Source organism: Maylandia zebra, linkage group LG14 (genome assembly GCF_041146795.1).
Source record: "Maylandia zebra isolate NMK-2024a linkage group LG14, Mzebra_GT3a, whole genome shotgun sequence".
NCBI lineage: Eukaryota > Metazoa > Chordata > Actinopteri > Cichliformes > Cichlidae > Maylandia > Maylandia zebra.
In genome coordinates this window covers 23,499,957-23,572,045 of record NC_135180.1, presented here as the reverse complement: position 1 = coordinate 23,572,045, position 72,089 = coordinate 23,499,957, and the positions used below count along the sequence as shown (strand labels likewise).

The 72,089-nt window shown below is 39.5% G+C and overlaps 2 protein-coding genes across 2 annotated transcripts; both read left to right on the top strand.

The window, feature by feature from the left end:
* The first annotated feature begins 17,104 nt into the window (after positions 1-17,104).
* On the top strand, positions 17,105-17,948 carry LOC101466501 (histone H2A). Its single transcript, XM_004543656.4, has 2 exons — positions 17,105-17,225; positions 17,442-17,948. Exon 2 carries the CDS (start codon positions 17,472-17,474, stop codon positions 17,886-17,888), a length of 417 nt encoding a protein of 138 aa, XP_004543713.1. The 5' UTR covers positions 17,105-17,225; positions 17,442-17,471; the 3' UTR covers positions 17,889-17,948.
* A 1,131-nt stretch (positions 17,949-19,079) lies between these two features.
* Positions 19,080-65,582, top strand: ppp1r37 (protein phosphatase 1, regulatory subunit 37). Its single transcript, XM_024804831.2, has 13 exons — positions 19,080-20,879; positions 39,729-39,826; positions 45,408-45,453; positions 45,634-45,734; positions 51,248-51,367; positions 54,807-54,957; positions 55,141-55,296; positions 56,799-56,911; positions 59,617-59,758; positions 59,863-60,029; positions 60,688-62,326; positions 62,450-62,527; positions 63,640-65,582. The coding sequence occupies exons 1-12, from the start codon at positions 20,144-20,146 to the stop codon at positions 62,524-62,526; spliced, it is 3,546 nt and encodes a 1,181-aa protein (XP_024660599.2). The 5' UTR covers positions 19,080-20,143; the 3' UTR covers position 62,527; positions 63,640-65,582.
* The last annotated feature ends 6,507 nt before the right edge of the window (positions 65,583-72,089 follow it).

Sequence of the window (72,089 nt, the reverse complement as noted above, 5' to 3'; positions counted from 1 at the left end):
AAGAAGAAAAAAATGAGACGCGAGAGGGGAAAGAGAAAAAAAAGAGAGAGAGAGGAGGGGGGAGGCCTGGCATAAAGATTAGATTAGCACTTTAAAACATCTGTTAACTCGTCCGGCTCTAGCTACCGCTCCCCCACATATAGGAGCCAGATTTCACATTTTCTTTCCCTCCACCTTCCCACCCTTGCTCTCCACTTCTCATTACTCTTCACACAATCTTTTTGTCTGTCACTAATCCATTATAACGATAACAGCAGTTTAATTTATGGCTTATAAATGAGGTAATACCATTTAAAACAGTACAACCAAGGGCCCATGTGTTAAACTTTATTTACATTTTTCCCTCATGACCAGTGGTTACCAGAGGTGTAAGGTTAAAATCAAAGACTTCCATGGTACTTTTTTTAAAATTAAGATTTAAATGTCTTTTGTTGTCATGGCATGGTCATGCTTAACCTACAAAAAACTGTCTGTGCCCACATATTGTGGGCTTTGCATTAACACACTTTTTGGTCCTATACCTGGTCCCCTTCCTCTTCACTCCATCAATACTGGGTGCTTTTTTATTCTTTGGTTGTTTTTAGATTGACCTTTCCATGATCTATGAGCATAAACAATTAATAAACAATAAGTCAAGAATGAACCTGTAAAGCTAAGCTTTTAACCCAAACCTGAAGAGAAAATCTTAAAGGTCTTCAGAATCATGGAAATTTGACATTCTGTTTTGCGATATGATGAAAAGGAAAAGCAAGTAAATCCTCCTTGAATTGACGTTATAGAGTGGCAAGTTTAGTAATCATGCGGTTTGCTGCATCTCTAACAGATCATGTCCTGGCACCCTACTGACGTATTTAGAATTTCTCTTTTGAGTGTGGAATGAGACATGAAATAATGCTTCGTAAAGAATGAATATGTAGCAAAACCTAAATTCTTCATCATTTATTGTGTCTTCATATTTGAATACGGTGCTACTAAAATCATTTGTGGGTTCCTCATAACTTTTTCTTTAAATGGAAAACAAAGAACTCAATAACTGTTTGTGATGTGTTCATTTTAAGGTGTTATAGACACTAAAAATTATGTTACCTCGAAGCTGACTTGTAACAGTTTGCTACACTGAGGAAGAGCACTGACTGCACTTTATTTTAGTCAGATTTTACTTTGGTATCAAACTGGAGTTGTTTTGGTCTAAGGGTTTAATCCTGTCCCAGTGGCTGGTGTCAGCCTACACTTGCAGGTTTGGTGCAGGGAGTTCACTCACTTTGGATGGTCACATAGTTTCTGTTTCCACATTTTCTACAGCGGTGTTTTATTTTAGTAGTGTTATTAACATTTTATAATACTTTTCACAGACTACTCCCAGTGCTTCATCAGTGGGCGGCTGGCTTCCCCACCTATAGCACTGGAGCGTCTGTATTCTTTCTTTCTTCTCTTTGTTACAATGTAGGAAGTGCAAAAGCCAATTATGGTAGTAAATCCAGAGTGATGTGACTGCTTCATTAAAGCTCCAGTTTTTGCAATTTAACTATGTTACACTTAGTATACATAATATAGAAATTTGCTATATGACCAATTTAGCGTCAACATTTCCACCTACCCAGAGGATTGAGGTTTTAAGGCTTGATAATGTGTGTTACATTAAACACCCTCGTCCAGCCCTGCAAGTGAAGGCCAGGGACAGCATGCCTCTACTGTTCACATCGCCATTATGTACCCTTTGGGAAGAAAGCATTGGCCGGGTATGGAGGAAAAGGGTTTCCTCCATTCCTTTCCCCTGTAGCTGAGAGTTTGCTTCCAGCTGCATAAGCTGCAACTCCAAAGGGAGGAAGGGTGGGAACAGTATCAAGGCAAAGCGATGGAAAGACTGATATCCTCTAATCTTCATTGGTGGGCTGGTGGAGACTCAATTATTTTGTCAGATAATGAAGAGATGAGCCGAGACTCTTGAGGGACCACAGGAATGCTAATCCAAAACCACATATTTGGATTTCATGTACTCTTAAATAAACTGCATGATATCTCTAGAAAAGCTCACTGACACACCCAACGACTTTGAAAAGTCTAATCTGCCACTAAATAACAAGCAATGCCCAGCCCTTTGAACATAAGTATCTACGAAAAGAATATATCCATTACAGATCTGACCAGATCCCATAGTCAATTTGGAGTATTTTTTAAAGACATAGGACATTTGAGTTGTTATTATCCTGTCATCTGTGGAAAACAAGAACATCTGTGTAACTGACAAAGCACAAATCAGTTGTTTGTGTTAGAAACTGACACGGATGGCTGGATGGCTGTGTGCTTCAAAAAAGTAACATCCATGGGTTTCCTGATCATTTTCACAGCAAGAAGATATGTTTTTTGTAAAAGTGGTCAAGGCAATAGCTGTAGTTACATTGTTAAAACATTTGTTAATGTTTCTGACGGACCTGAATGTAACATGTAACACAAATCAGGAAGCACAGTGCTACAGTGGTACAGTAGATCAGCAGTCCCCAACCTTTTTTCCGCCACGGACCGGTCCTGTTGTGAATCCTGGACTGACCAATCAAGGTTCATTAACAGAATTCTGTATATATTTAAATTTGGGGGGATGTGAACAGGCTCTCCAAAGCTAGGCTTATGTGTCAAAGTGAGCATATTTACATGTGGAATCCTGCCCTACTTATTATATCTACATTTGCCAGGTATGACCAGCTGTTTGTGGCTGGATACTCTAAAAATAATGTTTTCACTGAAACACAATATTCTTCATGGCCTGCTATAAGCTCCTCTTATTTATTTAGCAGTTGTATGTCCCCTTCTCTGTTTTTATCTTTTTCTGGCTCTAGTAAAACACAAACTTTATTTTAATTTAAAATCCAGCTTTTCACCATTGACCAGATGTCCAGCTGAGATTACTGGAAACATGTACCCTCTTTAAATAAAAACAAGCCGCCACATGGTCCTGCAGATTCCGAAAAACCTGGTCTGAGTCAAGATCAGGTGTGTGTATGTGTGCATGTGTGTGCTTGGCAGATTGCAACAAAAGCTAGTAGGAAGGAAGAAAGGAGAAGCCAGCCAAGAGGCCATGGAGCAGCTCCATCTGAGTGCTTACGGGACATCAACAAAGCCTGTTGTAATACCAGTGAGCACTATAACAGGTGTCCATATTATTCTGAAGATCACCGACAATAGAACTGAGTGAAAATCACTTCAAAATTTTTAGCTAATATGAAATGGTATTAGGTTTCATTTGGAGGAAGAGAAAGAGACATCCTGATTGTGGTGTGGTCATGGAATGGAAACGCTAAAAACACATCTTATAAACATCCTTCACACTCCATTTGAATTCATTTATTTAGGAAGCTGTTCAGGAACTGAAGGCTGGGAGGGCTGACTCTATAACATCACCCACAATGGTAACAAAAGCTGGAGGAAGTGTGAGTATATCCATTATATCAACATATAGGCAAAAAAGCAAGAATGTTAAGAAAACCATGCATCACTCACAACCTGACAAAACTGCTGTTCAGCTGCAAAAGATCAATGTTACGATTTTGAAAATAAGACAATTTAAAGCAAATAAAATGTTTGAAACAGCCAGAGTCTGTAGGGTACAATAAATAATTAAAATCATCATTTAATGCTCCTCATTCCTCAGGAGAAATCCGAGTTTTACTGCTATGAGTATAACTTCAAGGTCAGTAAACCCATACGTTCAGTCATTACCGCCCAACCTGGGCATATTATTTTAAATAACTATATATTTCATAACAGCAGCATCTTGGTGGCTATTTCATTTTCTAAATCAGTATAGATCTGATTCACAGTGATTCCTGAATCCTTTCTGTTTGCTGCTTGGTAGATGTTCTCATGCATATACATGCCTCGGATGTCTGTGCCACTGGTACCTTATTAATGAGGGCCTTACAGAGTAAGTCGTAAATCTTTTGCTCTTACTGGAGCATATCTTTGCTTGCATTTAGTTTTAAATAACTAATACACTGCAGTTATCTTTCACCAACATAAATATGTGTCATCTACTAGTGATATGTCCCAGGTGTGAACTGTCTCCCACCTGCCTGAAACAGCTGGGATAGACACCCGAGACCCTGGAGACTTAAAACAGTGGTGAAGCTTCCCGGGAGTGGCCAGCCTACCAAAATGTGCATGTCGATGACTCATCCAGCAGGTCACAGAGGAACCCATCTAAAGAACTGCGGGCCTCATTTGGCTGAGTTAAGTCAGAGTTCATGATTCAACAATAAGAAAGAGACTGGGAAAAAATTAGAGAGTTCCCAGGAGAAAACTATTGCTGACCAAAACAAGCAAAAAGACTCATCTAACATTTAGCAAAAAACAACTAGATGTACCCCTAGATGTGAGAATTTGGGGAAAATATTCTGTGGACTGACTAGACAAAAGCTGAACTTTTTGGAAGGTCTGAGTGTCGCTAGATCTGGTGTAAAACTAACAGCGTTTCATAAAAAAGAACATCATACAATCAATCAAATATGGCAGTAGTAGTGTGATGGATGACTTGCCATAATTGATGGAACAATGAATTCTGCTCTCTACCAAACTGTCCGGCCATCAGTTTTTGGTCTGATGCTGAAGCATACTTGAATTATGCAGCATGATAATGATCCAAAACAAAACAGCAAGTCCATCTCTGAATGCCTAAATAAGACAAAATAAAGCTTTTGGAGTGCCCTAGACCACACTCGTTAGCATGATTCATGCTTGAAAACTCTTAAATCTGGCTGAACTGAAAGCATTGTGCATTTATTAATAAACATAAATATACAGTGGGGCAAAAAAGTATTTAGTCAGCCACCGATTGTGCAAGTTCCCCCACTTAAAATGATGACAGAGGTCAGTAATTTGCACCAGAGGTACACTTCAACTGTGAGAGACAGAATGTGAAAAAAATCCATGAATTCACATGGTAGGATTTGTAAAGAATTTATTCGTAAATCAGGGTGGAAAATAAGTATTTGGTCACCTCAAACAAGGAAAATCTCTGGCTCTCACAGACCTGTAACGTCTTCTGTAAGAAGCTTTTCTGTCCCCCACTCGTTACCTGTATGAATGGCACCTGTTTGAACTCATCATCTGTATAAAAGACACCTGTCCACAGCCTCAAACAGTCAGACTCCAAACTCCGCCATGGCCAAGACCAAAGAGCTTTCGAAGGACACCAGGAAAAGTATTGTAGACCTGCACCAGACTGGGAAGAGTGAATCTACAATAGGCAAGCAGCTTGGTGTGAAAAAATCAACTGTGGGAGCAATCATCAGAAAATGGAAGACATACAAGACCACTGATAATCTCCCTCGATCTGGGGCTCCACGCAAGATCTCATCCCGTGGGGTCAAAATGATCATGAGAACGGTGAGCAAAGATCCCAGAACCACACGGGGGGACCTGGTGAATGACCTGCAGAGAGCTGGGACCAAAGTAACAAAGGTCACCATCAGTAACACACTACAACGGCAGGGAATCAAATCCCGCAGTGCCAGACGTGTTCCTCTGCTGAAGCCAGTGCATGTCCAGGCCCGTCTGAAGTTTGCCAGAGAGCACATGGATGATACAGCAGAGGATTGGGAGAATGTCATGTGGTCAGATGAAACCAAAGTAGAACTTTTTGGTATAAACTCAACTCGTCGTGTTTGGAGGAAGAAGAATACTGAGTTGCATCCCAAGAACACCATACCTACTGTGAAGCATGGGGGTGGAAACATCATGCTATGGGGCTGTTTTTCTGCCAAGGGGACAGGACGACTGATCCGTGTTAAGGACAGAATGAATGGGGCCATGTATCGTGAGATTTCGAGCCAAAACCTCCTTCCATCAGTGAGAACTTTGAAGATGAAACGAGGCTGGGTCTTCCAACATGACAATGATCCAAAACACACCGCCCGGGCAACAAAGGAGTGGCTCCGTAAGAAGCATTTGAAAGTCCTGGAGTGGCCTAGCCAGTCTCCAGACCTCGACCCCATAGAAAATCTGTGGCGGGAGTTGAAAGTCCATGTTGCTCGGCGACAGCCCCAAAACATCACTGCTCTCGAGAAGATCTGCATGGAGGAATGGGCCAAAATACCAGCTACTGTGTGTGCAAACCTGGTAAAGACCTATAGTAAACGTTTGACCTCTGTTATTGCCAACAAAGGTTATGTTACAAAGTATTGAGTTGTATTTTTGTTATTGACCAAATACTTATTTTCCACCCTGATTTACGAATAAATTCTTTACAAATCCTACCATGAGGATTCATGGATTTTTTTTTTTTCACATTCTGTCTCTCACAGTTGAAGTGTACCTCTGGTGCAAATTACTGACCTCTGTCATCATTTTAGGTGGGGGAACTTGCACAATCGGTGGCTGACTAAATACTTTTTTGCCCCACTGTACTCTAATACTAGATTTATATTGGCTTATTGATCAGCAATGATCAAGTGTAAACCAAAGATCAACATCAAGTTCATGACAAGCCACAATTAAGCAATCGCTTTCTTCTGTCCTGGGGTCTTGATATTGGGATCCGTCTCCCTAACCTTCTTCCAGTCTTACACCATATCCTGAATAACAGGTCTGTTTGGAGCCAGAATGAGAAAACCAAGCCTGGAGCTGTACAAGAGCATTGCGTCTTCCCTCAAAAACACACAAACATACACAGACATGTACACAAATAAACACAAATGTGAGAACGTCCTTGAGCTGTCATCACAGAGACTTGAAACATACAGCAGATTATTTTTGTATCAGACAGGGAGGGACCCTGAGGCGTTGCGTGGTTCAGATGGGAGGAAAGAATGAGATTGTGGTAAAGCAGTAAAAGACAGAACCAAATCTGACCAAGAACAGGAAAGATAGAAAAACACACACACAAAAAATTAATAAAAAACATTCCAAAATACAGCTTCTTGCATAATCGTGTAGCAGAGTTAACCATATCACAGACATACACCATATAAAATGTCAGAATCTACAGAATTTGCTTATTTAGATCAAAAATACAAGCTTTTTCTTGTTTCTTTTAACCTTGGTGATAGCTCCCATATACAATACCAGTCAAAAGTTTTAGAACAAACCAATTTTCAATTTTTTACTGAAAGTTATGCAGTTTGATGTCTCATTGCACTATGAAATGAAAGCATATTACAAATAAGCCATTGGAGTGAAAAAAAGAAATCATGGAATCAATTTATAGACTAAACTAAACTTTTGACTCATCAAAGTAGCCACCTTTAGCAGATATAACAGATATAACCCATAAATTTGTGGCACTTGTAGGTTGCTTTTCTTTCACTCTTCGGTCCAGGTCATCCCAAAATAGCTACACGAGCTTTAAGTCTGGAGCCTGTGCTGGCTACTCCATGTTTTCAAGCTTACCATCTCGTGTGTTTTTTTCCTGAGGTAGTTCTAGCATAGCTTGGACTTATGTTTTGGGTCATTATCTCGCTGTAGGATGAACCCCTGACCAACTAGACGTATACCAGTGGGAACTGCATGGCACTGCACAATGCTGTGGTAGCAACAGAGAACAGCCCAATGACAAGCTCCAGAGCACAGGTAGTATAACAATAATAATGGATGCATCTTTCACTGGTTTCTGAAGCCCCGCTTTGAAACCTGACATGAGCACTTCTTCTGTCGCCAGATCTGATGAGGTTGGCCAGATCTGACTGTAAAACCCATGCTGATTGGCTAGGGACAGTGAGCATGGGGTCACATACATGAACGAAGACAATCATCCATTGTGAAACCTATTATGACCAAGATTTAGTATGACCCAAAATGAGCGACTGAGCCCATAAACTCATCAGGAAAGCCTTCAGATAAAATGCAAGTTTAAGGGACTTCCACATCCCTTTATTGTTCTGAACAAGAAGCTATGTTATGCCAGCGACCACAGCTGTCACTTGAAGCCTCAAGTGTCCACTTTGTAACTCCATTACTTAAGACTATGTAGCTCTTATACAAGTCCATGGGTTCCACTCCAAGTTTTAAATGATAAATGAGCACTCCACTCTTACATTCATGTCTTTTATACTGTATGGAAGCAATGCAACACACAGATTCTAGGTCTGAGCAGCTGTCTCAGCCATGGGCAAAAGATGACAACCAATAAAATTCTAAAAGGTAATTAGTGCAATGACCATAAAAATGAAGGGTTAAAACAGTCTAGTGTCCCACTTGTAAAAGTGGATAAAACACACAGTCCAAGGCCAGAGCCAGCTATACTGTGAGTCTGTTACACTTTACATGCTGACAGCTTCAACAGGGAACAGCAATTGTCCTCCAAGAAGCATCACGCTGTAAATAGAAGGCCGGCAGTCACCCCGATCTCAGCAAACCAACTCTGCCTTTGTGCTGCGGCATATAGTAAGCCCAGGCCTGTTTGTAGCGTGGGCTTTAAATAGACCTGAGTCTCATTGCAATCAAATACACCTGCCAATTAATCCAACCCCATCACAGCCATTGGCTCACAGCAACTGTGACAGACAAAACCAGTCCCTAACTAGTGCCCATTTCCCAGAACATTTCCCCAGATTTTTCCCAAAGATAAAAATTAATTTAGCTTGTGACTTTTCAGTGTAACCAAACCTTATAACACTAATCATTTTTCCCTTTCACCTCTCAGTAGCACATTACTCCAGACCACCCGAAGGGACTCTGGAAATGTTACTCATCTGTCACAGGTAATTATTCTTTTCCTTGCCAGATGAAGGATCATACTTTACAGTGTGAAACAAACTTTACAGATTCAAGTTCATGTGTTTATGTTCAGGAAAAACATGCCATAACTTCCTCAGTGACAACCTGGGAATTGTTTCTGTCAAAAGAATTAGAGAAATTCTGGGAAACCACCAGCTGTGAAACAGAGTAATATGCTAAGTTTATTAGAGACCAGAGTTATGCAGGTTGTCCAGAAAAGATTGTATATTGTGTGGGAAAATGCTATTGCAAACATTATTTTTTGTGATGGAATCCAGAAAGCACTAATATTAAATGGACAGTAACCTTTATGGCATAGGTCCATCTCTCTTCCCCATCGATGTCTGTTTCTATAAGGTGGGAATGTGACCAGTCAGAGGGGGCAGGAGGAACCATTGCCAGGACTGCCACTTCCTACATGGCGGTTCTCAGGGAAGTGGGAGGGCTGGGAACAGGAAACTCCATTAAACACATCACAGACAGACGGAAATGAATATTTAAAGAAATGAAGTGTGTGAATGCCTGTGTGTGTGTGTGTGTGTGTGTGTGTGTGTGTGTGTGTGTGTGTGTGTGTGTGTGTGTGTGTGTGTGTGTGTGTTGGATGATGAGGTACCAAGGGTGTATGGAGGAGAGAGAGAGAGAACAGGAAGAGAACTGCATTAAAAAAAATAGCAATACTGTGGAGAATATTGCGACAGAGAGCCAAAACAAGTTATGGCTGAAAAGAAAAAAAGGCAGAAAGGAAAGAGAGAAAACAGATGGAGGAATTAAAGTGGGGAGGAATGGGAGTTTTGCACAGGTGGGATGGATGGATGGGTGGTTGGGTAGATGATGAAAAATCTCTTTGTCCTTCGTTCTTCCCCCATCTTCTAATGACGTGGCAGTGGATTTGCGCTGCCTGTCTTCTGCTGGTCAGTCCCCACACATGGGTGTTCAGTGCCAAATCCTACCCCGATTTTATATCTCCCGAGGTCCATCCTGTGTTTTTATAATGTTTAAAAAGGGAAATGTTTTTTTTTTTATTGGGAAACCAGTGTGGACATATGGTAGCCATCACAGCATGAGGAGGATGTAAAATTATGCAAGCAATGAGAAGGTGGAGGGCAGAGGAGAGGATGGTACAGGGGGGCTTCTTGTTGGCTCTGCTACTACTGCAGGGCCAGTAACACATGAAGTCTTTTTTATTCCAAAGCTGATGGCTTTGATTTCACACACAACTGCTGTTGCTCATGTATGGAGATGAACAAATTAATGTTCTACAGTCAACTTTTTTGTTTATTATTTTTGTCTGAAATCACCCCCCAAAAAACTGTATGCAGTGAAGTGGAAGTTCAACATTTGTTTTGCATGTGAAAAAAAAAAGCTAGAACAGCTTATCCCACTACAAGAAAGTCAAGGTTAGTCAGCATGTGTATGCATTTACTAAAGGATATCAGACCTCGTCATTAAACATCAAATTTGCTCATTAAGAGCAAAAATACAGGAAGATTTTTGTTTATTTTAACCTTTTTACAGATCTTGTTTTTTCTACCTGCCAAATGAAACAAAGACGTTGTTCAATTAGTGACTATTAGTGGTTATTATCATAGCAAATATATTTGTTAAAAGGTTATACAGAAAATTCAGTAAGACATATATGCCCGCGCGCACACACACACACACACACACTTGCTTTATCATGCTTTATATTAAGAACACACACAGACTACAGATTAACCTGATCGCAAACAAATAAACAAATGAATAAACACTGATGTATTGATTAGACATTAATAGGAAAATGCAGAATCTTGCAAATTAAACACAATTAAACACATTTAGCATTACTGTAATGCTTCATCTACGAAACCCTACAGATTCATAGTGTGCCTTAATAATGTAAGAATTCTTAAAAGCTTTAAACCAGGCTGTTGTTTCAGTGGACAGTGTGAACATAACTTTGTGGTCTTTTCTTGTTCACAGCTGTTTATATTACATCATGTATATAAAGGTCAGCTCCAGCATGTCTTCTCCTGTTTCTTAAACAGCATTTACTGCTGCATCACTCTACTTCTATTATATTTAAAATAAGTAAACGACAAATAATGATTTTCTTGTGAGATTTACATGAGAAGATCAAAACTGCTCTCAATTGTGATGTAAATATTAAGATCTTAGCTGTATATAAAAACTGAAAATAGCAGGAAACAGCAAGCCTGTGGTCCCCCACTCATACCTGCTCATTTATGCATGTTCAGATAAGCCTCTTGCCCCCAGTTTCTCATCATTCTTGTACAATAAACTACGCCCCCCCACTTGCACTTCGAAACAGTATGGGTAATAATCATCACATAAATAATACACATAAAACACATGAACACAGAATGCCAGGATTTAACTCAGGAAATAACTGTCTCCTGCAGCGGTTTCTCTTTTATTTAACAGGAGTGAGCCCAGACTGTTGCTGAAACAGTTATGGAAAAACGATCAAAGCCTTGTAGGCAAGTTTTTTTTTCAAGAAGCGACAGACTTTAAGAGCCCGAGGATCCTGGGACCTCTGAGCACCCGGCTGCACTGTGTGTGTTCAAAAGGTTTCATAATTAACGTGGATCCAGAGGGTGACTCACTGTCCGGTTACTGTGGAAACCTCACATTAATTGTCCCATTATTAACTTCAAATTACTGGAAGGGCCAGATGGATCCACCACCTTTTTTTCTGCTGTCAAGACAGAGTATGTTGCTAATGTCGCTGTCATGTGGGACTATATAAATCAGAGAAAAGTAGTTAATGATAAATAGGCTATTATCTGCTGAAAGAGGTGAGCAGTCACAATGAAAAATTTCCAGCATTTGGTCATTTTCTGTGGGTTATTGCCCTTTCAAAATCGGCAGTGATTCAGACATCACACCACTCATTCGTGGGTATAATCATATGAGCGTGTCTGCACGTACAAAAGAAGTCACTGACCCTTTGAGTTTGTTGTAGAAGATTGATTGCTGTACAAAGATGAGGCACAGGCTCCACTGACATCTCCATAAAGCTGAGGAAAAAGTAGGGGTAACAGCACAATCCTCCTAAAAGCCACATCTACAGAGTTATTGCAGCTCCAGGAAAAGAGAAACAGGCTTCTGTGTGTCAGCTAAAAAGAGTTAGGCTGTCTTAACTATTTACCTATCCACCTGCCCCTTGTGCAAAGGGAGAGGCTAAGACATAACGGTAAAATAAGGTTTTTGAAAAATGGCATACAAGGGAATGATAAGCTGTGTTATTTAAATTACTGGCAGTTAGCAAACACAAAAGGAATCTTGTTAGGAGCTTTGGTGTCTGGTTTTGCCGTCAATCTCTGAGTTTAATGGTATGTTTGGATCATTTCTCGGCTCCCTCTGCTCTTTTTTTCATCTCTCCTCTTCTCCCGGCAGCAGACTGCAAACTTCAGTGTTAGTAGCTACTGTTGCTAATAAATACAGAGGGCCTGTAGCCTTCATCCAGACAAAGATCCTCAGGAGAACCTCACAAAAACAAATGGCTACTCTCAATGATGACAACTCGCATGATAAAACACTAAAGTTTACAGTCTTATACAGTGCTTAGGTCTCGACTGAACGCAAATGAATTGTGGTAAGAAACAGCTCAATGTGTGTGCTGTCAACATACTTCACTTGAAAGTCGGGCTGCAGAGGTATGTATTGTGAACTGCTCTGTGACGGCCTGTGAGTTGTGTTCTGTCCTCCTCGTGTCGGGAGGATGTTGAGAGGTTAAACAGAATCGCATCCAATCTGTCCAAGTACGACCTGCTGGGAAGGTCCCTGCTTAATTTGTCTTTCCACTGCTCTGCTGATTGGCCCTTTGCCATACTTTAAAGTTAATTCTAACAGTCAAAATGTCTCTCTCTCTTTCACCCTCACTCCTTCTACACTGAGTAGAAGGTAAACAGTAGAAAGGATGAAGCGTGTTGCCTTCCAATTTGGCAGTGAAAATGCTGACAATGACAAAGCAGCCCATTATTCAATCAAAGGAAATTTCTCATGCATTTAAATACTTTTAATTAACATGACAAAGTTTGCTTTTTCCATTTTGCTAAATGTGTGCAGCAGGCAAATAAAAAGCTTATTTGGTGAGGTAAACAATCATTTTAACAACTGATCTGTAGTTCTTTATCAGATAAGAAAAAAGAAAACAATAAATTAGCATCACAGTCACATTAACAAAGTGTGTATGAATTTTCTTGAGCTTTTGGCCATATCACAGATGAAGAACTCTTCCATTCTGATGAAACAGTTTATGTATATATGTTTTTCAGTTTGCACTTTATTTTTCTCTGAAGTAAAACTGAGCTCAAACTCTCTTTTACAAACGAAACTTTGCAGCCATAAAAACTAAAACATAAAAAGTGATCGCCTTAAATGCATCTGAATAGCTATAAAGAATTGATATGCTAAAAAAAAAAAAACTATAATGTAATGTAAGAAGCTACAGGACCGTGGAATATTGTTGGAAAATCTTATAAAAGGAATGAATCATATGTTTCTTCCAACTACAAAACGAGATGTCATCATAAATACTGATATAAAACATTGGCCTTTAAAGCTGAGTGAACAGCAATGAGTTGACTTCTTCAAACCTTAAACTTTATCTTGGTTTCCGAGAACGCTGTAATGAAATCCTTGTATTTTAGATACAAGATGAGTCATCGCTGCTTCACAAGCAGTTAATAAGTACATCAGGCACTCTGGGAATCAGATACACCAAGCACCTAATCATAAAGTGGAGGCTCATGACACCAATAAGTGTGAATTTATAAGTGTTCCCTCACTGACAAAGCCTCACGGTGTTCTATCAGAGGCTCCAAGTTAAATGAAGTCTGTGCTGCCATCTGCTGTTGATTTCTTCCTAAGCTCTTGAGTCCTATTGATGACACATGCAGAATAATCTTTTTCTCAAGTCAGTCAGTTTATTAATTACAGCTGAAAAATGGAACCGCAAAACTTAATTTTCACACCACATTCTAAAAAAACGGATTCTCCTGAAGCACCAAACGATTAGAATCAAACCTTTCCTGTTCAAACACACAGCCAATGAATTTAACAGCATATTGAGCAACATAAAACAACGTTCAGGACATTTAACTCCAGAAATTCAAAGCAAACAAAATCAGTCCTGCCACCCTCATGTCACCATTTCTGGCAAGTCTACAAAAACGCAGGGGTTACAAAATGAATATGACCTGCGTTTACTGACCACTTTGGAAGGTACACCTGTTTAACTGCTTGTTAGCACAAATATCTAGTCAACTAGTCACTTGTCAGCAACTCAACCTGATGAAATTCCAACTGAGGATCATAATAGGGACTAAAGATGATTTAAGTCACTTTGATATGTTTGCTGATGCCAGATAGGTCTGAGTACTTCAGAAACTCACATTCTGCTGGGATTTTCCCATACAGCCATCTCTAGGGTTTACAGAGACTGGTCCAAAAAAGAGAAAATATCCAGTGAACAGAAGTTCTCTGGGAACATGCCTTGCTGATGTCAGAGGTCAGATGAGAATGGCCAGAATGCCAGTAGCTCAAATAATTATTTGCTACAACCAAGGTATGGAGAAGATCGTCTCTGAACACACAGCACGTTGAACCTTGAGGACCACACTGGATGTCACTCCTTAAAACAGGAAACTGAGGTTGCAGTTCACAAAGGCTCACCAAGATTGGAAAATAGGAAGTTGGAAAAACATAGCCTGGTCTCAATCTTTTCTGCTGCAAACTTTGTATGGTAGGGTCAGAATATGGCATAAAAAATGTGAAAGCATGGATTCATCATAACCTGTATTAATAGTTTAAAGTGGTAGGTATACAGTGGGGCAAAAAAGTATTTAGTCAGCCACCGATTGTGCAAGTTCCCCCACTTAAAATGATGACATAGGTCAGTAATTTGCACCAGAGGTACACTTCAAATGTGAGAGACAGAATGTGAAAAAAAAAAAAATCCATGAATCCACATGGTAGGATTTGTAAAGAATTTATTCGTAAATCAGGGTGGAAAATAAGTATTTGGTCACCTCAAACAAGGAAAATCTCTGGCTCTCACAGACCTGTAACGTCTTCTGTAAGAAGCTTTTCTGTCCCCCACTCGTTACCTGTATGAATGGCACCTGTTTGAACTCATCATCTGTATAAAAGACACCTGTCCACAGCCTCAAACAGTCAGACTCCAAACTCCGCCATGGCCAAGACCAAAGAGCTTTCGAAGGACACCAGGAAAAGTATTGTAGACCTGCACCAGACTGGGAAGAGTGAATCTACAATAGGCAAGCAGCCTGGTGTGAAAAAATCAACTGTGGGAGCAATCATCAGAAAATGGAAGACATACAAGACCACTGATAATATCCCACGATCTGGGGCTCCACGCAAGATCTCATCCCGTGGGGTCAAAATGATCATGAGAACGGTGAGCAAAGATCCCAGAACCACACGGGGGGACCTGGTGAATGACCTGCAGAGAGCTGGGACCAAAGTAACAAAGGTCACCATCAGTAACACACTACAACGGCAGGGAATCAAATCCCGCAGTGCCAGACGTGTTCCGCTGCTGAAGCCAGTGCATGTCCAGGCCCGTCTGAAGTTTGCCAGAGAGCACATGGATGATACAGCAGAGGATTGGGAGAATGTCATGTGGTCAGATGAAACCAAAGTAGAACTTTTTGGTATAAACTCAACTCGTCGTGTTTGGAGGAAGAAGAATACTGAGTTGCATCCCAAGAACACCATACCTACTGTGAAGCATGGGGGTGGAAACATCATGCTATGGGGCTGTTTTTCTGCCAAGGGGACAGGACGACTGATCCGTGTTAAGGACAGAATGAATGGGGCCATGTATCGTGAGATTTTTGAGCCAAAACCTCCTTCCATCAGTGAGAACTTTGAAGATGAAACGAGGCTGGGTCTTCCAACATGACAATGATCCAAAACACACCGCCCGGGCAACAAAGGAGTGGCTCCGTAAGAAGCATTTGAAAGTCCTGGAGTGGCCTAGCCAGTCTCCAGACCTCAACCCCATAGAAAATCTGTGGCGGGAGTTGAAAGTCCGTGTTGCTCGGCGACAGCCCCAAAACATCACTGCTCTCGAGAAGATCTGCATGGAGGAATGGGCCAAAATACCAGCTACTGTGTGTGCAAACCTGGTAAAGACCTATAGTAAACGTTTGACCTCTGTTATTGCCAACAAAGGTTATGTTACAAAGTATTGAGTTGTATTTTTGTTATTGACCAAATACTTATTTTCCACCCTGATTTACGAATAAATTCTTTACAAATCCTACCATGTGGATTCATGGATTTTTTCCCCACATTCTGTCTCTCACAGTTGAAGTGTACCTCTGGTGCAAATTACTGACCTCTGTCATCATTTTAGGTGGGGGAACTTGCACAATCGGTGGCTGACTAAATACTTTTTTGCCCCACTGTATGTTAATGGTGTTGGGGATATTTTCTTGTTACACTTGGGGCCCCTTAGTACCAGGTCCATGGTTTTGTGATGAAGGTGTATCTTTTGCTGGCTTTGTCCACCGTGTCACATCATCTTAAACTGGTTTTGTGAACATGATAATGAGTTTACTGCACTCAAATAACCTCCACAGTCATCAGATCCCAGTGCAGTTTAGCACCTTTGGGATGTGAAGGAATGGAATATTCACAGCTAAACATTCTTGAGCAACTGTGCAATGCTATCATGTTTGCAGCACACTGATAAACTATGCCATGAAGAATTAAGGCATATCTAAAGGAAAAAGGGAGTCTAAACCAGTATTAGCCAACTGTACCTAACAAAGTGACCAGTGGGTGTGTATACTGTAACTGTTTTTAACTTCTGGCACATGTGACTTCCATTGTGCATCAAGCACAAGCACCCTACTGTGCAAAATGTAAGTGCTCTACAAAAATGAATAAATAAAATCAGCAAGAGTGAGAGTGGTTCATGAGCATTTTGTTCAGGGAATAGTTTTGTGCATTAGTAAGTCAGAAAATGTTAGGCATATTGAATACTTCTGTTCATGATTAATAGTTCTCAGTACTGAAATACTGGATGAATTATAATGTAGCAATCACACAAGTTTCGTAAATATCTAAATACTTCAAGCTCATGGTCTGTTTGGTGAAACTGCATAATGTTTTGTTGTTGTTGTTTTACCAGCACACCAGCACTGCCTGTTTTATACAACTTTTGGTTGGAGGTATGCTCATTCATTGCACCTGAAGCTTAACTTAATTTTTTTTTTTTTTTTTTGCAAGGCCTCTTTCCCCCACTCACTCACTACTACCAATTTAAATGTTATATATCAACATGTTCTGCTAACTTCACCACCAGTCCTATGCCTTAACTGTAGATTAAGCAGTATTTTTATGTTGCCATCATTTGACCCTAACAATCAGCTCACACAGGTGAAAAAGAGTACCCAGGTGCCATTAATCAACAAGCCCTTCCCTGCTCCTATAAAAGGAGTATCCTGTCTATTCAGTGGACAGCTGCTGTTTTACAAGTACTGGTGAGTGTTTAGCTGTGAATTAAATGTTGGTGTTTGGGCTCCTCCTCGCCCCCTCTCAAGTGGCATAATCTAATTTGATAAACTGTGCATTTGAAGATTATAGTAACTCTAGTGTCCACACATGTTGCTACCTTTGTTTCAAACAGCATCTCATGCACCACTGCTGAATATTAATTTGACTTAAAACTCACTGAATTCTCTTCTTGGTCATTTTAGTTACTGGTCTTCTTCAAACTTGGGTTCAAGATGTCTGGCCGGGGAAAGAAGGCTGCACCCAAACCAAAATCTGCAGTTTCCCGGTCTTCCAGAGCTGGAACTAGTTTCCCAGTGGGCCGCATTCACAGGTTGCTCAGGAAAGGCAACTACGCTCAGCGGATTGGAGTTGGCGCCTCTGTGTACATGTGTTCTGTCCTGGAGTATCTCTGTGCTGAACTCCTGGAGCTGGCGGGAAACGCCAGCCGTGACAACAAGAAGTCACGCATTGCTCCCCGGCACATCTTGCTGGCAGTGAAAAATGATGACGAAATCAACAAGCTGCTGGCAGGGGTCACAATCTCAGATGGTGGTGTGATCCCAAATATCCAGGCAAGCCTCCTGCCGAAGAAGACAAAAACACCAAAGGATGACAAATCTGCTAAAGATGTCCAGTCACAAGAGTTTTAATTATAAATGGTACCACTTTCAGAAAGGGTTTTAATGATAATAAAGTGAGTTTCTAAATTATGCTTGTCTTCAAACTTTTTGAGCTATCCAACTGGAAGTAGTACTGATTGTGTGGGGTGTTTTTTGTTTGTTAAAACCTTGACAGCCAGGGAACCAGATGTCTTGATGGCAGCTGGATAGAGTAGTGCAAATTTCTCTGAATGCTAAGGAAGTGTGCTTCATTTCCTACTTCCCGTAGCCAAGAAGGGTTCATCCTCTGAACAAAAGGGACCTTACTCGTACTCTGCCGTGTACAGCGTACTGATTTAGCTCCTCCACAGGACCTCTGGAAGTCTTGCAAAATAAGTTTCAACACTACATTCTTGGATGTCTTTTAGCTTAACACTACTCAGGTTTTGTGAAATACTCAGACAACCGTGACAGTTTTACCCAGCATCTTTTCATGGTGGGGTATGTCAAAAGGGACACCTACCTAGTTTACAAGTCCAGTTGAAGGTTGGAATAAATCATCTAAATTAGAAACCTGGTGTGTAAAATTAGCCTTGATGACTACACATGAAGTGAGTGTGGATGAATTATTTCATAATTGCTTCCTGCTAAGATCTGGGGTTCAAGGCTCACTCACCGTTCACTTCACAGTTCATTATAGTTAACCTAGAAATAACCAGAATGGTGATTAGACTAAGTCATTAGTGCATCTGCTGGACGATGGTATTCCTAAATGACTGTTTCCTGGTGTAGTTTGGTGTGTTTGTGCTGTACATGTTGTGGGCTAAATTCTTGCCCCAGAAACTAAACTCTCCTTAAAAAATACAAAAAACTGACTGCCTGTCGACATCCCTGTTGATTGCAGATAGTATGTTGGGCTGGCTGACATAAAACAAAGTACTCCCACGTTCCCTTGAATCAAGATTCTCAGTATCCTTGAGTTTTTCCTGTCTACTAACTTCAAGGAATCCTTGCATTTGTATAGTTTGAAATGGAAGGGAAAACAATATATGCACTATTAAAAAAAATCAAACATTCTATTTGGATGGGAATTTTTAAGCAAAACACTCGTTAACAAGACGTGAGGATTTTCCACTCAAACTTTAAAATATTGTCGTTTTGCAGCCCTCTATAGACACAGACGTTATACGCGTGCTGCTCTTGTAACGTTGCGTCTGTTGGACGTACCCTAACGACGTGCTGACGTAAGACGTGTGAACAACAAACAGTTGTTGGACTTCAACAAGCTAGCGAAGGATAACGCTAGAGGAGAACAGGTTGAGCCTGCCTTTTCACGGAGAGAGAGGCGCTTACGAAATCCGGGCGGTCGGAATATTTTATACATTAACTCCTAATAACTAACAGCGTAGGTACCGGCACGTGTAACCCGGCACAGTTCCCTCGTGCTAATGTTAGCAACACAAACACGCTCATTGCTGCTCGGAGTGTGACGCCTGTTTTTTTTCCTGGCTGCCGCTGGTCGAGGGCTGTGATGCGAGCAGAGTTGCTGCACGGCAGAGGGTGAGACGGAGCTACAGTCGGATTATATTCGTCTTGATACGGAAAATGGACTTTCTCGGGGAGAAACAGACGGGGTCACGCAAAAAAGCGGGCATGCGACCGCACACGGGCCTGGATGTCATTGTTGGTCAACAACTTTAGCCCGCTAGCGAACGTTAGCTTGCTTTAATTCATGCAGATGAATTGGGTTTGTTGTCGGGCAGTAATCTCACTTTGCTAGCGTAATGGAGGCACCCTGAGTGACTTGTTTGTTTCAATTGATTGTCCTGCTCTTCTTAAATACTACTGGCAATGTGTTGAAGACCGGGGAGCCTTTCGTCGAATAATAGGACACGGTTGGTAAGAATTATTGAATTGTATACCTGCCCGAGTCATAGTTGAGCGAAGTTCTCTACGACTATGAATTATTACTGTAACAGTATCTATTTCACGCAGGTATAGCATATTTCTATTATTGATAGTTGTGTGAAATTGCACTTTATTTGGCCGATTTTTAAGTATGCACTGCAGCCACCTTTGAATTGGGGTTTATCGACATCTATTCAATCACCCCCTGATGTAAAAAAAATCAGCACTTGTATAGAAGTTGGTAAATAAAACGTCAAGATAGGTATTTATCTGCGTGTATTGTTATGAGCCAGGGCAAAGGCAGCCTTATCCATGTCATTTGGTTCCTAGTCACTGTTTAACCCGAGATCCCAGCTGTTCGGCACAGTTAAAGGCTGAGTTTTACTGGAAATGAAAGCATGAATATCGAAGAGCAGTGTCTAGATTTGTGCAATGTCAAGATGAAAAACAACGTGGACGATGATCACAACACTACTAACAATACAGAAGGGGTTATCCCTCGGATCTCCGAATTGATGACTGACAGCAACACAGAAAAACAAAGCATTGTTCCTACGGAGGCCTCTGAAACTTACCTGATGCCTCAGCTCACTGACAACCTTCAGACAGCAGAGGAGAACAACCAGCAGGCACAAAACACAGTGGAAATTGATGAGGTCAATGGAAATGGAAAGAATAGTGCCCAGGACCCACCAGCGGTCGTGAACCCGACTGATTTTATCTTTTCTACTAGTGAGCAGCACGAGGAGAAAATGAAGGAAGATAAGGACAATAATCCTGCAAAGCTTGTTCTTGAAGAAGGGGATTATGGTGGGGACATGGACATAGGTGTGGATCTGAGTCTCGATGAGAGTGGGGTGCTGGAGACTGAATCTGTAAATGTTAGATCACTGTCAGACAGTAATTTAGACTCAGTGTCCACTCCTCAGGATGTCCCAGCTGGCAGCACGACAGAAAGCCAGGCTGATGCAAGCCAGACATGCAGCATAGAAGCTTCTGCCACAGATCCAGCTGGATTGTATCCCTCAGTGCAAGAGGGGGACACTAAACACAAAAGTGGCAAAAGGGTGACATTTCCCTCTGATGAGGATATCATCTCTGGAGCAGTGGAGCCAAAGGACCCCTGGAGACATGGTAATTTTTGTTTATTTTTTTTCTACATGTTTGAATGTGTGATTGAGTTAGTTCTGCGTGTCTGTTGCGCCTGCATGAACATGTCAGCATACTGTGGTTTGCTGGAATTTATTCTTAGAAGGCTTTTTAACAGAATTTGTCCCTCAGCTCCATATGGAGCAGTTGACTCTGTCCACATGTCCTGTCATGCTGCTAAATTTCCCACATATTCTTCAACATTATCGAGTAGATGTTGACACTGATGTATGGAAGGCGTGCCAGAGCACCGGTCTTAGAGAGGAATGTTTGTTTTGTTCCTTTCTTCAAAGCCTGACAACTCTTGCAGGTTCACACTGCTGTCTGTTTAATGCTTAGGCAACACCTGCAATCCCGCCCCATTTTCAAACTAGAAGATCAGTACTTTAATTACTTGTATAACTAAACGGCTTTATCTGGCTTTACCCCCACAGAGGCGTACCATATACAGTATAGACAAGGGTATGTACTGTATGCACTATTGTGACGGAGTCCCACCACACCTTGAGGTGTGCCATTTTTACCACAGCAGGTTCCTGTTTACCCAGTGAAAACATGTTTAGGGAAGCTAATGAAGGACACGACGCCACCTATTGCACCACCTTTAAATATTTTAGTGTTGAAAGTTACAAGGAAATATGTTTTCGCTTTTTATTGTCCATATGTGATATGGATATACAATGTAATATACAATAAATGTAATGTTATGCTCATTTATTTTAACTGAAGTACTCGTTTCAATTTATTGCTGTTAACTATTCCAGTATTACCAGGTCTAATTTGCAGTCTAGTTCTTTTTATACATATTTGTACAGTGCAGGTTTTTTTTTTCCTCTTTTCATTTAAAAAAAATTCTATCATGAACTAACCATGACTCACACACTTTTTCATCTGCTGTGGACAAAGGATGCCGTTTAATAAACAGACCTACAAGCTGGTGTTTGCTCCCAGCACTGATGGCATTTGGCATAGTTACACAGGTGACTGCCTCCTGAGAAGATGACAAATTGTGTTAAGCTTACTACTAGCCTTACGATCTCAGTTTGTTTGTGCCATATTCACATACACTTAAAGGCTAAGCTGGTGACTATCCTATTTATTTTTCCCTGCAAAAATGTAGGCCAGACCAAGCAACGGTTGGTGATCCGAGAAGGGAGGGGGGGGGGTAACAAAAGCAGAAAAACAGGAAGCTTACTGAGCACAAACATTACTGTCTCGTATTCAGCTGTATTTTAATTGTTTTATTAACACCCCGGTTGCAATTTATCAGGAAGCCACCCAGAAAGTCAGTTTTCTATCACAACATTCATGTCCCAGTGTTACCATTGATTTGATCAGTTTAAAACAATTTGCAGATTTCTTGCACCCATTTCCATGACAGGTTTAATTTAGATGTGTTGATATTTTTTTTAAGATAATTTCTTTCTTTTTCCTCCTTTTTGCCAGGCAATCGTGCTGATTGTTAACTGGTCATGGATATCTTATGCTGGACTCCATCAGGGCAAGGTCCCACCCAGTTAGCCAAGTTTTTTGTACCTTGATGAAAGATACAATGCACAGTAAAGTATCTAGATCACTCTAGTGTGGGGTTGACTTTTTATCAAAGACAGTTATCATGTACTTTAGGTAGGTTCCAAAGGTCCAGCTGATTGTGCTTTTGATTTAGACATGGACAAGCACTCGAGGTTAGTGAAGACCTGTTGGAAGTGATTGGACTGAAGAGTTGGAGCAGTGGACTCTTAAACAAAATGTGATAATCAGTGATAATGATAATTATCTTGTATATAATTGCTGTTGAAAAAGACTGAAAAATTGTTTAAGACTGTCACATGTGGATTTTATTATTTTCATTTTTCATACATGCCATATACAACAGCACGCATCAACCCGCACTTTTGGGAAGTTTAAATTTTAGTGTCACGTTTTATGACATTTGAAGGACATTTGAGCAGGATTGAGAAAGCACTCAGCAAAAAAATAATTAAAAATGAATCAATTCTCAGTGGCTTTTGTAGATATAAACCACATTTTTGTGCTTTTAGTTTTTGTGAAGTTTCTGTACAGAAATGGTTTGTTTTTGTTAATTTTGTCCTGTTGTTTTAGCCATAGGGGGTATTATTTCATGCCAGCACATAAATTTGTCAATGTTGCAGTAGTTTAGTTAATATAAAGAGCAGTTTAAATTTATGAAAATGCTCCCTTAGACACGTTCTGCTGTCCCAGTGTGATATGAACTGTGGATGCATTATCCTGCTCAAGACCCACAGGGCACACTTTGAGGATTGTGGTTGTAAGTCAACTCACAAGATGACAAGCTTTTAGATCTGCCCATTTTCTTTGGTTGACGTGACAGACACTACTGCATAGTAATGTTGATGCTGGTAGTGATAGTGAACACCTGGTGATTTTGAAGAGTTACCGTGATGAGCACTCAGAAGGGTGCTGGACTAACTTTTACATTGGTTGCACTTATGTGCTTTTTCATTTATCTGCCATATGGTGTTAGTGCACCCCAGAAATATATTCATCAAATTATTGCCTTTTGGCAATAATTTGTGTAACCGTTGGCCTTCTGTATTTTAGTGTTATGAAGAGGGTGCTGTAACACACTCTGATTTCATGGAGGAGATTTCTGTTCATTCTTCCAAAACTAATGAGAATTGACCATGTAATAACCTCCTAGCTACTCCCCACATGTAAAGGCTGAGATTATGTGTATGAGGCAGCAGCAGGAGCGACTTGTGGTTTACTGCTGAATGGTCTACATACTTGTGGTGTTCCCACACTACAAGTAACCTGACAACCCCCCTAATTTTATTTACACAACAGTGTATACGTATGGAGCTCTTACTGTGTGACAGCAGGAAATAACAAGAGTTAGGAAAGCAAATTCTAAAGGAAAAAATTTGCAGAATGTAATAACATAAAGTGCATGAAGGACATAAAAACTAAAAGATAGACTTTGAAATGTATCGTTGTTTCAGAAAAGGCAGGTAGTGAAATATGCCCAGCCAGACTAAATGATCTCCTTTTACTCATTGAACTGAAGCTGGGAGCAAATACAAGTAAATTACCAGAAAGGCACCCTCTTTAAATATTTTCACACTATTTTTCTTCGTTATTGCCAAAAAGCCTGCCAGTATTCAGTTTAATTAATATTTTTTTAAGCGTTAGTCCTGCTTCTCATATCTTCCTGAGGTATCTTATCTGAATGTCAACAAAGGCTCCTCAGGCACTGTTAGTAGCGTGCACAGTGTCACAATAGAGCCACTGTCCGCCCGGACCCTTCTACAGATCTAGTGTCAGGTTCACTGGGTTCCTGTCTTATTTCATCTGTCATAAAGATAAAAGTGAAATGAGCTCACAGAGCCTGGAGCTTCATCTGTAAGCAGTGAGAGTTACAGCTGTAAAAGCAGAGGGAAGGACATTTGAGGTTGGTGTTGAATATTACAAAAGGAACTGATATCTGGTTTACTACTGCCAGAAAGTAAACTTGTGAAAGGAGTGAACATCATGCAGTCAATGTGAAATGTGCTCTTGGGGTTCTCAGGGGCTGATGTCACTTTTCACTTTCTTGTGGCACTTCAGCTTTTAGAATTAACCCAAAAGGAGAAAAATAAGGAAAAAAAAAGAAAAAAGAATTAACCCAAAAGTATCGACATTCACCATTTAGAGCTAATGCTGTGATAGAGTGCTAAAATAGGGCTGTGTGTGACTCATATTTTCAATGAAGGCTTCCATGTCTTCAGTATTTTTTTTATTTTATTTTTTATTTTTGTGTGTGCGATGATTCTCTTATTTTGCCACCTCTTTCCATTATGGCGACACACCTCCATCCTTCCCTCAAAGCCCAAAGTCACTTCCCGCCAGGCTGTGACTGGTCTATTTCAAGCCAAGACAGGAGAATAAAACTAAATGAGCTTCTTGGAAACACTTTGATTTCAAGGAGTTTGCTGAGGGACAGCAAAGCCGTGATGTTTTAAAAGTAAAATATAGTCATTATGAGTTTTAATGTAAACATGTCTACTCAGAAACTTCATTTTGTTGACAGTGTCTGAAACAAAATAAAGGAAGTTGTAAAATATATAATTATCATTTTGTTCTGAGTTGAGTAATATTCCTAGAACTGTTTTTTTTCCCCCCCCTTTTTGTCTTGCTCAGTTAAGACCCGAGGGATGTTTGTACTCTCCATTAAGGCCTGAGCAAATACTACATCATATCTTGAGATTTCTGAACTTCCCAGCATGATGCATAGCTTCCCCACCTTCCTCCATTTCTGCCTGTCTATTCTCTATTCTCTTTTTTGACTAGCTAGATTAGCTTAAGTGCAGGCGGCCTTTTCAGCAATGCATTGTGAACACAAAGCACTAGGTCACATTGGAAGCATATGGTCTAAGATGGTTCAGTCGCTGTGACTTGCGATATTACTAAACAAGTTCTAAATTTTAACTCTTACTATTACAGCACAACTGTAGAGGTACAGTTCTAGACTGGCTACCACAAGGGAAATTTGTAACAGCCTTATTATAATTCAGCTGTGAAATTAAGTTAAAGTTTGCTAATTGCAATACAGTCAATAAACAATGCAGGTAATGTACAATTGATTATCCTGGAAGCAATTAAACTCTTTAGCCTACGTGTTGTTCGGTGTCAGACCTAAGGCCCACTTGGCACCATATTATTAGAGGCTCTGTGACCCATGAAATGTTATTTGTTGTGGCTCTAGACCAAGTTACAAACTAATAAGCAGAGCTTTCAGTGTAGAGCATGAACAAAGGCTCTGGAAACCTGCAAGTTAGTTCAGTTTACATGAGCAGCAGAGCTGAAGTTTTAACAACTAAATTCTTTTTCTGATCCAAACGTAACACTTTGTAATAATTGGACTGTGTGATAACAGTGTTTTTATATCTTGTGATGTGCCAAATTTGTTTAGTTAGGTGTGCAGATGTACTTTTTCATTCTGTTGGAAGCAAATAGCTGTGAAAATTTAGGTGTTAAATCAGTCGAGTTGACATCATTAAATCTGGTTTATTAGGTGTCATTAACATCCAGTTTCTCATAAAATCGTAAGATACATAGTGAATTCAGGACTATTATTTGGAGAAAGAATAAATATTAATTAAAAAAACAACAAGGAACAGATTTAAAGCTGAAAATACTGGTTTAGCTTTTTAGCATGCATGAAAAGTCATTGCAGTTATTTTAAGATGCAAATTCAATAAATGAAAAATGAACAGCATCATTGCATAAATTGTTTGAAACCATTTAAATTCTATCAAATTCTACCAATTCTATCCTTGAAGCTTGTGCATGTGAATGCACATCTTGGACATTTGCGATGTTAGAATGACAACATGGATGCAGAATTTGCTATTCACAGAAGAATTTGGTACGTTTACATATCAGCAGAACGGACACCTTAATAAATCTATGTAACAACCACATTGGTTCAAAATTAATGCTTTTTTTCTGCAGTGGGTTTTTTTTTCAGCTCCCATTACACAGATCTTTATGTGTGATGTGATAAGACAACACCTGATAAAGTCAGCCCTTTAGGCTGTCTTTAGTTTGTACATTCATCTATTATGCATTTACTCTGTCTATGCTATGTAAGTGTGCTTGTCTGTGTTTGTTTTGTGCTAAATCCTGGCCTTTGACACTCTGCCAATCTGCACTGTCTTAAAGAAAAAAACAACAGATGAACGCTTATAAATGGCAGAAATGGCATACTGGTTCGAATGCTGTTGTTTTCTGATCCTCACTTTCCGTCCTCATCAAACAGGAATTCCTTGCCCTTCCCTCCCTAATGTCGTTTCTCTTAACACACGAGGAGGCTGGAATTGAAGTATTGCTTTCTCTGTCTGTACGCAAATGCACAAAATGCTGCCTCATAGAAAACTGGATCATACAACTGTCATTCCCTCATAACTGTCCATCTGGTTCAGCAGCTTTCTCTCTGGCAGGCTCAATCCTTTGTCATCTGGGTGTGAGTTTAGAATGGCTTCACTGTTTTGTTGTTGTTTTGTTTTTCTGGTGTCATACCGAAAAGATTAAGAGAAGGGCTGTTGATGGGCATGTATTGCTAAAGGCATGGAATCTGCATGTAGTGAAAGGTCAAAAATGAATTCCAAATTTGTTGTCTAGTATTAAAAGAGGATAACAAACATAAAATGATCATTGTGTTTCATTCTAATCCCTTTGTTTTGCCTTTCAGCACATGCTGCTCTCTCCAAAAAAGTCTGGCAGATTTAGTTTAATATATGTTTTTTTAATTTTTTAATTTTTCCATTTGGATCTCAGTGTTGAACAATATAATTCTATAAGATTTTTTTATATTCTGCTGTATTCTAGCAGCAGTTACAGAGTTGCATAGTCTGTAGTAATGTTCAAGAAATCCTAACACACTCAATGTCTTTGTTCTGCAGTGATGTGAAATGTGAGCTCAGGTATTGTGTGGGTTATTTGTGTTTTTCTTTTTAGGAATCCATTGCAGATTTTCCACAGAAAAGTCTTTGGCCAGGTGAAGTTAGAACCTGGGACAGAGCAGAACTCCAAATGACAAGTTCACAGAGAGAGCTGGTAAAGAAACGGTTATATAATGTGATAATTTCCAGAATAGGTGAACATGTATATCAGGCCTCTAGAGATTCAAGTATGTGGCACAATCAAAAAGTAAGAACACATACTTACTTAAAAAACAAACCGTGCACAACATTCCTGCAGTTTTTAGGTCACTCCCTAAAGGGCTGTTCTGACCATTCCTGCTGATGCACATTTGCAATGCATGGTGAGTCTCCTTGACTATGTCAAAACAGCAGCCTATGAAATAAACATTTATTTGGGCAAGAAGAAGAAGTTGTAGGGTATCAGATTGTGATGATTGTGAAAAAACAGCACAGTATTTTTCTTTGGTACAGCATTTGTGCAGTCTTCTTGGTGTCTGGGTTGTCTTCTGTAATGCTTCTATGTTGCAGGCTGGACAGGGCAGTCGCATTACACACTTACTATGTTTTTTTTTTTTTGTTTTTTTTTGTTTTTAATGGGGATAGTACATGAACGCAGACTAAAGGAAGTATTAACAGAAAAAGCAAACCAACAACGGCAAAAAAAGAATAATCGACAGATTATAGGTCCTGATTGGTTTTGGTTATCTTGGATTACTTGCTCAGGCCTTGTTGCAGTGGCCACTTTCAACTATGTCCACTTTCATTGCACCGTATGTATATGATGGCACATCAGTTGTGGGCTAAGACCAGGTATGCTTGTATTGCATACTAATCTCAGTTCCAAAGTGAGTACACAGATTATAACTCACTCACTTTTTCTATCTGATCTTGTACTGGACCTTTAGTTTGCCTAAAAAGGGTTTGGGTGGAATTTTAAACCTTTGGGCTTGTCTGTTTTTTTTTGTTTTTTTTTGTGGTTTTTTTTTTGTAATTTAAGACACAGGCTCAGGTGTGAGTGTCAGACTTGTATCTCTTTTGTGCATGCATGATCACGGTCTCGTCATGCAGACTTGTGCAAGCAAACTGGAGGAGTGCCTCAGGCCGTGCCTTTTTGCCGCACCTCTGACGTACAAGGCAGCCAGTTGTCATGTGTGAATGACGCTACTACCACTGTCTACAACACAGCACTGTGAAATTGCAACCAATGGACCTGGAGAATTTGGGGGTGCTATTTTGAACATTGGCACTTGGACGTTAAGTAGGAACTGGCAGTATGTCTGTGTTCCTTAACATTTGCACCTATCCATTTTTATGTGGTGCAGAAATATGCAAACAGCAACATAACTGACTAACTATAAAGAACTCTCAGGCTTGAATTGATTTGGCCAATCAGAAAATAAATTATCCAAAGACTAGTGAAGGTGTTGGGCTTACACCTGAAATAATATGGATTTAATTCTCTGCACCGCCTGTTGGACATCTGGCTTCCATGTGTTCCACTCTCTGTCCAATCTTCTTTACTGGCACAGCTTTATTTTTAGCTGCTAGCTGGGAATAATTTCCTCTAACGCATGTAACCTGTCAACACTGGTTTCCCGGTTTTTACCTTTCGAATTTAGCTTAATAAATGCTGGCTAAGTAATCAACTCTAGATCTTTTCCAAAGATTTTTTATTTAGCCTTCCACCAAGAGAGGTAGTTCTAGGTTGTTGTAGGGTAGCAATGTCCACAATATAACAACAAGTCAGCAAAAAACAGAATAACCTTTGTTTTTTGATTAGTCATATTTTCTTTGTTACAAACATTCTCTGTAGAAACCAGATATGCATATAGGTGGTAGGTTTATCTTCAGTAGCTTGTCTTATACAGTTTTTGCTTTTTTCCATATCAAACCTAAAGCATTTCTTTATGCTGCTGTTGTGCTGAAGTTGCTGTGTCAGTCTTTGCAAGCAAAGCCAGTATGTGTAAACAAGTTAGACAGGTGAAATTCAACACACTATGTGGGTCAAAGGAGTTTCAGTGGAATCCTCTCTGTGTGCCAAATCTGCTGTGTCTCTGTCTCTGCAAACAGTGTTGTTTCTTCTTCTGCACACACGCAAACAATTGTCTTTTCCTGTTTCCTCTTTGCTGCTGGAGTTAGGCGAGAAAGCACAGTGTCTGTAGCCAATTTGTTTGTACTTTGTTTTATGTCAGATTGTTGGGAAGGCTGAGAATTGATGGATTTTGATGTGTATGATATTGGGCTGGACTTAAGTATCTTCTAAAAAATTTGCAGGCCTACTCAAAAGTTACAGATTATGTGCATGTTGCATTGGCTCTGAACCAACATTTTGTTAAAGAATGTGCAGTAAAGTCAATAATTGGATTACTTTGTATGATTGTTGCATTATGTTAGTCAGGACTTTCATACGACAGCTGCTTCTAAGTAGGTGAGAAAGCCTTTTAATTGTATTAAAAGATGATAATTACATGTGTGTGCAGGCACTCGAGGCTTGGCTTCAACATCAAGTGATTTTACACAGCTTCGCATGAAATTAGTAAGGTCTGTCCAAAAGCTTGAAGAATGGGACGGCCATTAATTACCCAGCTCATTTTACAACACCAAATGTCTGTAGGGCTTGTACAGTGGCTGTCCAGGTGTGAATACATGGGAAAGAAATTATCAGAGCTCTAAGTCTCACACTCATCACAGTCCTATGCAGCAGACGAGATGCATACAGCTGTAAGAGTGAAGTAGACTCTTCTTGTAATTGCGAGATGGCCAGTAAGAAACATGAACAATTTATCAGAGATTTGTTGATCAGACAGAAAATAAACTGCAAAAAAATGAGAGCTCTTAAATCTGGCTGATTTCTCTCTCGACCAGAGGTAGCTGTAATTGATAACATCATTTATTGTATTGGATGTTCCTTAAATAAGTGAACTATTCCTTTATCTGGTGTAACAAATAGCTTCTCACCTTGCCTTAGAAACACAGCTAAATTAAAAATTCTTGCTTTACGTCTTATATAATAGCATGCCATGTTCATGATAGTTATTCAGGTTGTTCATTTGTCCCAGTAAGAGTAGCTCAAACTAAGTCTGGTACTAAAGCCCACGCTCATATTGTGGGCTCTCTGTGGGTCGATCCGTTCTGACCTTTTGTGGGTGGTGGTAGAGGCTTTGACTGCAGCAATGTTATGTTGTGCAGCTACAAATGAGAATAGATCTCCTGTATTTTTAGATGCTGCATTTATTAATAATGATGTAATTTCTGTTTTCATACTTAAGTTGCAGGAAACTGACAAGTAACAGAAATTGGATGTGCACTAGATGTGACTTGGTGAAGAAAAATGTGTCTGGTTTTAGTTGTACAAGTTAAGGAGACTGGCGGGAAACCGAAGCAGCAGGATGCCTTTATTTTTTGTTTCACATGTTGCACAGTGTGGTCAGTAACAAACCACCAAACTGCGCTTGTGCAAACAGCTCTTTTTTTTTTTTTTTGGTCGTGCTCTTTTATACAGGGTCTGTTATGTGTACCTGTTCTTCAGGCCCTCATTTGAGTTTAAATATAGTAAAACCATTCATATGTAGGCCTGCCTTAAAGATTAACCTGGGTTGTCCTTGATTCCTGAGTTTTAAGTTTCCAGAAGAAGGGAGGTCATTTTCCGGTAGGCCTACATACAACTGGACTTCCTTTTGCAACCAGTTCAGTCATGCCTTGCTGGCCATTAGACAAAAATTCAAGCTTAAGGCACTTTTGCCTTGACTTAACTTTTCAGACACCGAAGGCCATCTTGTACACACGTCTTAAAAACAGTAGTCAGTAGGTTCTTTGTTTTCAGAAAAAAAGTTGCTTAAGGGCCACAAAAATACACTAAGTTAGCAACAATAACATGAGCTGAAATGAGCTGATTAGTATAGTGAGTGACATTAACAGTTACTACACATTTCCACATTAAAAATAAAGAAGAAAAGCAGACATATCAGAAAGCTAAAATTAAAAGCTGAATACCTACCCAGACAATATCAAAGTAGTTTAATGCTTTGCTACTTTGAAACTTGGGTAAATATACAAAAGAATAAATTATAGTTTAGATTGAAGCCAGCAGAGAAAAAGGCAGATTATGTAAACATTTTGTCGAGACACTCATATTTTCCACTTCATAACTCTCATGGAAATCAGTTAAAGTAATTAATAAGTTTTGCAAGTTTTGGAGTTGTGCAAGTCTAGATTGTAAAGAAATGTTTTCAGACTTAGAAATTAGGAAAATGTTTGACTTCATGCTAAAAACCTTTATAAGCAATCACAAAAAGAGTACTGGGGTAGTATCAATAAAATTCTCTTTATTTCTGGGAGACTTTCATGGTGTTGCACATGTAGTTTAAAAAAAAATACAAAAAAGATATTGCCAAGACTTGTGAAAAGGGCTTGTGAGTCTCTCTCATCAGTTCAAAGGCAGCTAAACTTTGTGCTTTGAATGTACTAGCATATTGACTGATAACCTGTACCAAGGAAACCCTTCCAATCACATGCTGGTTGAGGTTTCAGTTGCCTGAAGCTTGAATCGAAAGTTGCTAGATTTTTTTTAAACTGAGTTTAAAAGTAATGGATGTTTTTGTAGTTGCATTAAATTGCAGTATACTGAGGGCAAAATAATTCCTTGTGCCTCAAGTATGTTATTTGAAGTGCCGGCTCTGGAAATTGTCTGCTCTTCCTTTGTTCTTTGTAGCTCCAAGATAGTTGAGGTGTGGAAGTGAAGTAGCAGGTTTTTGTTATTGAATAGTCCTCACATTCAGTGCCTGAGTGAAGAAGGCTTTGAATTCTTCTAAGTGGTGAACTCTCCCTCTAGAGAGTTCTGTGCCTGTACCTGTTGCAATTCTTCCAGTTGTTCAGGTTAAGCAATTGATTTATAATTTCCTGCAGTTTTTCTTATTCCAAGATACCCTGCTGGCTGTGCACTGTAGAATAGAAGTAACAGAGCAGAACTTATTCTGGTTACTTTGTACTAAAAAAAGGCAGTTGTTGTAATCAAATGCAAACATTAACCTTACCTAAATACTGTGACATTTTCCTGTCAGTTTTTTTTTTTTTTTTTTAATTACTGACAAGCACAGTAGAACGGCTTGTCTGGATCACAGAAATCCCTGTTTACTCAAACAAATGTGTTGGAAGCCTGAGACAGGGCAAGTCTAGCACCAAGAGAAAGCAGGAGCAGACTAAACTGTCAACCTCAGCTGTCAATTAGCAGCAAAAAGCTTTTTTTTAAGCCTTCAGGTCTTGTTGACAGTGTCCTAATCTCCAAAATGCCAACCATGACACTTAACAGAGGGCCTGAATTTAGTGATTGAGACTATAATGACTTATTGGTTAGGCGAGTGGGGGGGATAGGGATGTTGTACTCTGCTCTTCCACACTAGCTTAAGCATTCAGCTGTATTGCTTTGTCAAAACAGTTTATTGAAAGACTTGGTAAAGATAAAGCTGAATTCCCTGTATATTTTTGGCATACTGGTGTTGCACTTGGCTTTAACAGTGGTATGCCTTAAGAAGCCACATTATCATGAACTTATTTAACAAAAAAGGTCTTGGGATAAGCATCCGTGTGACGATTAGAAATAAAGAAAATAATTTGAGAGTGATGGCTTACATGTCATCTTGTAAACATAAGTGACCAAATTCTGTAGAGGATATATTTGGCTTTTCTTTGCTCCCACTTGATGTTGATGATGGTGTTCACCATGTTTAATAAGGAGTAAATCTCTACCCACAGTCTTGTCTTTTATAGCACAACATCTTTTTAATCATAAATCCTGCAGCTTTTAATTCACCTCTGTTGATATTAGTTAGTAACCTGGGTGCTTTTTTTCCCTTTGATTTTGCTCACAACCTTATCTATGGCACCAATCAGTGATTAAGTGTGAGGGACGTGCTGCTTGATTGCTTGGTTGAGCAGATTTGCTAAGTCAGAGCAGAGATCATTTCTCTGTCTTGTCTTGAAACCTGAAATATCAAGGTAGCCCCTCATCTATCATCTTTGGAGCTGTTAGCTGCTGAGATAACCACCATTTCAGCAAGGGTTTAAACAGAATATTAGAATTCCCAGGATCTAGATAAATGCTGCATAGTAATTTTTTAATTTGTATTCAAGGTGGAAATGGATTGGAAATATTAGGAAACGGAGCAATGACATGCAGCAAAGGTCCAGCCAGTCGGGCGTTGAACTGGGAAATCAACACACGACTGCGCATACTTGATACAGTATGCACATTTAACAAAATGGTTTTTTTAAGGGTCAAAACAAGTTTGTGCTTGTCTATCTGTAATGTTCTTGCTTATCTAATGAAGTCCATTGCTCCCACACAGTATCGGGGAGCACTTGTTTTCACATGTTTTTCCTTATTTGTCTGCATTTTTGTTTTTGCTGTGTTTCTAGACACGGAGAGCATTTCTCTTATTGTTTGTGTGCTTTTCCTCTCGTGTGTGTGTTTTGTTCTTTGCCCACCATTAACTTCTGCATACCAGTAACTTTTAATTTGGTTTCTGACTATGTTGTTTGGAGCAGTCCTTCCCCTCCCTACTTCTTATTCCTGTGCACCTCCTCATCACCACTCCCTCCATACAAGTACCAGCAGCACTGGAGGGAGTGCTATAAAATAGAAGAAAAGACCAAGGCATGCAGAAACACAGGCAACAGCTGTAGCTCTGATACTGATGTCTCTTCTGCATTTGTCTCTTTGTGTTATTGCTTATGTATTTCCTTTTAAGTTTTTGTGTACTTTTCTTGTCTGTTTGCTTGTTTTTGAGGTGTTTGATGTAAATCTCCTTGCACAACTTTCTTTTTTATTTTGTACACTAGTGCTAAAATATCTCAATCTCTCTCATCCCTTCTCTGTCTCTAATGAATGTGTAAAAATACTATGTAGTGAGCATGAGACCCTCTCTACCCTCAGACCCCACCTTCCCTCAGGAAATGTTTACACACACTTGCTCCACTGCGACTCTGCACAATAACTCTTTGCCAAGGACACAGTGTTCATTGGAGTGCACATAATGTACTGTAGAACTTTACAAGACTGCTTTCTTACACAGTGGTGGAAGTGACATCCAGGAGGACTTAACAAATTCAGATCCAGATACTTTCCGTAGGTGAAGCACAAATGTAAACTAGAAAATGCATTTTCTGAAGAAACTGCAGTGTGAATGCTGATAACTGAATGTTTTGAGCTGAAATAAAATAATTGCTAAATTTAAGTTAAAAATGTTGAATGAGATGAAAAATAGATTCGTCGAATATCCAGATACAGCTTTACAGAAGTATCAAAATTTAGATGGAGTACTATTATGACTGAAGTGAAGACAGGACTGTAATGAAAGGGCATCCTCATCCAGTCATGGGCTCTAGTCAGTTTTTAACAGCAGTCTAGTGGAGAGTGTGGTTGGTGGCTATATTTTACAGCAGTAATTAGAATTAATTCTTTTTTTGAGGGCACATGACTTCAGCAGGACTGAAGCTCCCACCCCCATCTTAAAGGCCGACATTTAAGACGGCCAACTTGTCAACAAACTTGCACTTCTGAAGCCAGATGAGGGCTCTTTTCCTTGCTGCTTCAACAGTGATTCATATTTGTTGGACCCCTGAGAGCAGAGAAGGGGCTATTGTCTGTTGGGGCTGCAGTTCTTCATGAGCTGTCCAGGCTGGAACCAAAGCTAATGAAGGTTCCCACATAACTCCAGAGTTAACAGCTGTTGTAAATCGGAGTAAAATAATGTTTATTGTAACCAGCTAGGATAACCAGGATAACTTAATAAGCTTCAATTGTTTAGTCGGCGAATCATGTGCATCCATAGCTACATGACTTGTGATAATGCTGGTGAACACTGGCAGTTCAGCTTTTTGTTGTTTACTTCTTTTTTTTTTTTTTGTTTGTTTTCTTTTAACGTGACTGAAGAGACTACATAGTCAAAGAAATTGCTAGTTTTTGACCTTTATGGTTAACCGTTCAACCGTTTGCCAGTGGCCAATGATTATAAAACAAAATAATGTTAACAATTTACGTGATTTATGTTTTTTTTGTTTGGTTGTTTTTTTGTTTTGTTTTTTTATCGTCTGACACAGAGTACTTGAGCAGATTTGTGCTTTAGTGGACCAAGAATCATTTAACTACTTACACTACTTTCATTGCATCTTTGACGCAAATTATTTATAATTACGCCATTTGATTTACTTAGGAATTACTAAAAATAATAACGCACTGACAATTCAACTTCTGTCATTTGGATTGGATTGTATGTCTGCTTTTGCATTCAAGTTGCAGGTGCTAAAAGTATATAGAATGGATGCTGAAATACTGCTGAAAAGACAGTTCATATACCCAGTAAATATAATTATGAGATGTGTAAAATAATATCTAAAAATATAAATACTAAGTAGTCTGAAAATTATAATAGCTCTTGGATGACAAACAAACTGATTAATGTGTCCTATTGGAAATGTTGTGCAAGTAATTCTGCATTAAAATTACACAAATCTCACGTCACCTGTCACTGGCCTTTCACAGTTCCCAGTAGTTCAATTCCTTGGAATTGTTAGTCTGCTTGCCTATCAATCCTGTTTATCGGTTCCACTTACATGACAATCAGCTGATTTCTGTATGTGTTGGAGAAGGTAAATAGTGGCACAGCCCACATCGTCCATATGGACATTAGTTTTATTTTTTTTACACAAAAGGGCACAGTGATAAAGTGCAAACTATATTGAGGACAGAAACAACCAGTTTATACTTACACCTACATAGACAGCATGTTAACACTAAGCTAGCCAAGAACCCAGAGTGATGTTAAAGCTGAATGAATGCCAACCTCAGCGCAGCATCTGGACTCTGATCTTTAACAGGTAACAAAGAGAGTGATGAGCAGTTCGTTTCTACTGCTTCATGTTTCTAAAGTCAAATCACTGTGGCGATGGCTGAAGACTCTTTGTGCTGGATTTCATCTTTGTGTTTTTGGCTTTGTGTTTTAGCTAAATATGAAGAGAAAGATCATGTGTGTGTCCTCATTAGGCTAGGGATTTGTGTTGGCGTGTGGGACTGTAGCTAATAGGTTTCTATTGTTAAATACTCCTGGTGCTTGAAGCCTTTCCGTCAGGTGTGATTAATACATTTGAGAGGGTGTAAGTTAAAGTGATGGGGGACATTGTGTGAGATGAAGGAGATTAGAAATGGAGCCAACAGTGAAGTGGACAAGTTCTCACCTTGGCAAGACAAATCAAAATGCTGACGGCAGCAAAAGTCAATAACACACACAGAGACAGACAGAACAGCCAGTGTGTTACAGCTTTGCTTTCTGCAGGGTAGATACACTGGTTGGAAAGAGAATGGATGTCATTGTTTCTCTGCCAATGTAATTTACTGTTGTGATCTTTCAAACCTCCTTCTATACACTCTGTTTTTCATCTCACGTTCTATTAGTAATTTTCTGTATTCTTCTGTCTTTTTTTTTTTTTTTTTTTTTTTTGGCGCATAAGTGCTTCACTTCATTTCTCTGCTGAGTCTCTCAGGCGGAACAGCGGGTTTGAATGCTGCCCAGTCATCTGACTGGAGTTAGCCCCCACAACCGTCTAGGATGGCAACGGTGGCTGACCCACACGCAGACCAAGAACAATACCTCCTTTTTGCTGACTTAAGTAGGGGAGTACTTAAAGGGGTTGCAATCTCTGATTCTCTCTTTCAAGAGAGTGCTCCCTAAGGCAGAAACACTAACAGCTCACATGAAAAAAGAATATTTTCTAAGTCTCCGTGACTTAGACTTTATTATGTTCATTTTTTTTGAGTCATGGAAAGTCTTGAGTTGTTCTGATGGATCAAAGCAGATTCAGCCATTTGTTAGTGTTTTGCACTTACTGACCAGTAGTTACAGCTTGCTAGTACTGGGTTAATTCTTGTGGCATAGATCAAAAGGAGGCTAAAAACATTCCACAAAGATTTTGTTCCAGATTGACATGAAAGCATTACACTTGCTGCAAATTTGTCATCTGCAAATCCATGATGTGAATCTCCCATTCAACCACATTTCAAAGGTGCTCTATTGGACTGAGAAATGGGGTCTGCAGAGGTCATTTGAGCACAACGTTGCCATTTTCAAGACAAGAGTTTGAGATGGTTTGAACTTTGTAACATGGTGCATTATCCTGGTGAAAGCAAATATTAGAAGATGGGTACACTATGATTAGAAATGAATGACATGGTCAGCAACAAAACTCAGACTAGGGCTGGGCCCTCCATACCTGCTTCATGCCCTGGAGGACGGGGCTGTGGCCCCCCCACACCCTCTAGCAGATCATTACATGAAGGAACCTTTTAAAAAAACAAAAAACAAACGCGTCCATGCTCACAGGTGTACACACGGGTGATCACACCCACAAACTACACCCTTTTTGGCTCAAGGTGAGAGAAAAAAAAAAAAAGAAGGAAAAAAAAAAAAAAGACTAGGGCTGGGCCATAATGTTAGGCAACGATAGGAAAATGAAATATCGCGATAGAATATGAGTAAAACGCGCATGCGCAGTGTCTTTGTTTTCATACGCACATGGCCGATTGTTGAGTGAAACAAATGAACCAGAATTGGTTTGTAAAAATGGTGCAACTTCAGTGATGTGGAACTGGTTTGGTGTTTGTCCGTCAGATACACGACAAAGCACATTTTTTTGCAGAACATGCAAGCGGCCGTCGTTATTGTCGTATTTGTCGTATTTGTCGGACTAAGATGCTCTTAAATCTGGGAGTAATCTGGGTCCTAAACCCCCCTCTTCAGGTCAAACGAACACTGCAGCATCACTTAGAGTTAAAAACTGTCTAAATTCTTTCATCTTTAATAAAACGATCAGCATTGCTGCTTTACCAGGTGTAACTATGAAGTTTAACTTCCAGGCATCCATGAAAACAAAATGTATTACATTTAACGGAGTTAGAAGTTAGCAAGAAGCTAGCGGAAGTTAGCTCGCTAGTTTCACTAGTTACCTAAGCATGATATTGCATGTTCTGACTGAGAGATTTCTGAAAAAATTCAAACGTACAGCTCTGCTATCACTTCCAACATAAATGAAGACAGGAAACTAAACAGCAGTGACGTTTGTAGGGTTACTGAAGTTGGGCTAGCTGGTATATAATTATGTGCTACGTGATCGCTAGCTACACAGCTATGTTAGCATAACATAAACAGTGAAGCTGGAGGACGAACACTAACACTTTTCCACTTATAAAAGTTAACGTGAAGGTTCCTCATGGTTAGAGACAAATGCAATCGCATGGCAGGATGCTGTAAACGGACCAATCTTCAGTCAGGAGAACAACTGAGATAATCCATCCACAATACGAGGTTGGTTATTAATATACTGCAACAACATGGGAATAGAGCAGCTGCCAGAGAATTCAACATTAATGAATCAATGGTACAGAAGTGGAGGAAGCAAGAAGAATGAGTTTAATAAAGTTTGATTTATCTGACTGCTTTGTTTCGCTTAATGTGCCTTATAATCCCGTGCACCTTATGGTCTGAAAAATACGTACTGCACACTGCAGTTTAATGTTGCACAAAGCACCTCTTTTTAACTTCAGTGGATATTATACATGGTTATGCTCAGGATATGTCAGCCCATTTCTACTGGAAATGCCTTTTGGTTAAACTTTTAGCAAGGAATTTGCATTTGCACTGTTAAATTTTTATAAAGCTTTAATGTACATAAAAACCAGCTTCTTGTTTAAGTGAAAATAAATGGAAGGTTGTCTTTTTGCGCTAGTAATGTTGTGGAGTTGTATTTTGTCTCGCATCAATTATATCGTCGGTTATATCGTTATCGCAAATTTTCAAATATATATCGTGATAAATATTTTTGGCCATATCGCCCTGCTCTAACTCAGACTGTTGAATTTAAACAATGTTCCTTTGCTACTGCCACCAGCAGCAGCCTGAATTGTTAATTAATACAAAGCAGAATCTTAACTAGGTCGCCAGTGAGGTCTTCTGCAGCTGTAGCGCAGTTTTTCTTTGATATGTTGTGCATTCAGAGATACTTTTCTGCATACCGTGCTTGTAACAAGTTGTTATTTGAGTCACTGTGACATTCCTCTCAACTCAACAAAGCAGTCTGGCCAATCTCCTATGACATCAAAATGGCATTTTTGCCCAGAAAGCTGTGTGCATGAAATTCAATGTTGGACTTTTTTTTTAAAGCCTTCTAATATAAATGCTGACACTATGTCTGGAGAATCTTTTTTTTTTTTTTTTTTTTTTTTCGCCCCACAAACATGAGCCACATTCAGTGCAGTGAGTTTTCATTTTCAAGAACTATGTATGAAGAAACATACCAATAAAAGCGACCCTAACCTTTTTGACTGTATTCTGTTTTGCAGCTCAGAATGTGACGGTGGAGGAGATCCTCTCATCCTATAAACAAGCCTGTCAAAAACTCAACTGTAAACCTATACCCAAAGTGCTGAAACAGATACAGGTAAGGCTCAACATAATACAAACACACAGTTGACACACAACTGACAGATTAAGTCAGTGATGTTGCCAGCCCACTAGTGATAAAGTCTTTTTTTTGTTTGTTTGTTTGTTTTAAAGACTGTATTGCACAAGCTTTGGATTTTTGTCTGTTGTTGGGGGAAAAAAAAGTTATTTTTTAGTGACAAAGTTATAAAAATAATGCCACAGGAAGGGTGATAAATTACAAAGCCCTGTCCACCTTGAGACTTTTAGGGCTTAGAGGTTGAACATCCCCATTTCAGTCTCAGTCGATTTCAGTAGATCGACTGAGAGTGTTGTAACCGACTGAGCCTATGCCCATAGGGATAACGGCAATGTGACTAACCTGTGTGTGACGCAGGTCCTTTGTTTACTATGGTGTCTCTACATAAAGATATAGTTGCAGTGTATCAGCTAACCAGATGCGGTCTACTGTCTATGCAACATTAGGAACTTTCAAGCTCTCTGCTTATTTAGCTGTGTATCTATTCATTTTTCATAGAGGTGGTTTTAATACTTAATATTACTAGCTAACAATCCAGTTTAGTATGAAGAAACAAGAGCAATATTTTTAACTGAAACGTTAAATACAAACACTGTGGGTATGAACTGGTGTCTCATTTTAAGCAGCAACAAATTGTCTTGGCTCATTATTTTGATCCATATAATGTGTTGTGGGCAAAAAACAGGATGAGCTTCCCACAAATGTTAATTTACCTAGGAAAAACACTTAATAATTCTTCCGGTTTTCAACTGCACATAATAACATAATGAATGTTTTATTTTGTTATATTCATTTATTTATTTATTGTTAATAACAACCATATTGGCCTCCTGTGGACCTTGGTCCTAAATGTCTTGGCACGCAACAAAACCATTGCAACCACAGACCCGCTGCTTTCTCCGTCCTTTTTAAGCTCAGTTTAATGTGGCCAATCCTCCCTCTCACTGTTACTGTAGATATTGCTGCTTTTAGATGGTAATTGCTTTATGACCAATGGTTCAATGTTAGTGCTAACCATGAAAGGTCTCTGCATAAATATGTGGAGAAAAAAAAGTTGTTGCCACCTAAAAGAAACCCACCCAAAAATACAAAATCCTGTTGGTGTCATGTACAACAAAGCATAGATTCAATCAGAATTGTTGTTTTTATTGTTTGTTTATTTTTAATACTGATAATGTGAATTTTGGGGGGTTTGTATACATTTTTTCCTTACTTCTGTTATCCTTGTTTTTCATATCATCTTTAATTCAAGCTGCTCAGGTATTTTGTCTTATTTAAAGCTTAGATGTCGAGAACTTTAGTTTAATGTATGATATTTTTATTCACAGATTTATGAAACTTTTAATCACTATTATTTTTAGCTATTGCCTTGGTATACAATATTAATTTTTTTATGCATTTTGCCTTGTCAAGCTGCAGTGTTGATTTTTCTTTTCATTGTTTATGAAAGAGAACCAAACCATCCAGATATAATGAACAATCCCAGTACTCTTATTTTGAAAGGTCAGTTGCTGACCCAGCTCAGGTTTCCCTTGGAACTAATTCTTTGAGAAACACTGTGAAACCATTAGCCAAATGATTGTTCAATACGAAGGATACAGGACATGTATACTATACAACAACTGAAACTGTTCAAATTATGGCAGCTCTGGGCTCCACTCAACAACCAAGAGGTGGACAAACATCCAACAGTTAAACATTTGGACGGCACCCAAAAATCCTTTTGTGAGGTCAAACAAATTTTTTTTCCAAAAATTACATCCTGGAGGTTTTTGTTTTTGTCATGAAAACACTTCAAAGGCCTGTTAATGTGGTTTGAGGGCATGGTGTGATCCTTCATTGCATGACTTTGGACAAGCGCTGTGATGGTATCCTGTAGATACAGGGTTTTTCCGTAAGAGTGGTTGTTACTCCCGTCAGGCACGCGGGTGTTTTTTGGCCTTCTCCTGTGGGTTAGCCTGCTCAGTCATGTGTCTCATAATCCCTCTAATATAAGCAGTTCTTCAGATCCAGTGGGGAAGCCTCGAGGCTGTTAGTTTTTATAGTTTGCCAACCTTGTGCCTTTGTATGTGAGTTAGTACACACGCATGCAGAGAAAATCAAAAAGAAAATACATTTTTTACAAACCTCTTTGTTAAGAAGAAACTCATAGCTTTACGTTGGTAAATCAGTATTAATGATGATTATGCTGGAAACCTGATATTGAAAAAAGGACACATATTTGTTATACTTAAGGATCTTTACACTTTAAGTATATATTATTTTGGTGTAATTTAATGAGTAATGAGGTGAGGTTGAATTGTCCTGCATCAAGAGAGAAAGCCGTGCATTTAATTGTTTCTATTGTATTACAGGAGGAAAACTTATACTACTGTTCTAAAATGTTTTCTACCAATAAGTGACAGTTCAGTATTTCTCATGCAAATGCGTCAGAAGGGATAATTGTTTGTACAAGTAATGGCCTGTCTCTTATATTGACTTTCTTCTGTTTAGATAAATGCCCCAGTCATCAGTGGAATAGTTTAATAGTTGGTCTGATAATTGTAATACTTTAGAACTGTGTTTATATTATTAACATGTGAGTAGCTGTCTCCCGGTTTTTATTTCTGTAGGAGCATCTCATCACCAAGCCAACTCCTTTATTATCAGGCTAACAGGAGATGGGAGTTGGCAGCAGCAGTGAATTAGCACTTACTTCTGTTTGTTCAGTTACTGTAGAACATAAACTGTAAACCCTTCAGTGGGCCTCTCAACTATTTGCACATTTGTACCTGCTGGTTTGTGAGAGTGATGAAGTTGAAGGAAAGTTGGTCTCAAGATGGAAACACATTTGTGATTCAAGGGGCTCATCACATGTCTGGTCAGCTGAAAGAGGCCAGGCTAACATTACAGTTACTTGTGGAACTGCACGTCAATGTGCTAAGCTGCCTCTGTGAGCTCCACTTAGTCTTTTAGTCTGGGTACATTTCCACTGGCTGACTGGTTGACAGTACGGGGATGTCTCGTCATCACAGAAGTGCCTCATCTCCCTCCTTCCCTCACTCGTATTTTGATTGCTCATGTCTGCCCTCCCACTGTACTTCTCCACTGCTGTTAGTCCACTTCTACCCTTCTCATTTCTGCTTAGTCACCCTTAGCCGCCCATAAACATACCAGATGTTTGGCCAGTAAGAGGAGGGAGTTAGCAAGAGATGAATAACCGTTTACTGTTTTTCCTCATTCACTCTTAAGGCTTTCTTTATTAAGTTTAAGTACACGTGGCACTTTTCTGGCTAGTTGTTTGTGTAGATTTGAGGGGTTTCTTTTTTTTGGGGGGGGGGGTTTACCATTAAGCAGCTATATGCTGAATGCCTGTTACTGCATTAACTCTGACCACAGTGTTGAAACCTGGATACTTGGTAGCCTTGTGTCACATTTCTGCTGCTGCAGTTCCTTGAAGAGCACAGTGTCTTACATGTAGCCAGCATGCACGCTTGCTTCTTATGTATGCATAGGTGTCTGAAATGAGGATCTCACAATCCACAAGAACTCCAGGAAATTCTTTGCAAAATGTTCTGCACCGCTTGTACATCTGCATGCGCTGTGGAAGCAGCTTTATCCCAAATCAGGGAATGGATCCGGCCACTTTGGTATCACATCATCTTTCTGACCATATAACTGTAAACTGGAGTGATATAAACTCTGAAAATATCACATGATGGGGCATATATGGGTAATTTCTTTTATAATTTAATAAGTTTATAGACTACTCTCTGTGGTTAATTAAAATAGTTGCAAGGTGCAAATAATGGACACCTTACATAAACTAATAAAATGTTAGTATATCTTTAAACATACATTTAACCTCAGTGAAGAGAAATTGTGTTAAGATTAGTCATTAAAATCAATTCTTCACTGTTAGACTACATGCTAAATGTTCAGTTTAATTGTTTGTCCTTACTTTAATTGGCAAAACTTGACTGACACGTATTACTGTTTATTTGATTGTTTTTGTGGAATGATGTTGCCAGTGTGTACTACACAAAAAAGGACCTTGTAACAGTCACATTTAATAGAAAAAAGTGGAGGATTTTGTCATACATCACCTCGGTCTTTTGGCTATGAGTACTTGGATGCTATATATCTGTCTTGATATTGGGCAGAAAATCCTTATACTAGATGACTGTGTGAACTACGGAATAGATTACTTGTGGGGACTGTAAAGCAAGAGTAAAAGCATTTAACGAACAAGATGTTAAACTGAAACATGGCGTGATATAGTCTTCCCACGACACAAAGATGCACACCCATGCAACCACTCGCGCAGAGGCACACTCTGCGTCATGCACTATTTTTGGTTCTGGCAATTCTGCCTGAAAGGAATTTGCACTGCTGAAATCACACTCTCTGACAGGTTCTCATGTTAATTGTTAGTGAAAATGTGCTTGCTGTTAAACTGCCAGAAATGTTTGCCTGTCTGTGTTTATATAGTCAACATCTTATGGGTGCTAAAAGATATTAAAACTAATGATAATGTGACGTTTATCAGTACATTTACTTTTATGTCACAGCTCAGTGACTCTCAGCTCTCCAGCATTATTTAATTTCACTGCATTTCCTGCTGCTTGTATTAATAGTGCAATATTTTGAGCAATTGTCATGTGATATTTGTGTGTGTGTGTTAGGGAACTCATAATTTATATGTTAGGCAATGAATTCCGTATACAAATAAACCAGTGTGATCACCTTCAGCAATACACATTAGTAATGACAGTGAGACAGGAGGGCCGGGGTTATGAAGTTCATGCTGAATTGGTTGGGCAGTCAACCGGAGAGGGGGGATTTACCTGTACATAGTGTTGAGGGCAGCACCCTGTATGTTTTTAATGTTTCTGTGGGTGGTTAGGTCTTCTACTGGCACAAGAGGTAAAAGTTTTCACCGTTAAGTCACTAGCATGTTTGGTTTTAAAAGATCATTTGATGCTGGGGCCGGTTAACTGTGAATACAAACGTTTCTACCAACTCACACAGACAAACTCTTGATCGTCTTGTGCCCTCAAACAGGCCGCTAACTGGCACTGATACAGGAAATATTGCTTGTTTCTACATTTTGTGGGTGTATGTGTCAGTTTCTCAGTGATTTGTAGTTTCCAAATGAAGCATTTGGGTTTAGAGTTTAGTTTCACTTTTACATGCCTTTAGGTTTTTACTTTGGGACTCAGTTCCCATCCATGTTGCAAGACTTTGTATTAACTGTAACACTTTCTGTAACACACTATCCCATACAGCCAAAATTGTCATCATTGGGGGTGACTGAGCATTCCCTTTCAGTGCATCCTAAAACAAAACCAGAAGATAAATACTCTAAGGGAGCCTGGAGCTAATGTATGCTGCAGATGCTTTTTTTTTTTTTTTTTTTTTTTTTTTTTTTTTTTTAGCAGCAATTGTTTGTCTTGATTTATGTGATATCTACCATTTCGTGAACTGCCTGCTGAATCACGTGAAGGCTTGAACATGTGAAAAGAAAAGATTGCTTCAATGGGGAAACCCTTCCTGACACTACTTGTTTTTGTTTCTGTAGGAACTGAAAGACCTGACACAACGAAATGAGTGCTTAGATTTAAAAGGTAAGTACCAGACCAAAAAAACAAAACCCCCACTACAACAGTCACAAACGATACAGTACAATTAACAGTGTAACATGTGGAAAATAGTAATTGCAGTTTTTCTAACTTTAATTTATAAACAGCATCTAATACTGCATGGCTGAATGGTTAATTGATCAAGTGTATGTGGATATATTTTAGGTGAAAAGCTGGACTACAAGGCATGCGAGTCTCTGGAAGAGATTTTGAAGAGGGTCCAGTTTAAATTGGTGGACCTGGAGCAAACCAACCTGGATGAAGATGTAAGATGCTTTAAATATCTGCTTCTCCCCCTTTTCTCATCTTCTTTCATGTTTGATTCATGCTTTCAGTTACACTCTCATTAACTTTTCCACGATTACAGGACTAGCAGGACATGAAGTATGTGGTCACGAGTTTTCTGATTACCCCAGATGTCTACTTGTGTAAACACCATTAAAATGTTTGGGCTGCAGACATGCACAGATAGACAGTGTCGTAGTGTGGAACACATGGACACTGACCACTTCCTGTCACACACCCTCCAGAACACACATACTCTGTTGCCAGAGTCATACAGGAAGAAGTTTGCTTTGGACCAGAAAGTTTAATTACTGCTCATTACGTAATTCCTGTCTGTCAAAACTGTGTCAGTACTTTCACTCTTTAACTGCAGAATTAATTTAGCTCCCTGTCACCTGCTGTTAACGGCACGTTTGCAGAGTCTGTTAACTTGCAGTCCTTGAGGTCTTGGAAACCTGATGGTTCTGGGCAGCTTTCACTTTATTTAATCATGGTTAGTTAATAATGCCGAAATATTTTCTTCAGTGACCTTAAAGACAAAGTAACTCGATGTCTTTAAATATTAAAATATGCATCAGTGTTTTATGTTATTATTTAGAGCAAGGGTCTCAAACCTAAGTGAGCTGTGAGCCCCTGCAGGCACTGTTATCTGATTGGAAGGTGACTTCAGTGTTCAAGTAGTACAAACAAACAAGAAAAAAACCTACCAGTATTTCCTAAAATGTAGTGTTTTGTTTGTTTGTTTGTTTGTTTGTTTTTATTTCAAATATTGTATGTGAAAACCAAACTGCAAATGTGAATGCATTTTTTTCTCACTCTTAACTAACTGAAGCCTTTCATTGAACTACCAAATAAACAAACAAACTTTATTTCTGGCCAGACACGTGGCAGGACTTCTGCTATAATTTTGTGCACAAAATAAAAATGCAGACATAAGTGTACCCATTAGTTTTTGACTTCTAGTGAAAAATGTTTTCTTTATGAAGAACTCTCTCACTGAACTAACACAGCCAATAGCTCAACATATTTGTACTCTCTGCTCATATTACCTTCATATTAAATAATTTTTTGGTTTTAAAGAACTTATTTTAACATTGCACTCAACAACAAACAAAATCTCTCTAAGAAAAAAAAGTAATTTCGAGGACCAAATTGCATTATATTTCTTCAATCAGTATACAATTAACATAATATTAATATAATTGCTAAAGCACTTCTGGATGGATAAAAACTGCATTTCGTTGCCGTTGACCCCTGATTTAGAGACTATGCATGTGAAGGACAGATGAGTAGTGATCTCAGCAGATGTAAACAGTGGTTCTTTCCTGGTGTTTGTAAAAGAACCTCTTCAGAGTAAAAAAACATACATGCCAGAATATTTATAGACCACAGATAACAAAAGTTATTTTTAGATAAATAGAGGTCACCATAAAAGCACCAGCAAATTCTTGTTTGAATGAATGGGATTTTTGTTGGGGAAGTCCCCAACAAAAATCCCATTCATTCAAAGTAGTTTCACTTCATAGTTTCCCCTGGTCATCCATGCCCTACCTGTAATGGCACTGACCCCACCAGTGGGTCTTGTGTCACAGTTTCAAACCTAACAAAAGTTTATACATCCATTTACGGACCTGCTTCAGTTAACCAGTAACAAGTCTGCCGGCTCTAACTAATTTGCCTATTGTGATCCAGTCACAATGTTCGCACAGTCCAGATGGAAAAAATACATTTTAATACCAGGTGTAAATGCAGTGAGCCATGGATCAGTTTTCATGCACTAGATAAACATATCCAGACAACCAAATGGATAACATTTTTCTACCAGTGCTGAAGGGCTTCTGCGCAAATATTGGCAGATGTTTTGTGTAGGGCTTAAAGAGTGCATTATCAGCTCCGGAGCATCGATACCGCAAAAATTGTATCACCGCATTCCATCTCACAAGTTCTTCTACTAATTAAATTGGAGAGACATTATGTGTCATTTTATTTCAGTCCAAAAAACCATACAATCTAAAAAATATATATAATTAAGTAACAGTGTAGAGTGATGGTTTTTGATGTTGTTGTTTTTTGTTTCTTTTTTTTAATTTCACCCAACATGCAACATTACCCCAGAAATGTGAATAAAGTGGCAGAATGAGTCATCGACTGAGTCACCAGAGAGCAGTTTTTCAGTCTCAGGCAAGTGTCTCGCCTTGGGCTGAGATGAAATGAAGCTCTGAAAGGAGAAAATACTGAAGTAGTGTTGCCGGATGAGCTGGGATTAGAGGAAGCTGGCATAGAAAATAAATCGACTCGGGAAGAGGATGGGTTCATTTTTGAGTGGGTGTGAGAGGTATACAGTAGATGGCTTGATTTGGCTCGTACTTGACTCGACTGTGCAGCAGTGGCGTCTTGTTGGGAATGAAATGGGAAGATGAAAGGAGAAAAATGGTTAGAAAGAGATGTTTTAAGAAGCCTGTGAAGGCGCAAGCACGGGAAGCAGAGTTACAGGATGGCTTTTATTGGACTGAATGACTCATCTTCCTCCACCCTGTAGATAAACACACATTGCTGTATACTCGGTAATGTCTTCCAGTATAAACGAATGCAAAGTGGAAAGGTTAGGAGATACTATGCAGTAGCATAGCCTGTCTGACTTTGTTAGTTTTTATCAGCATCAGAAAAGGATAATCTCACATTTAATCTGGATCACCTCCTGCAGTTGGTTGATCAGTTGTGGGGTCAGTTTATTTATTTATTTCGATATTATTGTATGTTTATTTATTTATTTTTTCCATTGAAACAGATGAGAAACACAGAATCCAGTCATGAGATCTAGTGTTGCAGCAGCAAGCTGATATGCTCAGCTATGAGTTATATTTGGAAAATAGGAAAAGCAAAAGAACCAGACATCCATCCTCACTACGGTGCCATCATCTTTATGTAGTTTTTCAGGAATTACTGATATACTGAGTTGCCCCTCTGACATCATTATTAAAGCCAGATTAAAACACTGATCATGAGTGCACTTATGTCATCCTTGATCACCTGATATTTAATTTTAGTCCTGCCTCTGATTCTTACCACGCACATTTGGAGTCTTACAATCACACAGCACTTTGGTTTTTGCAGTACTCTGGAATATTTCAGAAACAACATGATGATGTTGCTTGATGGACGTCAAGTTAATCAAGCATTTTGTACTTTACTTTTCAACCAAAAGAGCCTTTACACAGTTCCATTCAAAGCGTGAACCTTTTCAGCTTCTTTTTCACAGTTTCATGTGTGATCACAAAGTGCACCAGACCTCCTCCAATGTGTCAAAACAGTGACTCTTCTACATGAACTTCGTGTTGTTTAAAAGGATAAAGTTGCAGGAAGCCAAATCCGCTAAGTAGAATGAGAGGTCAGTGCCAAAATCCTCAGTGTTTAAGTGTGCTGGGTGTAGAAGAACAGTAGTTTAACCACAGTTCAGGTACTCACCCCAAACACAAACTCTGACAGCTCAGGGAGTTAAAATCGAGCTCATTATTCACAGTCTCACTGTTAGGGATGATTTCACAGTGCATGACCATGTCACCAGTGATGACAGCTGTTGGTGAGGCTGGTTTTATTTAGGAAGCCTGTGAAGGTGATGATTGTACCCAATGTTCTCTCTAAGCTGCTCGCGTGCGCAATTGCGCACTGCTGGCACGGTCTCTGTGCACAGAAAATCTGCGTTGTGCACAAAAAAAAAATCTAACCTGAATTGAAATTAAATTGTTTTAGCTAGCAAAGCGGCGTGGCTGATGTGGAGTGAAGCCACGTTAAGGACAACGTGTACAACCATTGGAGATGTGAGCAGGACAGACGGAACAATTGACGGGAAAAGTGTGGACTTTATACCTGTTTTTAAATTGTGTTGATAGGCCACGTAAAACCGGAGTTATGATAAAATATATGCAATGTTTGGTTTTCTTCCTGAATGCTATCGTTGTTTATATTTACTGCGGGAAGAAACAGTAAAAACGGCGTTTTATAAGGAAAGCGCTCGAAAACACTCTCTGCCTGTGAGCAAAGACAAGACCAAAAAAGCCTGCCCTTTCCTATTGGTGGAAAAATGTACCATGTCGACCAATCAAAAAATTATATGGTAACATGGCATTTAGTTGTTTAGGAAGGGGGGAAGTTTTAGGAGTTGTGGCGGTGTTTTGAGATGTGAGAGATTTGCCACATTTAGCGCAAATCTTGCGTAGTTAGTGTGTAGTGTTGTCAATAGTTTTGTTGCGTCTGCCAGAACAATGATGCGACTACTGAATGTTACAGGTGTTACAGGAGTGATACATCTCCTGTCGTCAGGCCTGCAGGTATCAGGCTGTTGTTCTCCTTTATCTCATAGTGGACAGAAATTATTTTTTGGAGTGGCACAAATGATTTGTGTGGCATCAGATTTGATGCAGAACAGCTGATTATTCTTAAAATAGTTTTAACTGTTTATTTAAAAAAAAAACGCCTTGGCTGCATTTTTAGGTAAACAGCTGCAAAAAACTTTGTTGTTTGCATAACTCAGTTACTTTTTTGAAGAAGTAACTATATATTTAATTGCCCAACAATCATTATATACTGTATTTTGCAGACAGAGTTACAGGACTCTCTCCCAGACCACAGGCTCATACTCATAATGCAAGTCAGAGCTTTATATATATATTCTTGTGTTTTCAAAATTGGAGTTTAAGTTATTTTTACTTCCAGTAGTGTTAACATACTACACAGGTCATGAACAAGATTTCTTTTTTTAAATTTTCATTGTAAGTAGTCTAACATAAATGTAAATGCTGTAATTTGATTATTTCAATAAACCATGTAACTTGGATGGATTCAGTGCTGGCGTGACCACAGTGCACACGTCTACTGTTGCTCACAGTGGTCCAAGGGTCCGCTCAGGGAGTTTGCGTGTTCGCTCAGACACATGAAACATTAGAGGGAACATTGATTGTACCATGCATAGGTGAATTGCAAGTTGTCAGAATTTGTGGACTGAACCTTGTCTGACAGATCCAATCATTGTGAACTCTGCAAGCTGTCAGATGGTTTTAAGTGCAAAATCAGTGGTCCAGTGGCTCTCGTTTCGCAGTGTATCATTTTAGTGCATTTTAATGGGACTCAGACTTAGTGGTTCTTTTACTACACGTTGGAGCCCTAATCTGAAAAAAAGAGTCAGTTCTCAGGTATTCTGAATACTACTGAATCGTAATATTTTGCTTTACAACAGTAAACAGTTGCACAAGCATATGAACTTGTCCTTCGAGCTGTAGTATCTCTACATACACCTGAGGCCCTTTGGAAACACCTCAGCACTTCTCACCTGCCTTGAGGGATTGTTACCCTGGCAACTACAACTGCTCCAAGCTGCATTACAACATCTCTTCCAGCGTTGTAACACTATGGACCAACTGTGAGAGTTCTTTAAGTTGTTAGATTTTAATCTGTTGGTTAATGTTTCTCCTATTCTCTCCCTCTTCCTCCCCCTCAGGGTGCCTCAGCTCTCTTTGACATGATAGAGTACTATGAGTCGGCCACACATCTCAACATCTCCTTCAACAAGCACATTGGCACACGAGGATGGCAGGCCGCAGCTCACATGATGCGAAAGGTGAGAGATCATCCTCCCATACACCAACAACTACAGTGTGCAAAGGTCATGGTGTTGAGCAGAGTTGAACTCTTAACCCTTGAAAGACCAGGAGGGTTGTTTCTGCCCATACAGCTACCCTTCAGGAAAAAGTGGTCATCAGGCTCTTAGTAATGCAAACTGCAATAGTAGGAGCTAACCTGGCACAATAACAACTAGTAAACAAATTTAAAGTTAAATAAATGAAAACGACTGTCACTAAATTAAAAAAAAATAAAGTCAGTTAAACATTCATCATTCTAAAATAACACATGATTTAAAAAAGAGAGATTATAAAAGTAAGCACACTAAATGAAGTGCATTGGGACATAGTGTCAAAGCAGTGTGTGAAAAATGAAGGACATTCTTGGTATTTAGTAAAAGAAATTGGGGTAAGTATCAGTTAGGGTCTGCAAAGCGAGGCTTGTTTTGCGGCCACATGACCTGGGAATCTTGCAGTTATTGAGTTGTTTGTCAACTCGTCTTTATACCAAAGTACCAAGGAGTCAAATGTGAGGCCATCTGTCTGACAGCTGAAGCATGTCTGATATTGTGTCATGCAACAGGATCTCAAGCATAGCAGCAGGTCTACAACAGAAATGCTGAAAAAGAAAAGAATCAAGGTGAATGGCAACCCTGAATGAAACGCTGTCACTGGTCCTTAAAAGAGCTGTACATGAATAAATCCTTGCAAATCTCAATGAACTGAATAGAACAGAGTGTGCCAGAATTTCTTTACAATGATGTGAGCAACTCCTTAGCGTTTTTTTTTCCTTCTAATAGTCCCACTAGGACCAGTTTTCTGTTATGTGCTGATTTAGAAAACCTTAAAATCAAGAGGATGTGCTTTTGTTTTGCACATGAAAAAAACAAGTAGTAAAACAATAGTTGAACTGTGACAGAAGATGATGGAATGACTGAAAGAAATAAGATCTGTCCTCAGAAAAGTCACTGAAGACAATTTACACAAGTGATTGAAAAATGTAAAAAGGCTTTGTTTTTAGTGAGAAAGCTCTTCAGGCTGAAGCTCAAACTGTTGCTTACTTGTGTTGTGTTAGTCATTGCTTTGTGTCTAGGGGGAAAAGACCAAGATTCTGTATTGTTTCTTATCTCTGACCTTTCATCGTCAGTGCTACTGCAAACATAAGTCACCCTTTGACGTCAGTCATCACTTATTACTATTAAGAATTCAAATCACTAACGGCTAAACACACTGATATATAAGGACGACAGCAGCACATGAGAGAAAACACATTGATGTGAACAGCTGTTGTTTAATCAAAGCAAACTATGTGGAGTTACTGGTTACTGTTCTTTCGTTTGTTTGTTGGTTTGTTTTTTGTCGTAAGTGTGACTCATAACCCAAAAAAACCTCCCAAACTATTCAAACTTTTATGAAAAAGCAGAGATTTTTGTGTGTTAGGTTGGCTCGGTGTACTGCGGTGAACAGCACTAATAGGATAGAATAGAATGCAATTTATTGTCACTGTGCACATGTACAATAAGATACTGAGCATCTCCCACTCAGTGCAGACATGTGGGAAAAGAAAGGGGGGTTCTGCAGCACTGTATACATATGAGCAGTATTCAAAAATATAAAATATACGAATCGGGGGGAAAAATAGTGTGATATATTTACAATCTGGGGTATTGCACAAAAATTAAGTATTGGTAATGGTAGTTATGTAGTCTGTGTATAGAGGGAAGTCCTTGGATTGGGTGGTGGAACTGTGTTGTCAGTGCATGTGTGAGTTGAAGGAGTTTTGGGAAGAAAGTATTCTTGAGTCTGATAGTCTTTGTGCTTATGCACCTGTAGCGCTTCCCTGAGGGAACCAGGTTGAACAGGTCAAAACCAGGGTGGGAACTGCCCTTGATGATGTTTGTTGCTCTGCTGAGGAAGCGTGAGAAATAAATGTCCATCAGGGAGGGGAGAGGGCATCCTGTGATCTTCTGTGCTGCCTTGACTACACTCTGAAACCTCACTCTATTCACCTTAGTGCAGCTACCGTATCATACTGTGATGCAGTATGTCAGCAGACTCTCAATGGACGAGCGGTAGGTCAGCAGCAGGTTGGAGTCCAGTTTGTACTTCCCGAGGACCATCAGGAAGTGCAGCTGATGCCTTCTTGACAGCCGCTGTGATGTTGTCTGTTCAGGAGATGTCAGTGGAGATGAGGACTCTGAAAACCGTAAGGTGTGGACCCCCCCCACACTCACCTTTGATGTATAGGGGAGCTAAGTCAGTGCTGTGCCTCCTGACGTCGACAGTGACCTCTTTGGTTTTCTTGGTGATCACTGCCAGGTTGTTCTCTGAACACCATGCTGCCAACTTCAGGACTTCCTCTCTGTAGGCTGCCTCGTCTCCCTTTGAGATGAGTCCAACTGCCGTGGTGTCATCAACAAACTTGATGATGAGGTTTCTGTTGTGGGTCGAACTGCAGTCCTGGGTCCAGAGGCAATACAGGAGGGGGCTCAGCACACAGCCCTGTGGGAGCCAGTGCCCAGCATGCGAGTGGAGGAGAGATGAGGGCCGAGTCTTACAGTCTGGGGCCAGTTAGTGAGAAAGTCCTTTATCCAGGCACACGTGAGAGGGAGGAGGCCAAGAGTGACCAGTTTTGTGATGAGAATATCCAGAATGATTGTATTAAAAGCTGAGCTGTAATCCACTAAGAGCATTCGGATGTAGCGTTGCTGCTGCTCCAGGTGGCTCATCACAGAGTGGAGGGCTATCTTCTGTGGATCTGTTCTGTATGCAAACTGTCTGCAGAGTAACAAATTACTTTGCACTCTTTATTATTATTGTGGCCTACTCATTTGTTTTTATTTTCCATTTGGGTCATTAATTTAATCCTAGAGGGAAAAACACCACATTCTTAATCACAGTCAGTGATTATGTGGTAACTGTGTACAACGGTCTTACTGTAATCAAAACTATGTGTGGGAAACTTCTTTGGCATTTGATCAGTGCTTGGACCAAAAGGCATTCCCTGTCTCCGAGCAATGACCGTCTGATTTATGAAGCAATGCTGCACAGCTTGAACATTATCAATGAAAACTCATAACTCATTTCAATGAAGTAAATGGAATCGAATTAACAAATGCTTCGGCAAGTGCATGTCCTTCAATCCCTGAGATCTGCCTCGGGTTACATAAATAACAACACTACTTCTCATTGCCTTTATGTTGGCTTCAATTAAAATCAAAGCAGTTCCACTAAAAGTTTGCATGTTTCTGTGTGTTTTGGCTATTTTACTCAGTCACTTACATATTTATCCTGCTTGGCCTTTGCACTAGGATTTTATTTCATTCCAAGAGGCATGCTGTGATTGTTTTCATCACAGTAATGTGGATTGTTTTGGGCTTGGGGATGTTTATGTTGTATAGCCAATAATTTGCACCTCTGTTGGTGTTTCCCCCTCAGACGAGCTCTCTGCAGTATCTTGATGCCCGTAACACTCCCCTACTGGACCACTCGGCTCCCTTTGTAGCACGAGCGCTCAGGATCAGTGGCAGCCTGGCAGTCCTCCATCTGGAGAACGCTGGCCTCTCTGGCAGACCACTCATGTTATTGGGTAAGTCAGCCAAAGTACTAGGGCGTGACAGAGGATGTACAATAGCAAGTGGAGCTTTATTTCACCTTCAGAGAAGCTTTTTATCTGATTAAACATAAAATTATTATTCCTTTTACCGTTTTCTTTAACCTCTTCACCTTTTCTTCCCTCACTTTTCTTTTGTTTTTCATCTCACTGATACAGCTACAGCTCTGAAGATGAATATGAACCTCCGGGAGTTGTACCTTGCTGACAACAAGCTCAATGGCCTGCAGGACTCAGCCCAACTTGGCAATTTGCTCAAGTTTAACTACAACATTCAGATCCTGGACCTACGTAATAATCACATCCTGGACTCTGGTAAGAAGCAGTAATAGTGCTCTGACACAGTAACAAGTACCATCATTATTTATTTATTTATTTACAGTTTTGTTTCATCGGGGTGGTATTTGTTGTTAGATTTGTTTGCTCTATGTACCATAATATTGTTTCACTGAAACTTTTTTAAAAATCCTTCAGTCTCAGCAAAGGGGCAACATAAAAGAAGTAGATCATATTCAGATATTAAAAATTTGTATAACGAGCAGTAAAACCAAAAGCAGGCAAACACAAAATGCTAAATAATACAAAATTAAAGCAGTGCAAACAAGTGAAAGCTAATACACAAACCAGTAAAATAACATTAGGTATTGAACAGAAGTATCTTCATATTAAGGCAGCTGCGAGCTTTAACATACATATACTGATTTTAGCCTGATTAAATGAAAATTAAATGAAACTCCACTTAAAGAAACAATCCTGGTGAGTGTCCTTTCGGATAAGACAAAATGGCTTTAGTGGCTGGCGAGATTGATTTTATTAAGGAAAAACCTTGCCATGAAAGCTATAAGAAGTACATGGTCTCACACACAGGGTGGCCTAAGGATCTTCAGTTACTTGAAATGTTTTAGTTACAGCACTGTGCAAAAATGTTATTTTTACTCCTGCTACACATTTAGGCACCATAATGCTACTGCATACTTTAAGACTGCAGTATTTTGGGGAGCACTGAATCACTGTTGTTGCAGTTGGTGTACATACAGCGATTGATGATTAAGTCTACTATAATAATAACTTTAGGGGGCAGATATTAGCTGAACCACTCGTTAGTCATAACATAATGAACTCTATTTTTCCCTTGTAGTCTGACTAACACTTCAGGCCTTCAAGGCAATAATTACATGTATCTTAGTGGTTAATGGTAACAATAGGCTAATTAGATATGTTGTCACTTCTGTCTATAGAAAAAAAAAAAGGAATTATAATATTAACAATAGGAACAACAATAGTAGTAGTAGTGATAATAATAATAATATGTTGTTATTACTGTTTACTGTTAATAATAATTCCTGTTACTTTGTCCTGGCACTGGCCCACAGATTGAGGAAACACTGGAATATTATTTTTCACAACCATTTCATTTTTATCTACTTCTCAAATTAAAAATCATACCATGTTGATGCTGCCGATTTCATTTTCTGGCTAAATGGTGTGGGGTTTTTTTTTTTTTGGCTTGTTTTTTACTTAACCATTTTCCTTACTGTTCGTTTTAAGCTAAAGCAAATGTATTTATGCAGAAGAAATATATTTTGTATTTCTGTTGCATGTTCACTTTTAGATTTCATTTAAAGTGACATTAAAGGGGTCCTAAAAATCCTCAAATGTGTCTTCTTTATATCAATAGAAGTTGTGACAATGCATAGGGATATTAATATGGGCTTTACAGTTTACAGTTGCTAAAGTTTTTTCCACTGCACTTCATCAACATTACAGTAATCTTCTAGATGCTCATCAGAACTCGGTCTGTGTGTGTTTCTGTGCAGGTCTGGCCTATGTGTGTGAGGGACTAAAAGAACAGAGGAAAGGCCTCGTCACGTTGGTGCTATGGAACAACCAGCTCACGCATAATGGCATGGGCTACCTTGCTGCTGCACTGGTATACACACACAAACAGATACACACACTTGGTCACAGTGAAGTCAGGCACATTGATTGAAGGTTTTAACAGCCTATGTGTGTAAACTTAGAAAAAGAAGAAAAGAAAAAAGCACCTGGAAGGCAATTTTTTTTTTTTTTTTTTTTTTTAAACTCTGTCAGATAAGTGATCCGAATAGAAGTCTGCTATTTATTTCTTCGTTTCTTAATATCCTGCTAGGATATTCCACCCCCAGCTAGGGCTCACTTTCCTGCACATGTGCACATTTTAATTCTACCTCAGTCAATGTTTATGACTGTAATTTAATTATTGTAATACATTTTACCCATAAAGCATGTCATCTTTACTGGAATAATGGTGAGTCACATCCAGGACCCTGCTTGAAGCAGACGTAGCAAGGTTGGGGGTTTCCAGTTTCTCCTCAGGTTGCACAGGCTATGTTTCACACTCCTTAATGTCTGGACAAATAAGACTTAGAACTCTGTTTATTTTCCTCATGGGCATTCATACTTGCATATCCTTTTGGAAACTGCTGTTCAATTACTTTAGACAGGTGTGTAGCTGGTGTGTTAGTGTGCTGTGCAAACAGGTGCTATGACGTCTGATTTGACTGGACATTTCCGCATAAACTTGTCATTAATACACCTGACATTTTGTGTTGACGTATTTCACTAAGTGAATAATGTGATCTCATGTCCTGGTCGTGCCATTTCCAGTTCAACCTGGAATAAATTCATAGTGGTTAGTTACAGATAATCCATTGCTGAAGTCGCACATCTGTCATTGAGGGATTGAATGTCATTATCTGTTCCTCTCAGTGTCCTTTCCTTCCATCTTTTTATTGTGTTAGTACTACAGACTCTGATGAGTCATTCCATCTTCAGCCTTGTCAAGGACAGATAACTGCCTTTTTTCTGTTTGTATGTAGTGGTCAGAGGTCTTGTTGCAAACCATTGGGTATATTAAAAAAGAAAAAACTAACATAACATAAATGACTGCATGAATCCACTGCAGTACATTTGTTGATCTCATTACTTCCAGTTTATTGATGGTGATTAATGAGATTTGGTTAATTTTGTTGACTTGGTGTAGTTATGTTCATTATGGGCAGGGCTGCAGTTACGCTTCACTGTTTGTCATTTTTAACCTATGATGTAGTTTTTGAATTTCATTTTAATAGCCAGCTCCCATCATGTGATACATAAAAGCTACCGTAGCCATAGAGACGCTTCCTTCTGGACCCACGTAACTGGCAGCATCAGAATGACAACATCCAGGTTTCATGCTTTATCAAACTGAGGTTCAATGTTAATGGTCTTTAAAGTGGACGTGTTTGTTATGTGGACAAAAAGGCAACTTGCATTACATGACACTGTTTGATAAGTCCAAAATAAGGATATCTTATTGGAGACAAGTGCTGTTTTCCATTGCATACAGTAGAGTGTGCAGCTCTGTTTAAAGCTTCTTGCACCAGTGGTGTCATTGGCCAACTGGCTACATTTTCTGAAGCCTGGAATTTTGGAACTTGGGCCCACAGGAGGTGCAATGGCCCTGATTTGTATATATCACAGTTACTGTATTTGTTACATAGACCCATACCTGTATCTTGTACATAAAGCCATCGGTTTTATTTGATTCTTAGGTTCAGTGTGATTGCATTGTGAGACAACTTTTCAACAAATTGTTATTGTAAGCAAACTTTTTTAGATAAAAACAGGATTTACTTTAAGCTACATGAAAAGGAAATGCAATAATGTAAAATGGGTTAAAAATTTATCATCAAACCTAATGTGGCAGATAACTATGCTTAAACCACACATGTTAATAATTATAAGAGGGATTCACTTATTTTTATAACCTGTGGTGGTCTTTGCCTTTCGATTACTTAAACCAGTATTTCTGAGATTTTTTCCAATAAATGTGTCTGTTGGTTTTTGTTTTTGTTTGTTTGTTTTGTTCAAACAAAATGTCCTAAAATTTCAATTCTCACAGATAAAAAAGAACCTTTGATTGTTTTGGCTAATCATTCACAGCCCTGGATTTGACCACAGTTTACTTGGCTGCTAAAATGTTATGAAATGATAATGTTGCCCAAAAATGTAAAAGCAGCACGGCTTGGTGCTCACTCATTTAAATGGGCATTTGACGTTTTAGCACTAGCTAACAGGAATGATCTTAATAAATACTCTTAATGGATGAGTAAATAGTAAGTAATATCAAAACTGCCTACTTGGGGATGAGACCTTTAAAACAAATCTCAATGATACTTAAAGAGAATGACTTTCTGTAAACACTTCATGTAGGCATTGAATCCTGCATAAAGTACAACGTTGCTTATTTTTTGACATTTCTAAAATTACACTAGATGTACAAAGCTTATTCAAGTTCAAGGTTCTTTATTCATCACATGCGTAGTTATACAAGTATAACACACTGTGAAATGTAACCTGACACGCTCCTAAACTTGTGCAAAAGGGGGGAGAGAGGAAGAACATTATATATTATGTACATTATGTGAATGTGCATGTATGTAGCATGTATGCAGCAAGCAGGTGAATTCTGTACATTAAGTGTATTAAATAAGAATAGACATTCTGTACTGTACTTCTGTACTTATTCCTGTACTGTTAAAAAACACAGCAAAACACTGTGATTATGTTATTCATTATTATTTCCACTTGTAATTTAAATATTGTTCCTCTCAGCCATGCACACAGAGTCTGGAGACTCTGAACCTCGGCCATAATTCGGTGGGTAACGAAGGAGTCCACAAGCTGAAAGACGGGCTGATCGCCAACCGCTCTGTGCTCAGGCTGGGCCTTGCTTCCACCAAGCTGTCCTGTGAAGGTAGGAAATGATGTATTTGTTCCTCAGCTGTAGTTTTTTCTGGTGTGTGCGTGTGTGTTGGATTTTGGCATTTTTGACTGGCCTCCTGTTGTTGTGTGCTCTAGGAGCTGTGGCTGTGGCCGAATTCATTGCTGAGAGCCCCAGACTGCTGCGCCTGGACCTTCGAGAGAATGAGATTAAAACAGGTGGCCTCATGGCCCTGTCTCTTGCCCTGAAGGTTAACACCTCTCTGCTGCGTCTCGACCTTGACCGGGAGCCCAAGAAAGAAACTGTGAGTATGTGAATAAGAAATGGTAAAGGGTAGAGAGGACAGGAAGGAGATGGTTGAACATAGTCCAAATATTTCTGCAGCATTATCCCATTTCAGCTGTGTACAAATGTGTTTGTTGGGTTGAAATTAGGTGCCTTTGTACTTTGCCAATATTTTCCCTGGATTTCGAAGCCCCCTTAACTTCATAAGGAGAGGAGGTGATGTTTTCAGTGTATATAAAATGACTCATTTTCAGCAATTCCAGTGAGAAGACCAAAACCTAATACAGGTATTTACAGTTTAGGTATAGCTTAGTGTGGCTTGTTGGACGGTGCCAAATACTTCTCCTGTCCAAAAACTGTAAAAGAAATTGATGAGCCATGCTGATATTATGATATGATATGTGCACTGCTCTGATAAATACCCAATAGGCAACAGATCTCAGTTGTTAGTTAATCCCCAACAAAAGTACAATCGTCTTTTTTCTGGGGAGAGGTACTTATGATCTTCTCCATCTGTTATGCCAGCACGATGCCATCCTTTAAAAAAAAAAAAAGATTGTGTTGTGAAAGAACATACTTCTTGCTAAAACAAATGAAAGAAGTAAGGCCCTGTTACAGTGACTGTTTTGCATATTAGAAATGTGTTTTTTGTATTTTTGTATTTTTTTGTCTCTTAGGTAAAGAGCTTTATTGAGACACAGCGTGCCCTGCTGGCTGAGATCCAGAATGGTTGTAAGAGGAATTTCATCCTTGCTAAAGAAAAAGAGGATAATGAGCAGAAGATGAAGCAGTCTGCCTCTATGGCTGAAATTGCCACAGAGCAAGAGCAAGAAGAGGAGGAGGAAGAGGAGGAGCATGAATCAGCATCAGAGGAGAGAGGTGACGTAGAGGATAAAGACGATGAAACGGCAGGAAATGAAACGCAGACAAGCAGGCAGTCAGGAGCGAGCTCTGACTCAGATGTTCCCCAGACTCATCTGGAGTCTGACTCTGACACTGAGGACGAGGAGGAAAGCGAGGTGGTAACAAAATCTTCCACTTCAAACTCCTCCACTCTCTCAAACCAGACTGCTACTCATACCCATCCAGGGGTTGCACAGTCTCAACTCAGTGCCTCACATACATCCTCAGCCTCACCGTCCAAAGGGTCAAGCGTAATTTCTGTCACCGTCACAGAATCTACAGCTCCTCCGGGCACACCTCCATCTCCTGGACGTTGCATATCCGTCTCAAGCCCTGGGAGGGGTCATAAGATTTTCATGGTGACCCGGGTGGAGAGCCCCCCTGAACAGCATCAGCTCCAGTTAAGTGTGCCTGCTGTTCCCAGCCAGTCTAAAGAGCCCTCAAAGACTCCTGCAGACACAACACAGCAGACACAACCCCTGTGTACAATTCAGACACCTACACAAACCCAACTGACACAGGAGGAAATGAAGGAGAACTCACCTGCTCTTTTGACAGACTCTAAAATGACAGAGCAGAGTCCTTTAGCACTAAATACTCCACAGACCTGCAAACTAGAGCCACAGTCTACAACTGAAAACACAGATCCAAGTCTACAGTCACCAGCTCCGCCTTTAAATTCCTCATCAGACCAGGTAACAGAGAGCCCTAAAAGCCCCCAACCTGAGCCTCTTTGTGTAGAAGGAAACAAAAAGGAAGAGGAGGCGAAAGGTCCTGTAGGAAATGATTGGCAGGTGATACCCCGAGAGCGTGAACAGTCAGAGGAACTGAATCCACCCCAGACTAGTTTACCTACACAGCAGGAACTGTTAACATCTGGACTGCAACAGCTACCAAATGATGTAGTAACTGCGGCAGAGGAGGCCTGCTTACCACACCAAACACAGGAGACGCTTCTACAGAAAGAGAAGCAGGAAATATTAGTCAGCTTACCAGAAAATGAAAAACTCAGTTTAGCAGAGACAGAACAGCCAAACCAAGAGGAGCCAAGGCCAAAGCAACAACCAGAGGCACATGAACAGGAAGCAGAGTCTTTCCCCTCTGTCCACACTGATCTGCAGGCACCAGCTCTCACTCAGGGTGGAGCACAGGAGTCAAATCCTCAAACAGGAGATGCAACACAAAGTCCTAACCCCACCTCATCTTGGCCTGAAGCCATCACTCAAATAAATCCACCGGTTGAAAGGGAGGAATCGGCTGACGAGAGCTCTGCAGACGAGGGAGAGAGTTTTGCTGAGGCTCTAGAAGGGGAGGTGCTCGGTGCTGCTCTGCCCAATGGCCTGAAACCTGAGTTCTCCCTCCATCTTCTCGACACTGAAAGCCCCAAGCCTGGCAGCTGTGTGATGGAGCACGGTGAGAATGTGTGAACACTGATGTCATGTTTTTTAAATCAGGTCGCATTCAGTAGATTTTTTTTTTTTGTTGTTGTTGTTGTGGAAAGGTTGTTTTAAAGTCTCTTATGTGTCACTCGTGTAGTGAGTGTCAGCTGTGGACAGGACCTGGAGGAACTGCTGCTGGAAGCCAGTTTGGAGACTGGGAGAGATGCACCGTGAGGTATAGAGCATTTATCACACTATTAATCTGCTGCAGAGTGTGCTTGAAGCAATACTACTTTGTTGCATTATAACTTATAAAAAAAAACATAATTCCTGTTTGTGCTAATCAGCAAATAAACACGAGTCTCTGCCTGCCCTCTAACAGCCCCTCATGTCAGCCTCAGTTACTTTAAACCTAAAGAGCCCAGTCAGTTCTGATTGGCCGGATTTCAAAGCTGCCCTTCATGAGACTTCATCCGGCTCTAGTGGCTAGAAAACAAATATTTGTGTACTTGTTCGAGCCTTATTCTCTAAAGTATGCAACTGATGAAGACCAACCATAACGTGAGAACCCTTTGCAGAAAATGCTACAGAACCTGCTTCTGGAAAGTGTTAAGCTGGTGCTAATATGTAGCACGTTCTATGCACATTCTCCTTCTGGTAGAAAAACAGCACGAAAATGACAGAAAAGGCACTTTGTGTTTTCTGCTTCTGCTCTTTTAATATTTCAGTTTACAGTTTATTTCTCACAACTTAAAACGCAATAAAATGACCAAATGTGCAGATAATGACATTAATGATGCAAAACACAAGTGTCTGCTCTTCATCAGACAATGAAACAGCACAATCTTAAATCTCATATGACCAATAACATCCAGTCATAAATCAGATCTTATATAGGGCAAACAATAGGTGTTAAATGTCATCATCCATGTAGCCTAGAAACAAATGATACATACTAGTTGCAATGCTTGTATCAAAGAGAAGTGTTAAGATGTTTTCATACATGCTCTGCAGCTTTTCAAACACTTGTGTAACAGAGGGGCAGCTCTGTAGTCGGACATTAGCCTGCCAGCTCACTGGTAATAAGAGTGTGTGTGTGTGTGTGTGGGGTGCTGGATTGTGCTGATATGTGAAGGCCAAGTGGATTTATATACAAGTATATCTTGCTCACATTTCCTCCACTGAACCACAAAGAGTATATTCTGTAGTGCAAATGATTGTGAAATGGACCATTTTCTGGTGTGTACATGAATACAGCTTCATGGTGTGGTTAATGAAATATTTAAACGTGGTTCGGATCAAAGTTCAGTTTCTAAAACGTTTATCTCCTCTCTCCTGCTTCCACAGGGACTGTCGGGACAGGTGAAAACAGCATAAGTTGTCTGGCTTTGCTACGTGACTGGTTGCCCTTCAAGTTTTTGTCATAACCTCCAACACAGCATTCTCATAAAGGACAGAAGACCCAGTGTTAAACTCGCAGCTCTGTACAGGAAGATACAAACAAATAATGGAAAAGACTTGAAGGGCAAGATTTGCCTGTGGAGCTCAGTTGTGACATAAGGAGACCCTCCACATCCACACTACACCCAACCACTGAAACACACATGCACATTGAATATGCGAAATGAGGGGGAGAGAAATAAAGTTCAACCTGTTGTCACTACATTTTGTCAGCCGCAATCTTTACATGAAGAGAAGTGTGGGGACAAAAGAGAGAGGATGAAACACTAACCAAAGACGGACCTTCCTCACAGCTCCTTGCGCTCTTCTGTAGGTCTCCACAATGATTAAAAAAAAAATAATAGTAATTAAAAGGATTTTTTGTAACATACATACACAAAGACAATAACAGATGATGTGAAGTGACAGAAGACAAAAGAACAGTGGTAGACCCTGCCCATCAGACCTGCTGGCTTAAACACTTGAGGTTGGAGTAGGTCGCTCTTTAAGGCTTTTATATCCACAGAAGCTGAAGTTGTTAACGTGTCTGTTTAAGTGTCAACATTTTCTGTGTGCGTGTCTCCCACTCCCTCCTTTAAACTCTAAGGGACTTCTGCCAAAGTGACCTCTCCTGTTTGTTTTCTCCTCCTGTACTCACTTTGGCCCCTCAGGAATCGGCGTTCCCACCACCGCTCAGACCTTTCAGATCTGACGCGGAGGAGCTGCAACCGTCTCCCGCTCGCTTCTGCTACAATAAAAATGCTTTTTAGAGTTCACCGAGTCGGTGATTTGTTCCCCGCTGAAAAGAAAAGAAAACTTTAGTGAATATCAGAAATGTATACGTCTGATTTTGGTTGATTTATTTCTGGGCGATACGGGGCAAAAATCAGTTTTTCCTTTGATTCTCTGCAGCTCAGTGATTGCTTTATTCGATTGATCTTTGTTGTGTGAAAGTGTAAGGAAAAACAGCCTGGTCTCAGTTGTCATCTCCCCGCTCTTTTCCTCCGGTCCCTCAGTCTTCCACTGGCACTTCGTGCCATCTCTCCCCTATGTTCTCGCTCCTCATCATGTTGCCTTCAGTCTCACCACTTCAGATTCAGTGTTGTTTTGATTTTTTTCCTAAGGGGGCAGGTGTCCAGGTTTTTTGTTTGGCTGTTTTGAGAAATCAATTACTTTATATTTATTTTATGAGCCCTCTGATTTATTTGACCCCCACCCCCCCCCCATTTTCCTTTCCTTTCTTCTGATTAGGGGTTTGCTTTAAAGTTTTTGATGTATATATCATATCACACTAGGGGAAATATTTAGTTTTTCTTTTGTTTTTTGAGGGGGGAGGGGCTCTAATAAAAATGAGAGGAAGGGTAAATAAGATTGAATGATTAGAAACGGTAACAGCAAAACAAAGAAGCGGTGGGCATAAGAGGCAACATATTTTAAAGCTGCGCTGCTGTGTGAATCTGTGGCCACAAGGGGGCAGTGATGGCTGTTTCCCCACAGGCCCAAAGGAGATCACAGTCTGAGCAGAATCACGTGCTGATGTCTGTAAAAATCCAACTCCTGACCATAGTTTTTCAGAGCAGGGCAGTTAGACGGTATCTCTACTTTGATAATTCCTCCCTGAAGCAGATACCGGCAGGTTGGATTTCTTTTCCTGCCGACGGAGCAGCATTCAACCTTCCTGCTCTTCTACACCCAAACGATAGTTTGCTCCCACTGTTTGTAATGCTTTAATTTTAGATTTTTCTTTTTTTTAAAGAATAATTTGTTAACTTAATTAAACTGTGCTGGTAATCACAAAGTTATGTATGGCAAAATTTGTTCCTCAAATAAATGCATGTAATAACTAATAATATGACTGAATGTATGTTTCAATGGAAAATACTCCACTTGGAGCTGCACACGAATGCATGAATGACAGCAAGAATGATTTGGATGAAGTTTTGGGTTACAAATAATGTAATAACAGACCAGGCTCAATATGTTGCAGTAACGGCAATTAAAATGGTGTTAAGAAGTGCAGCAAGCAGCACTGACATGATTACGGCTCCTCTGAAAGGAAAGAAATGTGCTGTTGCTCTTTTGTTCTTTTTGGCTTGTTTTCTGCACTGCTGAGCGGCTCCTCGCAGGCACGTTAAACCAAAGCCTGTCACTGATAACGATGTTACTTGAACGTCGGATGCTGTGTCATTAATGTGGTTTTTGTTTTTTACACATAGTTTCAAGTTGCATGCACACTTTTCAAGCTTGTCAGGCTGTTCTCAAATTCTGATTAACAACCACCAACACACACACACACACACACACACACACACACACACACACACACACACACACACACACACACACACACACACACACACCTTTTGCTCCAACTAACAGAAATCGGACTTATACATGAGACATCTCTACATTTGAGTCACTTTAGACCAGTGATACCCAACCTGAAGACGCTCCAAAAATGAAAGATCTTAAGACAGTCCTCTGCTTTTTGCTTTGGATGCTTAATTTATTTGTTTTCAGATAAGACAATTTTACAGTAGACCATAGCAACTTATTGAGCAAAGATCCCCATGTTAAGAACTTGACCAGGACTAAAATACTGTGTGACCAAACGCACTGACACATCCATGCATTTTACTCTTTATAGGACATGTTTGGCTGATGTAATGAGAGTATACTGTTAGTTTCAGGTCTTCACATATTATCTCAATCGTAAGAAAAGATTTGAAATTAAGGTGTTTTTTGAAAGCTGACTTTATCGTTGTATTTCTGGTGGCTCAATACTGCAGTGGTTTATTCATTCGCTTCACAATGGAGAAGGATCCTGGGGAGGAGATACAAATCCCTCTGTGGTGATGTCAAGAAGTGCACCTGGCACCTACATAAATAAATCTATCAAATCAAACGTGCTGCCTGCTGTGGTGACCGATTGTCAATAAGGAAGTTGCTAAAAGTAGCATTACAAAAACTCCATGAAGACATCAATAAGTGTGAAAATCTTTATACTCTGTCCACCTGTTCAACATTTATTCATTTATTTTTATTCTTTGCTAAATATTTGCATGTTTCATTTTGTGAATAATGAGGCTGTTTCCTAGCATTTACCAACTGGCACCAGGGGACTCGTTTGGATTTATCGTCAGTCAAATTTCATAGCAGGCTGATGGAAAATAAACAAGTGTCCCATTTCTCTGCACCAGGGTTTCACAGCCTTTAAATTTAAAGTTGGCTTCAGAAAAAGGAGAAAAGCATGTTTTAGCTACCTTCTTTTGTTCCTTAAGATCCTTGTTTCTCTCTCCCTCCTGTCCTATGGTCATTTCTATTTCATGCCTTTGAAATTAAGTATAAAACAAAAAGAAGTCATGGCGTTATTATTAGAACACCACAGAGATTCCAGGAGAAACACTTCCCTCTCCTGAAACTATTCCCCAGTGTGAACCGACTCATCCCTCTACACTGAAAAAAATATGTTGTTGGATTTACTTAATTCAATGGTGGACATTTGTTGCACACAGATGTTTTGCTTTGGCAGCAACTTAAACAATTGAGTTAAATTAACACAATTTATTCATGTTCAATAAACCTGTGCAATTTGTGTTGATAAAATGTGACTTAAACATGTTTTGATGAAGTAATTTGAGCTCTTGGAATATTTTAATCCTTCACAATTTTCTCACTTTATCCCAACACCATTCAATAACTTTTACCCAATACTACTTGGTCACTTAAATGCTACATGTTATCTTCAAATTACATTTTGCTATTATATTCTAGCATCAAATACACAATTTTCAAATGGAGGCCTTATAACAGATTGTATTGTTCTCTTCCAAGATGGTTGCTGGCATCCACCAGTAACCTTTCAAAACAAAATGTCTAATTTCACTGCATTGACAGTAGGTAAAGAATTAAACTGACATTACTCCTCCACTGAATCTACATAAATCAACAGTTAAATAATGTCAGTTCTTCCGTGTTCTCTGGAATCAATCACAGCAAAGAAATTAAACGGTTTCTTTTGAAAAATGTTGGGAAAGAACAAATCAAAACATTCTATTTAAGGCCTCTGACGTCAAGATTCAGTTAAACAACAATTATAACTAAACAATTTGAGGTAATGTTAGTTTCCATTAACATTAAATTAGGTTACTGAATTGGCAAACACCTTCCTATTAACATTACCCATTTTACCCCAATAACTAAAGAAATTAGCACCTGCAGGTCAAAACCTTTATTCAAGAGATGCAAAAATAACATTGATACAGTGACTGTCAAAAATTACAGCACTGATCATACTGTGACATCTTGGTTCAAAACAGCACACTTAGAAATATTCAACGTTCCTTACTTCAACTGAATGAAATTGAAAATACCATTTCACACGACCCATATGGGATATTTAGACTGTATAACTGTTCACGCTACATCTCTTCACTAGTAAAAGAAAGAAAAAATACAAAGAGAAATTTAAAAATGCTGCCAAACAGACAGAGAACTTGTACAGAGCAAAAGGAAAAACAAACAACAACAACAAAAACGGCTCGTCCCCATGGCAGTTGCAGAGTTTATAAAAATGAACCCTGCGATCCGTTTCTGGAATTGAGCTTCAAAATGCAGCAGAACAAGTGTGAGATTTAAATGTCCTCTCACCTAGAGCTGGTCACCTCACATGCATAACAGTGAGCTTCGTTGCAGGAGCAGTTTTGTCTTAGTTGTGAGCTTTTCTTGAGAGCTGAGTTGCATCCAACTCCATTACCACCCTTTGAATCACCTCAAAAGTGTAGCAGAGTTGTGATGGGTAACTCATGTTGAAGGAATAAAAAAGGTCCAAACAGCATGGCTACTGCAAAGGTCACGTTATCCAGATCTTGAAGAACAACATCAGAAAAGTCATTGCCTGGTGCATCCTCTGGAGACAGATGTTCATTGTGGTTTTCTCAATCTGTGCAGTGGCCTCAGGCAAGTCCTGGTTAAACACAAAACATTTCTTTAAGATTCCTTTTTAAACTCATCTCTTTTTAATCTACCAGTTCTAATGTTAGAGTAATTTAAACCAATGCAAGCAACATAGTAAATAGCTATAGCCAAAGAGTTGCCTGCCATGCTGCCATTCATGGTCTAACAGAGTTTCTAAGACAGAGTGAAAAACATAATAATTTCAAATGCTTTACATTCGTTTTTGTTAGAAAGACACCGGCCCATCAGAAATCCAGGTTTTGTCACTCAGAAGATGTTAGAATTTAGACTTTCAGCCCCACAATTTGGTTAGCTGTTGGTCTTTTTTTTTTTTCAAACAAAAGCTAATGTAAATATTGGTGGGATTTTCCTTTGTTCACTAGAATGACAAATTTAAAGTTTTTTCACACTGATGTGACCCCTAATACAGGGGTGGGGCCTCAAGGGGGGGCGGCCGAGTTCACTACCAGGCCTCATGTGAACTTCAAATTATTAAAGAGGACTACTGGTCTTAACCAGTCCAATGAGGATCAAGTGGATAACTAAATGCATTTTTAAATGTTGCAAAGCCACAATCTACTCATAAAACACTCACCATGAACTCCTGCACCAAGATGTTGCAATTGTCTTTCACACAGATGCGGAGCACTTTGATGAGACTCCCTTCGAGCATTAACGTCATCCTAAAGTATTATAACAAAGAAAACAGAGATTTGTGAACTTTTCAGTAGCACAGAAGAAAATGATCCCAGACCAAAACTTAAACCAGTCAACATGCAACACCAGCATCTACAAAGCAATATCAAAAGTTCCTGTTTGACATCAACTTTATGGATATATAGTTTCCAGAACATTTATTTTTTTAAAAAGATAAATTTTTCTCAGTGGGCCAGTAAATGCATAACGAAAATTATGGCATCCTTTCGGTGGAATCAGTACTCACGGGTAATAGTTGACTGTTTCAATGGATGCAGCATAAAAATCTTTTGCTGACCTAATGCAATACATATACACTTTGTAGTTAAAGAATTTTAAAGTTCTTACTGTCATAATGGCAGCTACATCCTTTAGCTTTGTGCCCTGTTCCCCCGATCACTTTGCAAACACTTTCAGCAGACTGTCAGAGAGAAACTCAGCTCCGTCAGAAACCTTGACTGTAAAGGCAAGGTTGGGATGCACTGGAATGCTGCATTTCATCTAAAATGACATAAAATTATTTTGAAACAACAGCAGGCACTGTGCTTGGTTAATCAGTAATGTTTTGTTGAATAAAAACTGTGTTTCCAGATCTTATGGGATTAAAAAATCCAAAGATGTTTGTTTCTGATTTGCAACCCAAGAACCCACAAGTTACAACCTCATTTCAGTTCAAGTGTGCATTAATGTGAGTCCAGTAATCACCTTTCTGACAATACATACAGGTATAAGTTAAACCTATGGCAGATTTTGGATTTCTCAGTTGTATTAATAGGGTGGTCTATTTGAGTATGCATGCACCTAATAATTATAAAAAACCTATTATAATTAAGTTACAGAAACCTTAAGCGAAAATAGAATATACTTTCTTACCATAACACCTTGAACCCACAATCCATCAGCTGACTCCTGGTGAAATGCAGAATAGAGGTCATCTCTCAATGTGCAGCAAAAAAAAACAAAAACAAAAGGACAGCAGGTGAGGGCAGGAGGGGTAGGGATGTAAGCTAGCATAATGCCGCTGATGATATTAGCTAAAGCTGTTCAATGTCCAAAATCTCACTAACACCACGGTGCAGTAAATACACAATGTAACTGAAGAGTCAGTTGGCAAATCTATTCACACAGAAAACCAAATTATGTTATGAGTGCCTCGTAATTAGGTTTAATGTGATATTACGGCTCTTGTGCCAAAGACAAATTCAAATAAAAAAGTGCCAATTCTTTGACAACAGATAAAACAGCAAATAAGCTAACGGCTCTTTTTTAGCATGTTACATGGCGGCACTCTAGACGTTTAACTACATTTGGCTGAAATATGGTAAACATTAATTCAAAAAATCAAGACATACCAAAAAACGTAGAGTTGGCTGCTCGACTTGACTGAGATGGATGCATTTTTTAAACCACGATCCAAAGCCCGCGAGATGAAATCACGCGTGGTTTCACGAGATTTAACGTTGCTATCTTATTGACTTACTTCACCTGAACATGATATGAACAATTTAATACACCCTTTCTGCATATCATGTAGTTTTTACACTATATAGTTACATTTATCTTTAAAACATGAGGCAATTGCGTTAAATACATGCAAGATGCTTACATAAATCCAAGAGATGGCCAGTCCCTTTTTTTCAGTGTAGGGTGTAGTAGGCTGTCCTGGAGTGAAGGTGTGGAGAACGATGGGAGCTCTGCTCTGTATGTTTTACTATACAAATTCTTGACCACACAAATCCACCCCGCCCAATTATATAAGAATGAGAGAAAATTGAGAAGAGGCCCCAAAGTGGTGCAAGTTTCAAGTAAATGTCACAGAGTTTCTTTGTTTTTTGTTTTCAAAGTTACATTATGAATCCTGAAATGCTGAAGAAAGTACCAGAAATGGCTCATCTTTGCATTTTGAATCACTATTTTTTTGTTTTTCATGTTTGTAAACTTTTACAGTTGTAAACAGAAACTGTGATCTTTCCTTTACTTCAACTGCTGTAAGGGGCGATGCTCTGACCACTCAGCTGGTTTGTTATTATTAATTCATTTTTAATTATGTCATTTTCCAGAGGCCAGACACCAAACTACTCGATTATTTAAGAAGAAAAGAAATATATTTTAATGTTAGCCCTCAAGTTTGGAACCACAGGCCTACATTCATTCAATCTTCAGTTTTCTTCTGTGTTCACCGATTGCAACAGTTATCTGTGATGCCACAAAACGTCCTTCCTGTCATCAGTGCCTGTAATCACCCACCCAAACCTGCCCTGCAGTCAGTGTAGTGTAATCACGTTCGGTGTAGATTTGGAGGATTTTCTTCTCAGTCTGGACTCTTACATCTCGGGACACAAACTGTGTGACACTGTTGCTGCACAGAGTTTTGGTTTTGTTGCATCCGTGGGGAAATTCTCGTTGAAATAAAACATTCCTAATGTTCTGTTGGCCTCCTGCGTTTTCTTCTTTTGTGACTTATCATATGGCTCGAAAAGCACCTGAGGCTTGTTTATCTCCACGCTGGTACGAGGCATGTGATTGTGGACCTCGGGGCAGATGGCTGAAAAGTTCATCAGTGTGAAGTTTTCTTGAATCTCTCCACCGACGTTTAATTTCCTCAAGTAGAAAAAGCTGATAACTGCCCACAGCAAGGAGCAGGACCAGGTATGTGGTTTAATAAATATTAACTGGACGCAGATTTTCTTCTAGTGAAGAACGAT

What these genes read in the sequence shown, in the direction of transcription:
- LOC101466501 (XM_004543656.4), top strand. Translation starts at nt 17,472, where the DNA reads ATGTCTGGCCGGGGAAAGAAGGCTGCACCCAAACCAAAATCTGCAGTT.
- ppp1r37 (XM_024804831.2), top strand. Translation starts at nt 20,144, where the DNA reads ATGAATATCGAAGAGCAGTGTCTAGATTTGTGCAATGTCAAGATGAAA. An exon ending in AAAGGACCCCTGGAGACATG is followed by an intron (nt 20,880 to 39,728) that starts GTAATTTTTGTT and finishes TCTGTTTTGCAG; the next exon opens with CTCAGAATGTGACGGTGGAG. An exon ending in GGGAGCCCAAGAAAGAAACT is followed by an intron (nt 60,030 to 60,687) that starts GTGAGTATGTGA and finishes TTTGTCTCTTAG; the next exon opens with GTAAAGAGCTTTATTGAGAC.